This window comes from Saccostrea cucullata, unplaced genomic scaffold, assembly GCF_032062105.1.
Source record: "Saccostrea cucullata isolate Sc308-1 unplaced genomic scaffold, CSIRO_AGI_Scuc_v1 ctg2027, whole genome shotgun sequence".
Taxonomy (NCBI): domain Eukaryota; kingdom Metazoa; phylum Mollusca; class Bivalvia; order Ostreida; family Ostreidae; genus Saccostrea; species Saccostrea cuccullata.
The window spans coordinates 3969-76057 of record NW_026937649.1 but is presented as its reverse complement, the minus strand read 5'-3'; the positions used below and the strand labels follow the sequence as shown (position 1 = coordinate 76057).

General features: G+C 32.5%; 2 protein-coding genes and 1 long non-coding RNA gene across 3 annotated transcripts; 2 read left to right on the top strand and 1 right to left on the bottom strand.

Moving 5' to 3' along the window:
• Positions 1–29761: 29761 nt before the first annotated feature.
• Positions 29762–35007, bottom strand: LOC134248594 (uncharacterized). Its single transcript, XR_009988079.1, has 2 exons — positions 34639–35007; positions 29762–30338 (listed from the first exon to the last, which is right to left on the bottom strand). It is a non-coding gene; the product is annotated as an uncharacterized LOC134248594 (long non-coding RNA).
• A 1656-nt stretch (positions 35008–36663) lies between these two features.
• LOC134248593 (ankyrin repeat domain-containing protein 50-like) lies at positions 36664–42032 on the top strand. The gene is made up of 4 exons (XM_062731009.1): positions 36664–36724; positions 39752–40123; positions 40796–41533; positions 41701–42032. The coding sequence occupies exons 1-4, from the start codon at positions 36664–36666 to the stop codon at positions 42030–42032; spliced, it is 1503 nt and encodes a 500-aa protein (XP_062586993.1).
• A 10817-nt stretch (positions 42033–52849) lies between these two features.
• On the top strand, positions 52850–54722 carry LOC134248592 (uncharacterized). Its single transcript, XM_062731007.1, has 2 exons — positions 52850–53950; positions 54096–54722. Exons 1-2 carry the CDS (start codon positions 52850–52852, stop codon positions 54720–54722), a joined length of 1728 nt encoding a protein of 575 aa, XP_062586991.1.
• Positions 54723–72089: the final 17367 nt, after the last annotated feature.

Below are 72089 nucleotides of genomic sequence, written 5' to 3'. Positions count from 1 at the left end.
TAAATGTATCTATTTTATTTTTGTTGAAATACCCTACACAATGAGTTCTGATTTCATTGAATTCTCAAAACAAAAAATAGATTTAAGAAGATATATTTTTTATTTATTTATTTATTTATTTTTATTTATTTTTATTCATATATTTATTCATTAATTTTTTTTTTTGCTTCATGAAAATTCAAGAATATTATTAATTTTTAAGGCAGTAGGATAAAAACCTCATTCTATCATTACCGAAAAAGTTCTTATTATAAATTAAGAAGAAACTAATGAGAGAGAAGTACAGTTAATCCCTTGGGATTAATTATCTAGTCTGCTGCAGAAAATTTAGAAGGCTCATCTTTATCTGTCACTTTAAGATTAATGGAAACCTTTGTCTGCAAATGCTGTTTGTTTTGAAGTTAATGTCAAGCTTTCATGATATGTATTTGCATTTATTGAAGGCTTGCAATTTATATAACACAAGCTTCATTTTTATTTACCGGGTAGATATAAATTCGGTGTTGAGTTGTTCTTTACTGCCTTATGTTAAATAAATACAAGGATATTATTTACAGGTATTTGGATATTCAGGAATTATCTTGAATTTTAAGAATACAGTTGCTGTTTTTTAATTATTCGTCATATATATTTTTTAATCATTCCATACGCTGCACCCTTATAATTCTACCCCATGGCGGGGCCCTTGCTGACTGGTCAGTTTTCTAGTTATTATTTTTTTTGTTTTGATTTAACGTAATGTTCTTGGGGGGGGGGATAAAAATTTCTTCCTCTTTCATTGTCAAATAGGATTTTCCAAACTTAAACAAACTAAAAGTTGAAATGACGGAAAATTAAATTTTTCCTATTAAAGAGTATTTGAACCTGATTTTTGCATTGTTTGATTTCTAAAAACAAGTGGAATATCATTCTTTAAGCAAACATTATAAGGAGGAATATTAAAAAGAAATTTTATTTGCTTGACAATTAAAGAATCTTTTTTCAAACACAATTTTAGCATTGAAAGACTACGTGAATCTCTTAATCATTTCATACGACTTTTTGTATTTTTCTGGTTACAGAAAATGTAAAAATTAGTTTCGCTGTAAAAAAGATATCAAAGAGTGTATATTCTGTATTACTTTACACCGGCCCTTCCACTGAATTTTGACCCAGGTTAAAAATTGACCCGTGAGTCATTTTTCAACGTTGAATAGTGAGACCAAAGGTATTGAATTTAGACCCTAGTCCGTTGAAAACTGAGCTGGGTCGTGGAATTTTGATCAAGAAACCGATTCAAAATTAAACAGCATGAAAACACATATCAATGACCTGATTTTCACAACTGTGATTTAATGATTTAATCCATAGGGGGGGGGGGGGGGGGGGGGTAGGGATGCTTAACCGCCCTCCTGTTTTGTAAAGATAGATATAATATAGGCATTGAACAATTTGAAATTGGTTTAGCCCCCTCACTTTCGACAGGCACGTTACAGTGTAGTCAACGAAACAATAGTAAGTAGTAGTGCTTAAAAAAAGAAGTTGGATCCCCACCCCATGTGAGATGTCCAGGTAATTTAAATGAAATTCGTAATCATTTCTTTATTATTTCTAAAATTAGTATTTGTGACTGGTCTGCTTTCTTAATTTTTATATATTTTTTTAAATAATAAAGAAATGTTTGCCTTAAATACAAACTCTGATTTTCAGCGTTATTTAATTTTTGATATTTAGTAGACATAATATAATATTGATCCCCCAAATCGGGGAAACACGGGATACATGTAGTTTGTGAGGAATTTTTAAAGCGGCCCTTCCACTTAATTAGAGAAACATGGTTTGGTTTTCAACATTGGCTAGTTTGCCTTTCCACTTTTTGTTTGCTTGTTTGTTTGTGTGTTTCGTTTCGTTTATTTATTTTTTTAATGTTTTTTGTCACAATGTTTCAGAGAGTTTTGACACCATCCCCCCCACCTCCGAGAAAAGCTTTAGATCTCCCCTCTCTGTCTCTTTCTGTCTCTCTCTCTCTCTCTCTCTCTCTCTCTCTGTTTCTTTGTTGCGCTTTTTAGTTGTTTAAATGAAAAGAAGTTGCAGGAACGGCGTTTTATGAATTTTTGATATCATGCTCCGAAAACAATCGCTTTTTAGGCCGAGGATATATACTAACACCAATCAATAAATCTTTTCACAAAAAATAACCTATCATTGGCTTCACTTTGACCGATGTGTTTCATTCTAAGTTTTATGCTTTTAATTTTGTTAATTGTTTTTTGCCCTATTCATAGTTTTGTAGTTAATTATTAGATGTGAATTTTAGAATGTATTATAAAAAAAAAAAAGCTGTCATGCTTGAAGATAACTGAAATCGTGTACTTATGAAAATGTACATATATACACGGGATAACAACTTCCCAGTTCAAAAATTGTTCAAAGTCTGAGGTGGGGTCAATATTCAGCAGGGTCAGGGTCAGTCTGTTGTAAAATGATCCCGGATATAAATTCAACGACTTTTGGTCCCAGTTTTCAACGGAGAAAAAACACCCCAGGTTCAATATTCAACGTTGAAAAATGAACCCTGGGTCAATTTTCAACTCTGGACAATATTCAACGTTAAACCGCAACTACTCTTATCTTCCCAGGACCAGTAAAAATACTGGTATTTTACTGATATCATATGATGTCATATGATATGCCAAAGGTATGAGACCTTCTCAGTAAATAGGTTGCATGTTTTAGCCTTTAGCTTCAGACCTGCCTGTTGCAGTCGCTTGAACACTTCTCCTAGGTTTTTTAAGATGTCCTCAAACAACTTTCCAACGACAATTATATCGTCAAGATACACCAAACACTTTTTCCAATGAAGTCCTGCAAGTTTAAATTGATATTACTCTTTGATGTGTAAAATTTGCCTCACCCCTGAAAATCCAAACAATACAACATATTAAAAAGCTGTGACAGTCATAGGTAGAATTTTTTAAAAAACTTTTATTCTCAGAATGAGATTACACGCCAACTTTTCAATCATTTGCTTTTTGTATTGTGAAAGTAACATGTGTATCATTATGCAAATTATGTACAGTCGGCAATCCTTGGGTGACTTTGCTAAGCTCCATTCAAACAGGTGTGTGTCAGCCAACGGAGGATCTCCAAATGATGTGTGTACGTCATATAAAAAAGTCACAAGGTAATGATCATTGTAGAATTTTTATTAAAAAACTTAGCTAAACTAAAAAAAACAAACATTTAAAGGTCTTTCGTCGTCAGCAGAAGACCTTGTTTTTCTTAGGCTTTTTTTCCCACTGTTTTCTAATTATTTTTCCTGACCGATTATGTGCTCGGAAACGACTCGTTCGATTTTCATGAACTTTTTATATCTGAAAGAACTTTAAAAAATCGTGATACTTTGTTTATTTTGATGATGTCACTTACGGTTCAAAGATTTCTGCAGTTAAATAATTTATCAGTTTTTATTTTAAAAAGCCCACATATAATAGGAACTTGATATTTTCAGTGATGATAGAGCGATGTCCATACATGTGTACTATTTAGTTCATTTTGCCCGGAAGTGCCGCACGTGACGCTCAAAAGGCTCCGAAAATAGTCATACTGAGAATATAAATTTTTTTTCACGAATATCTCTTCACTTGTAAAAAATGCAGAATGACAAGCACTATTGTTGATATCAACAAATAGGGACTGGTCCCTAGAAAAAGTGTTTACTCAATAACTCAAAAACTTTTGAAACTTTTTTTATAATTAGAAACAAATGCTCCTCCATTTTATTGTTTTTGTACACAGTACACTCAGTTATAATACCATTATCTAACAAAGGATAATTTGACTTGCGGCCCCTCGTTTACTGACAAAAAATTAAATGTCTAAATTTTACTCAAATTTTGTATGTAACTAATCACTGATATGTATACCTTTAAAGAATACTTTTTATAATAAAAATAGAAACGATATTTGAAAGATATAGATCTTTTATTGGGGCAGGGGTATTATATTCTCATTGCATTTTAACCCCGCCCCACTCTTTGAAGCCCTTAAAATATAGGAGGGCAGTTAGGTACAATTTTCTACTTTGGCTGGTCACTGTATTTTATTGAAATCTACCTATATGTGAAAGGAGAAAATTGTACCTAACTGCGCTCACATGCCATTTTTTTAAAAACTGTAAAATCTAACTGGCCTTCTCCATTATGAACAGATCGACGGAACTAGATTTTCTGACGTAAGAATAAATTCATATGCTAATCGAGACACTGGCGATACTTTCTAACTGATCAATCAGCGAAATGAAATTCGATACGAGTGAGTTCCACAAAAATACTTTGGAAACATGCTTGGAATTTTACTGCTTTCCGATATTTTTTAATGCATTTGAGTCACAGATTAGACACGGATCTACATATGAACAGTTCTCGAGACCAAAGTAAAATTTATATACAGTTACAAACAATTGATAAATATACATTAGTTTAAAGTTTTGTAGCGTGTTTGGTTAGCAATTCGCTAGGTCTACACGTATTCCCGAGTATCAGTGAATACAAGTTTCATGTGCATTTCTTGTCCTAAAAACCGAAAATGCTGAAAATGCATGCGTATTATAATGTATAAACAGCCTTGGCTGACCATTATAAAAGTTTGAAATATAGAAAAGGATAACAGGTAAATTGACCTCAACCACGTGTCTGTGATAAAATGTAAACGTAGTAAACCAGCATGTTTTGTTGTTCTGTCACCGGATTGGACAATGACTATGTGCGAAATAATAACAATAGCCATATAAGGTCTTCTCGAACACGCATATCCCTCTACTGTACTAAGACCCGCCAATTCTCTTGCCATAAAAGAAAATATTCTCACAAACCTGGCCGAATTTAGGTGTGATAGGGTCTAAAAAAAATCAAAGATAATGCAGTATTCCTTAAAATTAAAATGTGTCTGAACTGTTGAAACTATTCAAAAGGCGTCATATTTATTTACTCATGTTTGAAAACTAATAACATCGTTGTAGATAAAATATAATTCGTCGTGGAAAAAGGGGCCCCAGATAGCAGTTATGTCACATCATCCTTTGTTTCGTGTTCAAAATATTGCATTTACTCCTTAAAATCATCGATTGAGTCTTTTGTCAGGTATTCTTTCTTCACTATTGCGCAAATATCTGGTTTGTATAAGTCTTTCGGTTTTGGTTTCACCTACAATATCGATATTTGGTGTACATTGCATTTTACCTGAACAGGTATGAAGTCTTCAGGGTTGAATCTAGAAATATTTTGCTTCCACGGTAAGTTTATTCTTCTTCTACTAAAGAATCCTTTTAATTTTTGTTTGATTACGTATCATCATTGATTTATGAAAATTTTGTTTTTGAGAATTATCTTAAAAAACTATTTTTTTTGTCTTTATTTTCTATATAAATGAAGTATACAATTTATAAATTAAAGAATAAAAATAAAACAAACTTTTTTCTTAGTTATTCCGATGTAAGAAAGTATAAAAAAATAATTTTGAAATTGAAAGGTGTCCTTAGAGAAGGTCAAAAACAAGATAATCAGCAGTTTATTTGTTCCCCTTTTTTGTAGGTTATTTACAAATTCAACGTGACATTTAAATGATGTATAATAGCTACCACGAATAGTAAGTACATCTCAACAGAAGAAACCACAAATGCCAATAGGGCTTGTCGTGTTCTACTAGGACCCTGTACCGATCAATTGAGAGATGTTCTTCGAAAAAAAGTTCCACCTTCTACATTTGCTCTTGTTATCAATAAACAAAAGTCTAAACTACCAAGATTAAATCCCAAACAAAGGAATCTGATTTTACCACACAATGGATCCTACACAGGAAATTACGATGACTTTGATATTTCACTGCTTTACATTCTTTTACGGAACATATGTAACATCACACCTCATACAAATGGTTGGGGGAATGACCCAGATGTAAATGATTTGTGTCTTTCTGCAAACATCGAACGGATACGAGCGGCTAGAAATAGCACTGTCCACTCTGTAAGTCCCTCTCTTACAAACTCTGAATTTAGCGATATTTGGACATCAATTAGAGATGCAGTAATATGAATTGATACATTCCTTTCTAATGGAAATTACTATGAAAAGGAAGTTGATATTTTGAGATACACAACAATGGATCCCGTCCAAGACAAGCATTACAGAGACCAGCTGGCAAAACAATATGAAAATGATCAAGATACTAAAGAATGCGTTCGTGCTCTTAAAGGTATATCTAAGTTTATGAATATATAAGAACATTTACTAGTATATGTTTTATTAACTTAAACTTTCCATCTTATTCTAGAAAATATCCATAGCTTTCATGAAGAAACAGGAAGGAAGATGATGTATTTCGAAGGTTAGTTAAATAAGACTTAATTAAAGGTCTTACGAAACAATTCTCATTACTTAGATTTTACTTTTCAAAAATGAAGAATGGTATGAAAGAATGTCATGTTACGTTTAGTGATTTCTTTGCATTTGCATTTGGTTAACTGAAAAAAAGAAGGCTTTATCATGTGCACTTGATAAGTATTTCATTAGCTTATCTTTATTTTTTTTTTATTATGTTATATTGTTAAATGACATCATAAAGACCAATCGATGTGAATAACGCATTAGATATAGTGTAATTTTCACGTCTTTTAAAATCATCTACAATGAAGTACTGAGATGTATTTATTAGGGAAAAATACAAATCTAAGAAGTATTTCTTTCTCCAAAATAAACAAGGGAATGTTGAAGTTCATGATCAACGTTGATCAACGAATGCGCGCTTTCTGCAAACGGAAACAAGAGGATAGATGTAAAAGTATTAGCCGTTTCGGTAAAAACTGGTTGAATCAATTGCATGGAAGAATAAGTATCCGATTACCGTATATCAATAACACCCGCCGTGTGTTTTTTGTTATAAACGGGAAACAGAATTTTGTGTGATGATAATGGTCCAACAATTTGAATGAAAAAACATCTTTTAACATACTTAATTTAACGATAGGTTGTATTCCAATTCCAGGTAATCAAATCATTAAATATCAATTGGAAATCAAACCATTAATTTTTTGCAGGGAAGTTCTGTCTACATGAATAAAATTAAATTGTCTGCCAATTTAAATACACGTCCTTTAGTCAAGTTGTCAGGTCATTATCTTCATACTGAACAACGGATTTTCACGCTTACTAAATGACAGGGCCGTAACTAGGGGTAAAAGATAGAGGAGGCGGGGGTGCGGGGGCGAAGCCCCCCTCAAAAAATTGCTTCAAACGGCTCAATTTTGGACCATTTCCTTGATTTGAGAATGCTTATCACTTTATTATATTACCTATTTATGTACTATTTTGGATAAGGGGCGACTGAATGAAGACTGTGTGTCGTAAAAGGCGACTGAAAGAAGACTGTGTGTCGTAAGGGGCGACTGAATGGGGAGTGTGTGTCGTAAAAGGCGACTGAATGGGGACCCGTAATGATCTGAGTTACTTAGAGTAGGTCCTCATCGTCCCTTGCGTGTTGTAAGATTGTTTATAATTCTACGTCCCGCTCAAGAATATTTCACTTATATGGCGTGTTGTAAGAAGCAACTGAATGGGACATTCTCTCGGATGAGACGGAAAAAACCGAGGTCCTGTGTCACAGCAGGTGTGTCACGATAAAGATCCCTTCCTGCTCAAAGGCCCTGAGCGCCGAGCATGGGTCTAAATTTTGCAGGCCTTAACCAGCAATGGAGACAACTCCATTATGGCATATAAGTGAAAAATTCTTGAGCGGGACGTAAAACAATCAATAACCAACCAACTAACGTTAACTCACAATACTCATCTGATGCTTCATTGGAATTTTAACTTCAACGTCTGAACGCCGAGCATAGGTAATGGTGACACTCACCGGATAGCTGAAAAATTGCTCAGGTGGCTATAATCAAACAAATAAATGATCAATCTTGATCCAGCTGCTTGTGTTGTGTTTCTTATTTCCAAAAAAAAAAAAATGAAAATCTAGAGGAGGCAATTGCCTCCGTTGCCTCAATGGTAGTTACGGCCTTGAATGATATCCGATCCTCAGCTTGGATAGAATAATTCTTTTATTTAAGGGGGCCGACTTGTGTTTTATTGTGTAAAACTACAATATTTTATACAATATTATAACTCTCATTAACTTCAGTGTACATGTTATGTTTGGGGGTAATCTACCGTCCAGCAGGCATGTTCATGAAACTTTCCTAAGATTTGTCCTAAGACCATTCCTAAGATATGACTAAGGAAGAAATTTAGGAACATCTTAAGATCAACTTAGGATATATCATAAGATGTATCTCGACGGTGACTTAGGAACATCTTATGTTAGGACATCCCAACTTACAATGAACACTTGTTTCTTAAGGTAGAACCTATGTCGGAAAAGTCTTTGTCACAAGATTTTCAAACTTTTCAAAATGATAAATTAGCACTCGCTTACCAATCAGTCAAAAGCACATGACATGTTTCCTTCTTATTAAATTTAGTGCAGCCTTCGAAACATGGAATGGTATTTACATACTGCGACTACACATTTTCAGTCATTTTTAGGGGTACTTGTCATAAAGAGAATACGAAAAATCTCAAAAATACTTATTTAAAGATCGTCCTTCGTTGACTTGACTGAACAGTTTTGAACAGTATTTCTCAATAATAAATTCTTTTTTATTCCATCGACATAAAAGGTTAGTGCACATTTAAGAAAATATAGGTAAATGAACACTATTATTTTTAGTCAATTTTCGACCCTAAATTTATCAATATTTTTCAGAAGTCTTTGTCACAATGTTTTCAAACTTTAATATGATGAAGAACATACCAAAATGATTATTAAAAGTGTTTAAAATATATACCTTTCCCCTCTAACTAAAAAAAGATGGGTAATTTACCGATACTACTATTCTTGACCTTTTGCACTTACACGGGATTTAATTATTAAATGACTGTTTGGGGTTACTTTCAGATTAAAATTCTTTAAGTTAAACTGTTCTATTTATTTAAAAAGATTATATTCAATAGAAAAATTGTAATAAAACACCAAGAATTTTAATAAGTAACAATAATTATGAAAAGGAATACACATCATTTCAAGATAGATATCACAAAAATGTACACTCGATTACACAATCTACAACACGTAAATCTTTGACACATTTCATCAAGATATTACACTATTTGGTTGACATCTGAAAATGTTTTAGGATTTTTGCATTCCTTTAAAATAGTTACATTCCATTCACATTTTAAAGCCAAAAATTTATTCTTGAATATAAAACTCTCAATAGTTTATATATTTGAATGACAAGTTTTTTTTTTTTAATTTTGTATGTTCTCATAGTCGGTTTATTAAATAATTAGAACATGTCAATAGTTTGATTGTCTCATAATCGACTGATAATAAAAGGGTTTTTGCCCCCTCCCACTTCATCGCCCGAGGAACGTTGTATTATATTTCTCCAACCAATACAGAAAATAGTCATTATAATAATATCCAAAATTTTATTACGTATTATACGGAACAGCACATTCGAAATTTATAGCATACATATATATGAAAAGAGGCCTATGGGTTACATTTCTTGTTTAATTATTTGTGTAAATCATCAGCTCATAAACAGACTGCGGAGAAACAAGAAATTGTCGCTTAAACTTGCACTGTCCAAAATCATAAGCATTAAAACAATCTTAGGATTATCTTAGGACAGGTATTATGTTGTCCTAAAGTTAAGAAAAAGTTAGGAAAGTTCCTAAATTTAGGAAAGCTTCCAGAAACTGACTTAAGATTAGGACATTTCCTAAGACGTTCTTAGGAAACACAGTAGTCCTAATCCAGCTTCGTGAACATGCCTGCAGGTATTTTTAGGAACCGTCTCAAAATACACGTACCTTTACTATAGGATTATATTGGAAAATGCCAAGTTTTAACATTTTATCCAAATTATACAAGTACTACAATAGACATTTTGTTCAAACTTTACAATATGATGATTTATACTATATTGTACATAATATATTAGAAACAAAACGCTCTACAATCTTGTTATTAGAGGGAGCATCTCAAAATGCCACAAATCTGTTTTTAAAGAGTACTAGCAAATGTGACAGGCACAAACGATTTAGATAAAATTTTAATTAAAATAATAGAGATATTGTCAAATTTTATGTTTTAAATTTTAAGAGCGTATGTTTATTACTTTTTTCTTTAATAATATTTTTATTAATCCTTTCTTTAAGAGCTTTAATTTATAATAACGTCAAAAAACACGATGTAACGACGTCAAACCACCTATTAATTGCAAAATTGATTTAAAAAACAGTTATATAAAATTGTAATTAAATTGTAAAACCTCTTTTTTCTTAATTTTATTTCATTTCACTAATTAAGCTAAAATGTTGTTTTTAAAACGGTAAACTCATTTAACTATGATGCGCGAAATATTGCGCAATGAAAACCATAGTCGGCCCCCTCGATTCAATTTAATTTTTTTTTATTTGTCAATGCCTGATTTCCAGAACCTGAGGATTGGAGTACCTTAACCCTTTCTCTACCGACACATTTTACGTGATTTTGGAGACCTTTTGATATTACATTATTAGATTTTTTCTTTTTTATTCAAGGAGAAAGCTAGCTATAATGCATACCATTTGAAGGGAATGTCTTAGAGATGATATTTTATGACTATTCAGATACTCAACAACTGATCTTATTTAGTAAAAATGGAGGTCAAAGGTCAATTACAGTTCCCGCATCGTTATTCTTTACAATTCTATCGTGTCCTATCGTGCGTGTATCCTATCGTATCTTGTGTGTATCCTATCGTATCGTGCGTGTATCCTATCGTATCCTATCGTATCGTGTTTTCCGTTTATCAGGTTTTGCGTTTTCTATCGTGTTTTCCGTTTATCGGGTTTTCCGTTTATCGGGTTTTCCGTTTATCAGGTTCTATCGTGTATCGTGTTTTGCGTTTATCGTGTATATTCGGAAACCCTCGCTTTTTATCTTTACTATAGAAAGAAACTACTGAGCTATTCCGAGTTTCTTTTTCGTTTTGTTAACTAAAATAAGATTACTTCAACCGAAAAGGAGAAAAGAAAGTTTTATTCCTTTCTTTTTCATCATTAAAAAAAATATTAAAGCGTAGAAGGAAAATAATAAATAAATAGCATATTTCATGAATAAATAATTGATTTAATAAATAAATAAAATAATTATATCATCGTAAAGCAGAGAGTGATTGTCAAAATTTAAACAGTAACTCTATTTTACGGAAATGAAATTATAATCGATCACCGGTCTTTTTTAAAATAATTTATCGAATTGTAAGAATTATTTATTCAAAATTAAATATTTTTAGTATTATTTTCTTAAATGAATCAGAGTTACTGGAGATAGATTTTTGGTAGGCTACGGTGCATGCGTACCCAAAAAGCAAATAAATAAATAATAAGCAGGATATTGATATGTATCTTTTTTCATGCCATATTCTTTTTTCCCCTTATTTATCGTCTGATAATATAAATAATATGTTTACGCCTCTGATCCGCATGTATGCACATTTATTTTAAGTCTTCATGTTACAAAAATTATAAAACATACGACATTGATCCAGATGAATTTAACACCGATTTTGGCCGTATACGTTCAAATTTTAAATTAATGTATACAAGGAAAAACATGATATTTTTTAACAGCTTACCTTTTCGGCGTGGAAATAAACTGAAAATATAATCCATCGGGGTGTCAAATCGGAGACCTTTCCTTACCAGAAAATTGACACGTATGTGTAGCTCTCTAATTAGCACACTACCTTCCTGTGCGGTCAACACCCCCTACCTCTTCTCCCCTAAATGAAACCTCGGCCCGTGTGTGTGTGATCATCGTCAACATACCTGTACTGATTTCTCACCTGGGGTCAATTAGGAAACTCGAATACTATCTGGTTCTAATGAAACGCATCTACTTATTTTCGGGATTTTGTTCCTAACTTGTGTGAACAAACTTATCAAAGATTTAATTCAAAATATATTATATAATTATACGATTTATGGATTAAACAAATCATCTCATTGCTTGAATTTTAAATAAAAATTCAAATAAATCAATTTAATGAAATGAAGTCCCTAAACTCAATCCCCTGATTTATTTCATTTTGTTCAATGGTTCCATTATGCTTATGTAAATAAGTCTTTTAATAAACTTAAAAAAAAACTGTACTGATGGTACATGCACTTTCGGATCATCGGGTTTTCTGCGTAATACGGACAAAATTAATTCTAGAAAACAATTTCGTTAATCGTAGAAACGGATGAAATATATTCTAAACTACTGTAGATCACTTAATTTTCGCGACACCTTATTTTCGCGAGATAATCATTGACTCTTTATTAGCAAGACAAAATTTTCACGAATTGTGGTCAGTGCTTTATATAATCTTAAGGAATTCTATTATACACGAGAATGAAATTTTCGCGAGCATACTGTCTCGCGTAATTACGCGAAAATAAAGTTCTCGCGAATAAAAAGTGATTTACAGTATGAAAATTAGATCGCATTATTTTTTTTACCGTATCTTACTATAATAAAAAACAAAAGAAATCGTCTGATTCCGCCGTGACCATGCAAGACAAGTACTAAATTTACCAAATCAATTTATAGTATTAATCGATTTCATTCCATACGTTTACAACTTTATTTCAGAATTTAATATTATATTTGGCCATTTGGTTAGATCTTGTTTCTAATTTTAAATTGGTTACATACTTTTAACATCCCGCCCTTCGAATATGCCTCATATGAGATAACCGGGTAAGTCTAAATTGATTTTCAGGGTTTAATTATTCATTTGCCGACTTAAACCTTTTTTTGTAATTATTAGAAACAGTATACACAAAGTTAAATAGGAATGATTTATAATTATTTAGTCTGAAAAGTCGCATTTCACTCTATTGATATTCGTTTATTAATTTTTGTGTTTTGTGTTGTAAAGAAAAAAGTATTTAACCATTCAATACTCGTTAATTAATAGGAGGTTTTCAGTATCTGATATGTAAATGTGTACATGTACATAAGTGAGAGCTTAGCGTAAACGTACATGTACAAGTGCAGTTGTAGGAGATGCATATTCTGTTGACATAGTTTACATGTATTAATGCGGAGCGCCATTATCTTAATAATTATTTAGATTTCTATTAAGGAAATTAATTTTCTTGAACTATTTATTTCTTGAAAGATCTATCATGTTAAATTTATTAATTTTATTAAAGCCGTTTCTTTGAACTTTTCTTTCGGCCGATTTTCTACTTGTATTTTTTCTAAGATATTAATATTTAATTGCGATTTTTGGATACATCGCAGATTGTTATCTTTAGACATTAAATACAAATATTTACTTTATTGCGTAAATTTCTACCGTGAAATAACTTGGAACTTGTAGATAAATTTATAAGATAGAAAATTCAAATGTATATTTTTTCATAAATATTAAGTCTATTTATAAAGATTCAAAAATTTATAATAGTACCCGTGAGAAACGGTACATAATAATGTAAGGGATTCTTGTGCAACAATTACATGTATGTTAAGATATCCATAATAAAACGATTCATATTTCAACCTTAAGATGAGAATTTCGACATTAACACACATAATCGTAAATTCACACAACTGAGAAGAAATTAAAAAAAATACAGTGTCAATTTCATAATAATCAATTTAATCATTGTCAATTTTTTTTATAAATAAATTTTTTTTTGTAAAATTACCACAGAGATCTCAAGTTTTTTATTATAATAATTAAATGTACTTTATAATCTAGTTTTGAAGCTCTGCAAGTATTTAAATTAAAATATTGCAGCAAGTAAACAAAATAATCTTTTCGTCTTGTAAGAAAATGTTCCGCATTTTGGAACAATCCTATCAGGTTTTGCGTTTATCCTATCGTGAAGATCGTTTATCAGGTCTATCGTGTTTTGCGTTTATCGTGTTTTGCGTGTATCGTGTTTTGCGATAATCGTGCTTTGCGTTTATCCTATCGTGCGTGTATCCTGTTCTATCGTGCATTTATCCTATCGTATCGTGCGTGTATCCTATCGTATCGTGCGTGTATCCTATCGTATCGTGTATCCTGTAAAGAATAACGATGCGGGTACTGTAAGTGCAAAAATTTATGGATTTTTTTATATACTTTTTAATGTTCAAGCTAAATATTTACTATGATGTATGTTGAAATAGGAAATTTTGGATATACTCACAAAAGAGCATGATACTGTACTACATGAAACACATAAAAAATTTTTCAATTCTGCATATAACAATTTAAAAGCAGAATTTTTTAATTTTCGGGCAAGAATTTTCGTTTATTACTCATCCTAGACACATTTATGTATCCCAGCACAAAAAAATTAGATGTGAGGTCATAAAATTACAAGGGACGAACAACAGATAAATTGCCTTAAAGTTTGACGTCATTAGAACTATTTTTAGGAGGTCAACGGTCAAATAAGTGCAAAGAGTTCATCAATTTTTTTTAAACACATTTTTGAATATTCTTGCCATAATTTTACACAATGGATGCTAAAATGAAAATTCTGAATATACTCTCAAGAAGGAATAGAACTGCAATATCCATGCAATGTTTTAGTTCAAATATCTGTTTATTGACCTTTAAGTGGTTGCTAAGCAAAAACATTTTAAAGTTTTTGGCTATATACATATTTGAGTTGCGTCAAGCGAAAAGGGACCTTCGTGACAAAATTTTCGAAAATCTTTTTTTCACCGAATCTGAAAGAGCTAGTTTTTCTGAATATTTTTACACCAAATTTTTTATTGAATACCTTCTAAATTCTAATTAAAACTCAAACTGAAAGAAATGCAATTTTAAAAAGATAACGCTATTAAACGTTGAATAACGTCGCATAACGTTATTGATATTTGGAACGTTATTGTTACAAAATAACCCTTTTGTATTCGTTAGAAATAATTTTTTTTTTATGCCCCCGTAAACGAAGTTTCGGGGGTATATAGTTTTTGTCGTGTCTGTCTGTCTCTCTGTTTGTCTGTTTGTCCGCAAAAACTTTAACCTTGCCCATAACTTTTGATTTAGTGGAGCTATGACTTTCATATTTCATATGTGTATTCCTTGTGACAAGACCTTTCTTTGGGTACCACCAAATTTGACCTTTTGACCTTGACCTTGGAGTTTGACCCACTTTTACATGAAAATTTTAAAATTTTACTTTGGCCATATCTTTTGAACAGTAGACACCAGGACTTTTATACTTCACATATGTAATGTTTGTTAAAAGACCTTTCACTGGATACCAACAATCTTGACCCTTTGACCTTGACCTTGTAGATTTTGTACTTGTGAAAAACTTTAACCTTGGCCATAACTTTTGAACAGTAAGAGATAGGGCTTTTATACTTCATATATGTAATCCTTGTGAAAAGACCCTTCATTGGATATGCAGATCTTTGACCCTTTGACCTTGACCTCTGAGATTGACCTACTTTAAAATAGCAAACTTGACCATAACTTTAAAGACTTAGGGCTAGTTCCTTACATTCTTTACATATTTGATCCCTATGACAAGACCTTTCATTTGATTACAATAACTTTGATGCTTTGACCTTGACCTTGGAGTTTGACTTACTTTTTAAGAAATTAAACGTTAACCATAACTTCTGAACGGTTAGGGCTAGGGCTTTCATGCTCTACATAAGTATTTTATGTGGCAAGACCTTTCATTTGATACTAATTACATTGACCTTTTGACCTTGACCTTGGAGATTTTTGTACTTATTAAAAACCTTAAACATTAGCTTACTTTCAAATTTCACAATTGTTTTCCAGTGAGAATACCCTACTTTTGGTACCAATTAATTAAATTTGCATTTAATAAAAGCTTAATCTTTGCTATGTTGCCATACGGGGGCATCAGTGTTTTACAAACACATCTTGTTTTACATGTATTTAACATGTTTAAGGTTTTCAGTGCCCCCTCCCATTTTAGCATCTATATGATCGTATACATTGTAAAATAGCGATAAGTCTGTTGGGGACCGGAAAAAACGACATTTTCTTTTCTATATGTATATGTGGACCAATATTGAAATGATAGAGTAAGTTGTACATTTTCAAAGAATATATTCAGCGACATCATTTAATCCTTCTACAACATGAATATAAGCATGATTTAATCTCGAAAAATTGGTATTTGAAAGGATCCTTCACAAGGGGATAGACCGCTGACCATTTATACAAATCCAAACAAGTTCCTACTCTGAAGTTATCTCGTAAGGCATTCGTAACAACTCGGAAATTTTCCAGGGAAGATATAACTTATGTTCGTGAACAGAAATGACCGAGTATTTACGATTGCTTGCAAATATTGATATGAATACTTATGTTCATGTAGTAAGGTCGTATGGATGAATCCCGGTCAAAGTACTGTTTTTTTTTTCCTTTCGCCATATCAGCAAACTTACCTCCACAAAACAAACGCTTAACCAGTACCAACATGGTCAGTATTTTTTTTATTGTTTTGGATTGTTGTTTCGGAAATGATATAGTTATACTTCCCTGAACAATTGTTTTTTAGGGGGGGGGGGGGGTGCAGCTTTCAGTCATTGATATAATTTTTTTCTACTTATTAATCATACCACACTTCTTTCAAAATCGATGTCCTTTTATTTTATTTCAATTGATAATTATATTGAAATGTGGAAAATTACACAATTCAAATAAGATTAAACGTGTTTGCCCCACCCCCACCTTTCTAACGATGTTACTTGCCTATATATCGGTGATTTAAGATGCTAAAATCAAATAAAATATACCGGTACACATTATATCAATTATTATGACTTTACTATACATCAGTGTAAGAAATAATTTTTTTGTACATTGGGGAAACGGGGTGGGGGGAGGGGTAGGCCTCTCTTAAAAAAACGAGCTCGGCACGTTGTGCTTCCCATGGAACAAAGACACGTTACATCGCTTGCAATTGTTTAAATTTTGTGTGAGATAAATATCGTATGTTGTACAATTTTGTAAAGAGAAAATCTTGTATTTTATTTTCATCTTAAAAATATTATGGAATTGAATTTGATCAGCACTAAAATATACCGATAAAAATACTTAAGTTATGTAGATATCTAGGCTTGATGCAAAACAATTAGTCTTACAACAATAAAAGTAAGACGTTAAATTCATACTAAAATCGTTATTATATAATTAACACATGTATAAGCTATTCTTCTGTGCCACCCATTCAGTTAGTACGTTGATTCATGCAATATTTTATTGACCAAGTCAATGGTATAGGATTACATTCTAACTGTACAATGTAAACATTTGATACACAGTTAAACATACTATACATGTAAATAATCAGTTTAATTCATATTCAGCCGTATCAAAGAGAACAAGAAAATATATGTTTTAATGGTGTGGAATGCATGGGTCTCATCCCCTGAAAAATCTCATACATGTAATAATATAATCTACGTACATACACGCTGCCATCGGAAGAAATTTCTTAAGATTTATTCTCAGCATTATTTTGTAATAGATAGGTTATTATGCATTTAATTGTACAATCGGCAATCCTCGGTTGACTCCGCTTCACTCCATTTAAACAGTTACGATCCATCCGAGGAGCTCCGAGTGATATCACCCCCCCCCCCTTCCGACAAAAAAAAAGAAAGATAACAAGAAAGGAAAAGGAAAAAAATCACGAATTAATGATGATTATTGGATATTATTTACAAAACGCAGTATTTTTTTTTTCCAATCCAACATCTCATTCATAGTCAGGTTGTAAACTTTCTCTCACACATAATTGAAATATACCTATATAGAATGTATGTATTTTAAAATCATACGCAGTAAGCAGACACATAGAAAGAATCTTCATTTTTTGGAAAGGGCTTTATAAAAAGACGTTATTTTTCAGTCTGAGATTAAAAAAGGAGTCATCAGGCAATATTATTAAGAGGTCACAACATGCACAGGCGTAAATAATCTGATTTCACAATCGAAGTATACACTTATTTAATGACTACGAGGTAAACAGTCAAAATATTGTCCCGAGGTAGTGGGGGAGACCTGGGAAACTGTTGCCCGAGGCCGAAGGCCGAGGGCAACAGTTTCCCAGGTCTCCCCCACTACCGAGGAACAACATTTTGACTGTTTAACCAAGTAGTCATTGAATAAGTGTTTTATTACCTAACCTACTATTTAATTATTTAAATTGGAATAAAAACACACAAACAATCATTAAAACGTCTTTTTCACAACTGTTTATTCACATGCTTGTCTATTAATTAGCTGAACACTTAATAAAGATTAAATGAATATTTTTAATTTAAATTAATACTTAATAAATGGATTGTTTCTGTGTTTTATTTAAATTTGATTAATTATAGAGCAGGTAAATAGTGATGCCGTGATCATCAAAACGCTTGAATATCGCGATGATGCTTTAAACAGTCAACAGTTCATTCTGTGGACCAGTCAACAGTTCACTGTTTCATGATCACGCAAAAACATAAAGTAAACCGTGAAACAGTTCAAAATGCCTAATTACAATTTATATAGTAGGTTAGGTAATAATGTAAATTGAGATATAGGTCTATGGCAACATCAACAAAGGGGTCTTCTGCAAATACATCTACAGTGTGTGAAAAAGAAAACGGAACTATTGAGATATTGCTTGAATACCAGAATAATTAACCACCTCTTGACTGACCATGTGAATTACAAGATAACTAATGATCTGGCACTTTATTAAATGATCATATATAGGAGCGATCTTTTTTAGAGAAGGGGGTGCATGTGCCATTGAATTTTCAAGGTGTATATGGTAAAAATAAAAAAAATTCATAGTAAATTAAAACGTAAAAACGAAAACGAACAAGCAAAATCGAAACAAAAAAATTAATTGATTAAAAAGTAAAAAAAAAAAAAATATAAGGAAATCAAGATCAAGAGAATAACGAAACAAATATCGGAATTAATCCTTGAAAGCTTCCCTTTCTATAGTAACATGAAATGAACATAAGCACATTAAAAAAAGTGCGCGCGCGAGGATGTTAGGGTGTGTGTGTGGGGGGGGGGGTATCAAACCATCTAATTATAAGCTCAACTCAAAATGTTTGGAACTACTGTATTTGCCTTAAATAAAATTAGTAAACCTCAAACCAGAAAATAAAACTAATGTACATTAGTCTGATTTTAAATCATCGCTTTTATTTTCGACTTTGAAGTTAACAATATCAGTTTAAACCAAAGTTAACGTGTTGACGTGTTTAGTTTTAATTTATTTCAATAAATTTAGGCAATGAATATTATAAGGCCTAACAAAAAATTATGTTTGTTTACGGTTACCCGACCGACCCTAATTTTAATCGCCGACCCAAACTTTTTTTCGTCATAAAAATCCGGAAGTTACTGGCCGGTCAGTTTAACTTTTACATTCATCTTTGAAATCGAAATTGAAAGTACAGAAACAAAACCAGTGAGTTCAATTTCGACACCAACGAGTTCGTTGCAACTTGCTTACCATTGTGTGGCAGTTGCAGGGGTGTGCAACTAGCATCGCCCAACGCCCGGAGCTACCGTTTTTTGGGGGTAGTAAAAATAAAATTATGCATGTATAGATACATGAGAAACACAAACGGTATTTTCAGTCATTGTTTTGCTATTTAATTTCCAACTAATGAAAATTTTTCAGGCAGCATGCTCCTACTGTTCTTAAATCACTTTAATCTCATCAATTTGCAGTACTACCTGACTTATTTACTTAAAAAAAACGATCGTTTTTTCCTAATCCGAATTTCCTCCATTCCTCTGTTAATGGTAAATACATGCAGATATTTCTTTCAATTATATTCGATCCCCTAATCAACTGATAGCTAAGTGTTATGTGATTAAACTTTAATACATATCAATTATACTTAACTTGAAATGAAAATAAAATGATTTTTGCTTTATTTTAGATAAGCTAGACTAGTGCAATATGTTCAGAAAAGAAAAGATAATTTCTTAAAATTTTGAAACTTCAACTTTAAAAGGAATGGCTTAGGACCCTGGCTTTCTCAACAATGAACTTTTTTAAATATTAGTTTGTACAACTTTTTGCCCCTATATTTGGACTGGTCACTTTTAACTTTGTACTAGTAACTTTATTGCTGTCACAAGCCTGTGGGTTAGTACTTGATTTATTTTAATTGCACACCCCTGAGCTGTAAGGCAAATGGCAAGAAAGATTATATTGTCAATCATCCATATTACAAGCCCAAACAAAAGTAAGTCACCATTAAATGGTAAAACTGTCTTGTAATTCCATATGAATTTGTGTATTAAAAAAATTCAATAAAATAAAAAAAAAATCCTACCTACCGACCCTATTCTATTTCAGCATGTAACAGTAAACAAAGTTATTTTTTTGTTTGGCCTAAGACCTCCAATTAGTTTTGAAAATGACCACTGTTGATTAGTTTCACATTTTATTACGTCAGTTTTTCAAACCTGAGAGTATTGCGCCAAGGTGATTGTGTTGATGAGGAGATACAGAAGTCCGTACGGCTTTCGCCGCTTCATCCTTAATGAGATTGCTACAGACAGTTTCCCGGCAGCTGATTTCATGTTTTTGCTACTATATGTATTGACAAAACGCTATTGCAACTATGCTAGTATCAGTTAAATTGATTCGATTACTTAATCTCTGGTAACAAACTTTGGGCATTTGGGCACTAATTCTCGGGCCTTTCTGACTAATGGAGAAACAACCTGGAATGTGTATATAATATGTAACCCCCACCCCCACACCAAATTAAAAAAAAACATTGAAATAAATGCAGGAGACAACTTATCTGTAGTGTAGGGAGCTCAGCCGGAAAGGCCAAAAACGCGATTGTCTTCACAGATTACTGAGGTAAATACGTTCACCGTACATGAATTTGTTCATTGACATTTTTCACTTCTCTTGAATAAGGCAATTCATGAACTATCAAAAATTAAATTAGATAATAAACTATTTTGGAAATATTACCAGTAAATCTATAAATTTACGACATTAATTATTTTTTTTCGGACAGTTATAGGCGTGCGTTTTTTTTTAAACAAACGTATTACGCAAATAAAGTTTTGCTTTGCTTTATCGTATGATTTTTTTATTGACGAAACGCACTGGCGCGACGTCACGTCTTTGAAGCGCTATTGTGACGTAATTACGTTTATGTCACGAAGGTCCCTTTTCGCTTGACGCAACTCATTTGTTATTTCACATTCTGAACACATTCTCGACACTTTTTGTATATTTCATGATATTGTATTTAAGATATGGGCCATAAAGATGAAAGAACATTTTTGTATTAGAAATTGACCTTGACACTCTTGTTCTTAAGGGGGTCAAGGTCATATCAGTACAGAATTCTGCTTAAAGAGACACTACAGCTCATTTTACGCAAAAATAATAAAACAAAAAAATTTACCGCAACTTTCTTTAATTTTCTCGCAAAGTTGAAGGTATGACCTTTCCGAAAATTACAGGTTTTAAAAGGAAATAAATCTGGTTTATCCGTGAAAAATTTGTTGTTTGTAATAGTTTTTGACGGTCCTATAAAAACAACAAAGGTACTTCTGGCTGTTCTTCAATACCAGATGTAGAGATCATTAATGATCTTACATGCTTCAAATTTTCAGCATCGATATCATTTTCACCATTTAATCAAATAGTGATTGAATAAACACTCTCTATAAATGTGGAAATTGAGCTGTAATGTCTCTTTAAAATTGTAAGTAAATATCAATTTTGAAATGCTTCAATCATGGATAAATCATCTAATAGTTGACGTGATAAAAATGGCGAACGACAAAATTTGGAAGCAAAACATTCTGGTCTGCTTCTTACAAACCCCTAGAAAAACATGTATACAATCTTTTTGTTAAACAAAAATATCCATTCTATTGATTCCATTAAAAATAATCTTTATTTTGATGGATTTAATCTAACAAGAAAAAATAAACTAAATGATTTCATTACAAAATTTTTCTGGTATAACAGAGCTTAAGGGGTACAATAAAGACTTGACATGTTATCTTAGAGGGAAATAATAATAATAGATAGCATTGGCAATATTTAACGCAAAACTGTTTAGTCATTAAGTTGAAAATGTGACCTTTATATCCAAATATACAAATCCAGAAATATTGCAAGATGAATTTCAAATCAGACTGAAATCTTCAACAAAATGTTAAAGAGCACTTTTACTTTGTGTCCACCATTCTTTTATCAACTGTTATTTCTCTGTAAGACTGGAGGAAATTCTTTGACTTGTCCAAGACATTATTATTTGCTGTCAAGTACAAGTGATCAGCTTCTATCCTGTAAAAGATTTAAATATTTTGAAACAGATACATGTCATTGTGTATATGAATTTACATTTATAAATAAAATTAAGAATGCTTATATTACTATATTTATTTGATTTTCCTTTTAAATTTAAGATTGTATTTATTATGTGATTCAAGTAGCTAAATGATATTGTTGAGTCAATGTATCAGGACTGATAATTCAACAACCTTGCAGTAAACCCCCATGGTAAAATTACTGAACTAAAACAAATAGCATATATGGCAATCTGACTAAAGCCAGACCTCTGTTTACGCTATCGCAACATATAAAAAATCTGGCAGTGAATGGACGAACTTATTTTAATTGGATTGCTATGAAAGCCATGAAGGGACACATCATTTTTTCAAAAAAAGTAAAAACTGAGATCTCGAATAAGACAATCCAATTCCACGGATTACTAAATCAATCGCTCGATTTATAATTTGAGATCTCGAATTAAACAATCAGATCTTACAGATTACTAATTCCCCCCCTTGATTCATAATTTGAGATTTCGAATTACATACTGGTAATTCGTTTTCACAGATTAATAATTCGAGATCTCGATTTGTTACAACGTCAGTCTTATGATTTAGCAATGTACAGATACATCCAACCATTTTAATCAATTTAGTGCGTTCTATTTATTTTGTTTCAGCAGCCGGTCATTTCCAACCTTTTTCATAACTAATTCAACGTATATTGATTTTAAAAATATTATGATTACACAGGACCCATATTCATTTTTACTATTTAGGACTTTTAATTATTCTAATATACACGTTACAGTACCCGCATCGTTATTCTTTACAGGATACACGATACGATAGGATACACGCAGGATACGATAGGATACACGCACGATAGGACAGGATACACGCACGATAGGATAAACGCAAAACACGATAAACGCACAACACGATAGACCTGATACACGATCTTCACACGATAGGATAAACGCAAAACCTGATAGGATTGTTCCAAAATGCGGAACGTTTTCTGACAAGACGAAAAGAACATTTCAAATTAAATTCAAAGATTAAAGATTATTTAAATTAAATTATATTTTAATTTAAATACTTGCAGAGCTTCAGATCTAAACAATAAAAAAACATTTAAATATTATAAAAAGAACTTGAAATCTCTGTGGTAATTTTACAAAAGTTGTTTATTTATATAAAAAAAATTGATTAAATGGATTATTATCAAATGGAGACTGTATAAGTTTTTTTAATTTCTTCTCAAGGGTGGGAATTTTAAAACTCTATAAACAGATTTATTATTTATGAAAAAATATACATTTTAATTTTAAATCTAATAAATTCATCTACAAGTACCAACATGACCAAGTTATTTCAGGGAAGAAATTTATGCAATAAATTAAATATTTGTATTTAATATCTAAAGCTTACAGTCTGCGATATATCCAAAAATTGTAATTAAATATTAATATCTTAGAAAAAATACAAGTAGAAGACCGGCCCGAAAGAAAGGTTAAAAGAAAACGGATTTAACAAAATTAATAAATTTAACATCATGATAGATCTATCAAGAACAAAACAGTTCAAGAAAATTAATTTCCTGAATAGAAATCTAAATAATTGTTAAAATAATGGCGCTCTGCATTAATACATGTTAACTGTGTCATGAGAATATGAATCTGCTACAACTGCACAAGTACGTTTGCGCTAAGCTCTGACTTATGTACATGTAAACATTTCGGTATATCAGATACTTAAAACCTCGTATTTATTAACGAAAATTGAATGGTTAAATACTTTTTTCTTTACAACACAAAACAGAAAAATTAATTAACAAATATTAAAAGAGTGAAATGCGACTTTAGCGACTAAATAATTATAAATCATTGCTATTAAAATCTGTGTGTATTGTTTCTAATAATAACAAAAAATAGGTTTAATTCGGCAAATGAATTATTAAACCTTAAAAATTATTTTAGACTGACCCGGTAATTTCATATGAGACATATTTGAAGGGCGGGATGTTGAAAGTCCGTAACCAATTTAAAATAAGATAAGCAAGATCTAACCAAATAGTCAAATATAATATTGAATTCTTAAATAAAGTTATAAACGTATGGAATGAAATCGCTTAATACTATAAATTGATTCGGTGTATTTACTTCTCTTGCATGGTCACGGCGGAATCAGACGACTTCATTTGTTTTATTTTTATAGTAAGATACCGTTAAAAATAATGCGAGCTAATTTTTATAGTTTAGAATGTTAGAAGTATTTCATCCGTTTCTACGATCAATGAAATTGTTTCCTAGAATTAATTTTGTCCGTATTACGTAGAAAACCCGATGATCCGAAAGTGCATGTACCATAAGTGCAGTATTTTTTTTAAGTTCATTAAAAGACTTATGTACATAAACATAATGGAAACATTGTACGAAATGAAATAAATCAGCGGAGTGAGTTTAGGGACTTCATTTCATTAAATTGATTTATTTGAATTTTTATTTAACATTCAAGCAATGAGATGATTTTTTTAAATCCATAAATTGTACAATTATTTGATATATTTTGAATTAAATCTTTGATAAGTTTGTTCAAAAAAGTTAGGAACAAAATCCTGAAAGTAAGTAGATGCGTTTCGCAGCAGTATTCGAGTTTCCTAATTGACCCCAGGTGAGAAATCAGTACAGGTATGTTGACGGTGATCACACACACTGGCCGAGGTGTCAGTTAGGGGATAAGGGGGAGGGGGTGGTTGACCGCAGAGGAAGACAGTGTGGTAATTAGAGAGCTACACATAAGTGTCAGTTTTCTGGTAAGGAAAGGTCTTCAATTTATTTTGATTTTTGGCATCCCGATGGATTGTATTTTCAGTTTATTTCCACGCCGAAAAGGTAAGCTGTTAAAAACATCATATTTTTCCCTGTATATATTATTTTTATGTTATCTAATGCTAGATAAAATTAATGAAAAGCTTCTTTTTTTATAGTAACAGTCATGGTGTGATAAATTGGGTAGAATATTTTCATGCATTATATTTTATAATTTTGATTATTTTTTTTTATTAATTTAGACATATATCAAGGAATTTATAATAAGCTTTAAAAAAATAATTTAAAATTTGAATGTATACGGCCAAAATCGTTGTTAAAATCACCTGGATCAATGTCTTATGTTTTATTATACGTATTTCTAATATCAAGACATTTAATAATTGTGCATACGTGCAGATCAGAGGCGTAAACATATTTCTAACGTTATCAGACGATAAACAAGGAGAAACAGAATATTGCATGAAAAAAAAGATACATATCAATATCCTGCATGATATTATTTTTTATTTGTTTTTTGTACGCGAACATCGTACCTTACGAAAAATCTTTCTCCGGTAACTCTGATTCATTTAAGAAAATCATATTATTATTATTAAATTTTGACAAAATAAATCATACAATTCGATAAATTATTTTTATAAAAATAGAAAACGTGATTGCTCTACTTATAATTTCATTTCCGCAAAATAGAGTTACTGTTTAAATTTTGACAATCACTCTCTGCTTTACCATGATATAATTATTTTATTTATTTATTTAATTATCTATTAATAAATCAATTTATTAATTCAAGAAATACGCTATCCTTTTTTTCCTTCTACGCTTTAATATTTCTTATATTGATGAAAAAGAAAGGAATGAAACTTTATTTTCTCTTTTTCGGTTGAATTAATCTTATTTTTATTAGCAAAACGAAAAAGAAACTCGGAATAGCTCAGTAGTTTCTTTGTATAGTAAAGATAAAATGAGAGGGTTTCCGAATATACATGATAAACGCAAAACACGATACACGATAGAACCTGATAAACGATCTACACGATAAACGCAAAACACGATAAACGGAAAACACGATAGAAAACGCAAAACCTGATAAACGGAAAACACAATACGATAGGATACGATAGCATACACGCACGATACGATAGGACACACGAACGATACGATAGGATACACGCACGATAGAACACGATAGAATTGTAAAGAATAACGATGGGGGTACTGTACACAAAAACCTCTAAGATTTTTTGTTGTACAAATATCAGTTGTAGCATACTGGATTTGAAAATGTTTATTTTTCTCATTTTTAACTTTAATATGTAATAAAGGTAGGATGTAAAATACTACAATATTCTATTCTTTAAACATGCATTACCATATCCAATATGTACAGATAAATAATTTTGATGAAATTTTGGGAAGGGTTTATATTCCGAGGGAACGAATCATTAAAACTAAAAGAATGAATTATACAATATGAGATAACGGATAGTGTAATTTGAGGGAACGAATTGATAATCTGTGAGAATGAATTGGCAATTTGTTATAACAGATTGTCATTCCGAGAGAACGGATTGTATAAATCGAGAACTCGGTTTACTTTTATAAATTTTTAAAAATTCTATGTCCCTTCATGGCTTTCATACATGGCTGCCAGGTTTGTAAAAAGAAAGGAGACAATAGACTGCAATGTTACTTCAGGGCAAATTCCTGGGGCAAGGCTGTTCGTGAGCATGGGAGTGTTGATAAACCATCCAGAGAGTTTGACCACCCATGTATATGATCATGATGATGTACGATAATTGGAACGCGTCTGAAAAATTGAGAAAATGGAAATTTTAACCACATACTTTATGGAGGTTGGAAATACAACAGCAGTCTATAAAAACAGCTTGTTCTATATCTCGGCATTCATTCAAATAGATATTACGTGTTTAAATAATGTGTTTGTATGAATAATCAGACATCATAAGTATTATGTGTTTCAAACACTCATTTTTCAAAATATAAATCAAATGTTTATAAACTTGTATGAATGCAATATCATGAGAATGGCACAAATAAAATTTGAATTTATTTTTTGAAATTTTAGAAATATAGAAATTTTCAATTCCAAAACAAAAATTGACAATGTTTACCTGTCCATTGGTGTCCTTACATATTAATCGGCCTTCGTAGTTCATGGTGGGCTTAGCGAGTGGGTATTCAAAGATGAAAGTATTGTTGCATATGGTGCCAGTACCCTAAAAATTCAATGTGAAAGTGGTACATGTACACACTGGTACACTACTGAAAACGACTATCCATTATTATGGCAACTTTGATTTTACTTTGAACTTACGAGTGATTGTCAAAAGCAACAAAGTTCAAAAGCAACACAAAATTGGCTGAACAATACGAAATACGCACACTGAAATATGAAGATTTAATACATGTGTACATTTAGTTTTCTTTTGAACGTGAACTAATTGCGTTTTAAACTTAAACTATTCAGTCAATATACACGTATTCTCACCTGCTAATACCAAAGGCATGTCCGTATTATTTGATTCATTGATGTGATGATCTTCGTCGAAAATTGACGTTCAGATTCACCATCTTGTTGTTTACTGCTATCATAGCGGAAACACGTATCAACTCATACAGTGATGAGTCGTATTTATTTATAAATGCGAGTTTGTGTATTGTTAAAATTCGTGCCAATATAGATCTTATTAAATTGCAAATTAAGTATACAGTATAACAAAATACAACAATATTAAAATCTGATTTTTTTTAGTAAAGATTGACGTTTAGGGAATCTACAATTTTTATCAACATTGTATATCACTACATGAAATATACATCATTACATGTGGATGAATAGATTAACATTTTACTTCACACAAAAGGCAGAATGATAGTATATATTTCTTTTTTTGAAATCTATTTTTTTTTTTGGGGTTTTATGCATTTATTTCAATAAAAATATATTTAAAAAGAATTTGTTGTTTCGAGTAAGACGCAACAATATCGACCTTGACGTTACATGTGAATATTGAACGATTTTTCCATGAAAACTATGCGAAGGTCACAAATTTAAATTATCGTAATTAAGAAAATACTTAGCGTAAGCAGGCCTGTAAGGGCTTGTTGGAAAGGATATTTTCTCTACTTTTACCGGCTTTATTTTGTTTTCCCTATTTCAACACAAAAATAAACGTTAAACTGAGCTTTGTTTAAACATTCCGAATAAAATCGAGAAAAACGCATAAGTGCAAGAAAATTCTTATTTTTAAAATAATATTTAAAGTAACAATAATAATTTTCACATATTTCAAAAGCAGAATAAATATGCATTAAGAATATACCATACTTTCTTTATAAAGTATCAGAAAAAATGTCAATCGCCCGGAAAATCGGCAATTGCTTTGGAAAATTACGCCATTTTCAAAAAGTCACGTTTGTCTTCTCAAAGGTACTTGGACACAGATTTGAAGTTAATATTTTCTGTACAATATCACGAATTATATATTTTAATAGCATTTCACACAAAAATTAATAAAAAATCTTATTTCATTTAAAAGCTATTAAAACTTCAAATTTTTGGCGGGTTTGATTGACACATCCTGGCACTTTCACAAATTTTAACTTTATTCTTAATCCTTCAGAAACGGGGCAATCTTGTTGTGTATTAATGAGAAATATTAAAACTTTAATCCAGAAAAATAATTTTATTCAGAGTAGAAATGTTAGAAAGCAAAACACCTTTACAATGATCCTCATCCCGAGCTAAGTCGTGTGTGAAAATCGATCACACTCGTGTTATGTACACAGTTTTTGTAAACAGGGAACTCTGTTTTTGTTGATGTTTAGATTTCACCGGGTGCGTTCAATTGTCAAAGTCTGCTCACTACAACTGCACTGACTGGGAATATATTGTGTGCTTGTTTTGCTTTCGAACATGTCTCGTCTGAATTTTCTGGATTATAGTATTAATATTTTGCATTCATACACAACAAGATTGCCACTTTTCCTAAGGATATGTCAATCAAACCCGCCAAAAAATTGAAGTCTTAATAACTTTTAAATGAAATAAAATTTTTGATTAATTTTTGTGTGGAATGCTATTAAAATATATAATTCGTAATATTATAGAGAAAAAACTAACTTCAAATCTGTGTCCAAGTACATTTAACGTAAAATCGATTAAATACCGGCAATCAATACATAATCTTTTTAGATATTTTAAAAGAAGAGAAAATTTCCAAAAAGAAGATATATAGTTTATATACCTTCATGCTAGCGTAAAATAGATACGGAGATCTTATTTTCGCAAAGTCGTGTTTTAACGCGCCACCGGTCAATTTGACCGGTACGGAAGTGAAGGGGTTAAGAGGATGTGTTTACAACGAGTATGTGTGTTTGACATTATTTAATACGCTTAAATACTCCTTTCTACTCCAATGCAAAATTTAATGTTTTATGTGTCAGACTTTTTTTGCAATATCACTGTTCATTATCTCAGATAAGTGCATATAAAAAACATCAAGTATGTATTTAATAAATTTTATTGTGGCGATAATTGGGCACGGCTGTTTATCCAGAGACACAAATTATGAAAAGCTATTGGTGTCTCTGTTCAAAGTTCAAAGGTCAAAGTTCACAAACACCATATCAGAAAGTGGTAAAAGCCTTGACCCTGGGAGGTGCAGAGGTCAAGCACTTATTTATGTATATCTAAATCCAAAGTTTACTTTTCAACTTTCATGAGTTACATGACTGCATATAAGGATAGTTACTTAGTGCCGCTCGTTTACGCACATCTCAGCTGGAAAGAAACGGACAGCCGTACCAGATTCTATAAATTCACATTATTGCTTAATGTCTGCGGTAAGAGGAAAATTATTGGCTCCTGGAAATGATGCATGACTTGCACTTGGAATGAATCACTTCCATATAAATGGCTGTTCCTCACATCACTTTCACAATAAATTTCTTGAAAGTCCAGAATGCTGTGAGTCCCTAGAGATACTAGTGGTTCATTTCCCTTGGCAATGGCTGTTCCCTAAGGTCCTGGTTTCATCCCGTAAGTCCTGTCATGTTTAGCTTGATATTCACTGTGTCTTCGTCTGAAAGCATTAAAAAACCAGAAAAAGCAGTATCTATTCTAAATGGGTGAGGTGGGTGGGTGTTTCAAATTAATAATACACAATAACAAGCTGGAAAATTTTTACCGACCCAAGATGATGCTGGAATATTGAAAAAGGAAGTTGCAACCAAAGCGCCCTCAGTTGTTTTTATTAAAAGGGGAATAATCAACTAAAATATTTGACAAGAACGATGATCACTAGGAATAAGTACTGAGATTTAAGTAAAGCATTTAAATATGCACTTCCTTCGATAAAAGCAGCTAATTCAGAGTGAATTAGCTTTGAATATTATCTCAGATAAGTGCATATAAAAAAACATCAAGTATGTATTTAATAAATTTTATTGTGGCGATAATTGGGCACGGCTGTTTATCCAGAGACACAAATTATGAAAAGCTATTGGTGTCTCTGACAACACAACAAAGCAAATATTACATATTAAATATTCAAACTCAGGTTCAAAGTTCAAAGGTCAAAGTTCACAAACACTCCAAAGTTTACTTATCAACTTTCATGAGCTACATGACTGCATATAAGGATAGTTACTTAGTGCCGCTCGTTTACGCCACAAGTTCCCAACCACAAGTTATTGTGGTAGGGAACTCCGCCACCATATGGGTGGGGGTAGAGCGGCAGAAGTAGCCATGCCCAAGCCAATACCTACCATGATTGATGAAATTTATTCCCTGTAAAATTAAACCTAACCCCAATTATACATGGATTAGATGTAATGACCCTAATAAAATAGTATCTAAGATTTTGGTGATGAGTTGATCAAAGAAACATGTACGCATGTCTATCACTACACATGTAGAAACCAGGAATATATAAGCAAAATATATAAACGAGATACAGCTTAAATATTTAAAATCTATTTATATCTGTGTTAAAAGGAAACTGTACTAATCTTATTACTGGAAATATTATAACCTATTTATTGGAATACAGCTGTACATGTATATCAAACTAACCATATGAGAAAACTGGAGAAAACAAACGTTGTCGATCCAACTTGGATAAGTGTACATGTATAACCATACACGGAGAACATTTTATTGAACAAGTACCCTTTGAATTTCTTTGGGTATCGTAGGATCATGTGCTTGAGAGAAAGCATTCCCAAATGCCTGTTGAAATTTACCTCAAGCCCTATATATATTGATTGGTGCAATGGGACATTGTGTTGAAATTTAGAATAAGAACAAGGGCCTACCAAATGGTACAAAATGTTAAAATATGACCTACAAATGGGTTAAATTTACTAACACGGTCAGTATAACAGTGATAGAATTAACAAAATCTAAACTTCAAAGAAGGTTTATCTGTGTTTAACAAACTAAGTTACAATTCTGGTTAAAGCTATACTGATTAGCAAACATGGCACAATACGATTGATTTAGAAATAATGTTTTAATACACCATATAATGCTAGCTAGCCTAGGACACCCTACCACTAATATTAAGAGTTAGGAAATATGCCACACTTCCAGCAAGAAAGTAAATAATGTTCAAATTAGAATCCGTACGAGAAGTAATGTCCAATCAATGACCAGTTGGAGCCATAAAGATTAATACATGTACTCAAGCATTTTTGTGATTTCAAGGTTTTGCCAAAAAACTAATTCCAATAAACAATTGTAGACTTTGTGAACACTAGTGATCTTTCATTTTTCGCTGATTAAATTATATATTCTTGTAGTATATGAAATTAAAAGTTGTAAATATTTGTACAAAACATAATAAATTGTAAAAATATTTGTTTTCTAAATAAATTAAATGATAATCAGCTGCACATTATATTCTGATTGTATGATGTACATGTATGTGTTAAGTTTCATTTTCATAAAAATTGAAAAATAATTAGAACATGTAAAAGACTACAATGAAATAGGTGCAGATCTAGTGATTTTGTAGTGTGTACATTTTGAATGTTTAGTGTATACAAAGGATGGAATCAATTATGCATATACATATACAACCATGCAGCTACATGCAGGTCATGATCAGTACTTTAATTTTATTTTTCATTTGATCATGCAGTTTGTATAATGTAAATTAAGGGCTATAATTCAAATATAAGGGCAATGGGCCATTTTTGTAAAAATTTGTTGTGTATGTTTTAATTAGTGTATGTAAATTAAGGGCTGTATGAATTCACATACACCAAGGGCAATGGACAGCCAGCAATGAGCATGCTCCAAATCAAATCATGAAACATCAACAAAAACATATTAAAGTCATTCAACATATTTTATCTACAGGTCATTATTAAAATGTAAAAATGCATTGTGTACGTTTAGTGTATGTAAATTAAGGGCTGTATGAATTCAAATACAACAGGGCAATGGGCAGCCAACAAGAGCATGCCCCAAATCAAATATTCAAACAACACATATTCACATTATTCAACATAATTTATAAGCTACACATACAATAATGTAGCTGGGAGTTATGATCAGGTTTTAATGCATTGCATATGCTTAATGTATGTAAATTAAGGGCTGTATGAATTCAAATACAAAAAGGGCAATGGGCAGCCAACAAGGAGCATGCCCCAAATAAATATTCAAAGACATATTCACAAGTTGACAACATTCAACATATTTATAAGCTACACATACAATAATGTAGCTGGGAGTTATGATCAGGTTTTAATGCATTGTGTTTGCTTAATGTATGTACATTAAGGGCTGTATGGATTAAAATACAACAAGGGCAATGGGCAGCCAACAAGAGCATGCCCCAAATCAAATATTCAAACAACATCATAAGCTACACATACAACAATGCAGCTGGGAGTTCATGATCATTTTTTTTTATTATTATTATTATTATTATTTTTTTTTTATAGTTATGATCAGGTTTTAATGCATTGTGTATGCTTAATGTATGTAAATTAAGGGCTGTATGGATTAAAATACAACAAGGGCAATGGGCAGCCAAGACAAGAGCATGCCCCAAATCAAATATTCAAACAACATCAAACAACACATATTCACAATATTCAACATAATTCATAAGCTACACATACAACAATGTAGCTGGGAGTTCATGATCATTTTTTTTTTTTTTTTTTATGTGTGTGTATATGTTTCATGATGCAAGATGTAAGTGTAAAATGCTCTGTGTGAGTAACTGTCTAATAAATTTATAAAAATTGTTAGATGGACAATGGGCTTTATTTTGGAGGATTAATGTATTTAAATTGATTTAGTGAAAAGGCTATTATAAAACTTGTGCAATGTGCAACCTATAGATGTATGCATGTCTAGAACATTCATGAATGGTATTTAAAAAATTAAACATCGTTGCCAACAAAGGAATCAGCTAGATAGATCTATAATAACATGAATTGAAATTGTCCATTTTGTTAAACTGTTTAGGCCGTCTTTACAGTCTAGCACATCAGAGTTGCATTAAAAGTATGATTCAGTGTTTCCTTAGGAACAGGTCACCAGGCAAATTGACCGCTTTGATTGACAAAAATGCTGTTTTGAAACAAAATTTATTGTTAGGTCCACAGAGATTTTGTTCATAAACATCACCTCCTAGCCTGTTACAACTGATCTCTAACCCCTTACTTAGAAATAAAGGTAAAACACTGTATGGTGCCTAAACTCGTAAGACACTACCTATAAATTTAAAGAGAGGTTAAAAGGAGATATAGCAGAAATAAAACTGTTTACACTAAGTTAGGCAAAACCCTACACCAGAAATTATCATAAGACTTCTGCATGTATGATGTGTTCAAGATTTCTACGTGAGGACGACAGTCCTGCTGGAAGCGGGTATAAATTTATCTGGCTAGAATTTTATAAAACCATCCAAAATATTTAAGAGAGAAAAATTTCTAATTGTATTTAGAATGTACTTTATTTTTATCTCGGGCTGTCAGGAGCACGGTTATTTCAACACTGCTGAGAACCATGTCAATTGTTAATTATGGTAATTTAAGTGATCATAATACCAATGTTACCTATTTGTATTTTATAAAATTAACAATAGGTAAGTAACAAGTGAATTTAAACTTCCCATGTCAGACTGCTTCACAAGAAGTCATGACTATATTAAAACAAGATTAACAATAAATAACTTGCTTTCAGTGCATTATTTGTATTTTGTTTCTTGAATTTAACCATTAAAATGAAACCCCTGAATTGTTGTTCATCGACGAGCAAAACAGGAATATGAGCAATTTTAAATTTAACTAAATTAAAAGTTTCAATTCTGATATTGACTTAAAGGAAGAAATATCTTTGTTATTGTTGATCCCGCTTACCTTTTATGAAATCGATTCACAGGTAATAAAATATTTAATCAATTAGTGGACTAAAACTGAAAGTAAACATAAAGTGTTTTTCTTAACTGGAAGTTGAATGTTTAAACTAATCTACAAAACCAAATCCGGAAAAATAATCACTTGTCAGATCACATTCACAGATGGACAGATCGCTCAGCAAATGTTCGGATAATTGCAGGGTATAGAAAAAACGTGTTAAAATATTAGTTATTTAATAAATCTAGTAAGTGCGATCGACCCTGGTGGAATATATATCGATCATAGCCATCCGCATCGACATGTAACGTTAATTTTTAGAGTTACCACCCAGTCCCGATTTTAATACTGAATATTAGGCTTGGCGACGATGCCCCCCCCCCCCCGCCATAAAACTATGTATTTTAAATTTATTTTTATCTAATAAACCCTCTATTTATAACTAAGTCCCCATCTTACAAGCTTTACAAAGTGGCCACGCTTACCACCCCCCCCCCCCCTCTCCCCGGGGAAATCCATTAACATCGGGGAAAATAGGCTAACTATACCTAATCCTATAGTAAAAACTGAAAATATCACTTTTACAAATGCCTTCGCCAAATCAGTTAATAATTTCAATGACTGTTTCAAATTAATAATACACAATAACAAGCTGGAAACTTTTTACCGACCCAAGATGATGCTGGAATATTGAAAAAGGAAGTTGCAACCAAAGCGCCCTCAGTTGTTTTTATTAAAAGGGGAATAATCAACTAAAATATTTGACAAGAACGATAATCACTAGGAATAAGTACTGAGATTTAAGTAAAGCATTTAAATATGCACTTCCTTCGATAAAAGCAGCTAATTCAGAGTGAATTAGCTTTGAATATTATACTGGTATTCGTTTTGAGTTGAGAAATATCCGAAATGAAAAAGTACTTTTTTTAAAACTAGCGATTTACTTAATGTAAGCAATCAGACAGAATGAAAATTATGAAGTCTAATTTTTGAGAGGCAGGGAATACTATTGCATGCAATTGTTCTAATACCAACCTGGCCAAGGTTTGTTGATGCAAACCAATAGCAACTTTCGATTCAAAAACACTTTAAAACAAATGTTTAAACGTGAAAAAGAAATGACATAGATAAAAATAACATATTGTTCGGTCCATTATTTTTCACAGGGTAAAGAGTTAATGATTATTTAATGACCTCAGAGTAATTCATCACTTAGCGACAATATGACTTTGAAATAAAATGTGCAAAGAAAAAATTAAGGCAAACAATTAGACATTTTAGACAAAAATTACTTAAATGTTTGTCTAGGTGGTTTGAGATGAAATGCGGAAAAGAGTATTGATCAGTCTTACACAGGGTAAACAGTTGTCGGTTTGATTATTTGCTTTTTGCAATTTAAGTGGCATTTTATTGACTTTCCTTGCAGAGAATCAGATATCTTTTGTGAAAGAATTACGTCAGAATTGTTTAAAACAGGACCTAATTCACAAAGAGTTAGAAGAGTTAAAACAACAAAAGTCAACATGCATACCGGAAAACGTGAGAGGTATTCATTTTGATATGCATAAATTACAAAATTAAAAGCATAATCCCATTCTTAATTTTTTATCGAATATATAAGTTATTTTATTACATTTTTAATATTGATATACTGTAATTTATCCATTGAATAAAAATGATATCCTGTCACGGTGTAAAAGGATATCAGAAGTGCGGAAAATCTCTCGATTTTCCTTCCCTTTACCAAGGGTGTTGTAAAAAATACTCCTTAATCTGTTATAAGATAGAAATAAGGATATGGAGATAACGAACAGTATCCAATCTCAAAGTCCATGAATAATACAAAATAGGAGCAGGGTAAACGCGGGCCCCCGAAACATCAGAGGTGGGATCAGGTGCCATGGAGAAGTTAACATCCCCTGCCGACTATAGAAAACGAGTTAATGAACCATTCTGTCATAAAATAAAACTGCGAAAGTTCCCCAAATATTTTGCTGAGATTCATGTTTATAATGTTTTTCGCTTACTATGACGTTTCAACCGCTCAACTATGATGTCATGTACCCTAAGACTGCATTACAAGAAAGACGTAGGCATAGGAAAAATCGACGAACATGTAATAAACAGAAAATTCAATGTTTTGTAGTTGAATATGGAATTTATTTCACGAATGGGACAGTTTTTTTTTTATATTTTCACGAGTGCGATGAAAATATTTTAAAAATCCTTTCATATTCAACTACAAAACATTGAATATCCTCTATATTCATGTAATTAGAATAATAAACTTAAAAAAACTGAAAATTGATTATGATAATGTCAAAACAGTTCGACAAGGTGAAGTAAGAGTTGTAAGAAATACGTTATTAAAAAAATAGGATTTTCAAGATTCTAGAGCATGTTTACTGTAATTCATTTTAAATACGCGAGAACTTTTTTTCGTGTAATTACACAAAAGAGAGTTTTTGCTAAAATTGCGTTATCACGTATTCCTTAAGACAATATAGAACAATAAGCACAATTTGTAAACATTTGTTTTCGCTTATTAAGAGTTCTTGACTATCTAGCTAAAATAAAATACTGTGTAATCCCTATCAACCGCCCCGGGCGATTAGAAAATTGCGAAAATGGGGCGGTTATTTTGGTATTCTCTACCTAAAATTTAATGTCATATTTTAATTTTTAAAAAATCTTTTGAAAAAAAAATAAATTCAAAGAGACACTAAAATATGTCTAACTTTGCTTTAAGATAATCTATCCATATTATGCTAAATGATTCATTTTCCACCAAGATATTGGATTATAGAAAGTTTCATTTTCACTTACTTCAAATCTTGGCAGACTTTTGATACAATTCTAGATAATTTTGATCACTGTACAGAGGGTCCTTATTTCCTGACAATTAAAAAAGAATTTGAAAATTACAACTCACAACTCCTTTCGGGCATGGTAAAAACAACACATATATACTTGAAAGATTATTCATAACCAAAGATGCTCCTATCCTAAGCTTGAACTCTAAATTGATTTTTACAAAGACTTTGCAGTCATTGTATTCAATACGGCATAGTTCCATTTTCAGAATAATAGAAATATATATCCCATTTTCCCCCTTAGGGGAATCAGGGTCCAGGATCATGAACATTTCTTTTTTACATTTTTCTGTCATGTAAATTAGTTGAATCTGATTGGTCGAGAAACATTTAAAAAAAAAACTATTACCCGCTGAATAATGAAGCCACGCCCTCCAGCGTATCAACAGTCAAGAGTGCTTGACGACTGGTGATATACCATTTCCAAAAAATAGCGACTGCGAAGAATTCATGCACGCACAGTTCACTGCTACATGTACATGTATTTGTATAAAACATTCTGTATAATATAATAAATATTGCATGTAGTTGAGTGTAACAGCGCCTCGGTGGACAATGGTTTCCTTTGGGTGAAAATATTCAATGTTACACTCGACTACATGCAATATTTATATTCATGCTATATATTCCACTAAAACGATGTAAAGTTAAACAGTCAAACATTGTTTTACCTTGCTGCTTTATCTGCAAATTTACAATTTAAGATCACAGGTTAATGATATCTTAACTATGATTTAAATTTTAACTTAAATGTGTTTTAAGAGCAGAGGATCAGACAACAGCATCAATTTTATCTGTCTTACAGTAATTCATTGTGCCCTCAATTTGTATACTAGATTTATTATTTGAAAAAAAAAAATTGCGCCCTTTAAAAAGACTGAACCAGAGCTTTTATTTATCATCAAAATATGTTTATATTGTCATAATATATGTATTACGAGTCGTGTTTAAAGAAACCTTAATTTAAAAGTTTATACCGATATCTAAATGTATGTTTCAAAAATGTAAATAAAGGTTACCGGGGTAGTATTTATATTTTAAAAACTTCATTGCATCCAAAATTGAAACTCGGTGACATATACAAGATGCAAAAAGAGATATAAGCATTAAATAAAAGCTTCGATTACATGATTCAGTTACATAAGTCATAACTGAAATAAGTCAGCTAATATGGAACAAAGATTGTAAATATTGTCTATATTTGTTAAAATTTCCTCGTGATCAGCACTCAATAAAATACTTTAATTTAGGCTTCGTTTAAAATAACGCATTTGGCAAATACATGACTGCAATTTTTTTCCAGACAACTAAAAACAGATATCAATGAACGTGATATTTTATTGCGACATACTTTCTTAATTTTTCAGATCAACATAAAAGAACATTGCATTCATGGAAAGCAGGTGTGTATTTTGAAACCTCTTGTTTTAAGAACATAAAAGACTTTTTTATTTCACATCAAATTATTGCTGTGGTTGGATCTCCTGGGTCTGGAAAAACTGCTTTGATCCGCCACATCGCTTTACAGCTAGAGTCAAAATATCAGATTGTTCCTACGGTGATCTAAACAAACTACAAATATTTGTCATTGATGATGTTCTCGGCGTGTTTAATTTAGATAGACACTTGCAATCAGATTTAGAAAAACAGAGGCAACAAATTGAAAATGTGCTTAATACGAGATCAAAATTATTCATGTCCTGCAGAATGGCTGTGTACAACGAGGCAAAGAAATTAGAAGTTGATTTTTTTTGAAATTGAAAATATCATCAATTTAGACAGTGAAGAAAACATCCTTACACAGGAAGATAGAAAAGGTATTTTTGAATCTCATATAAAAAATGCAGGGATTCCGGATGTTTTTGATCCACATTATTTGCAAGGAACAGGTGTATTTATGTTTCCACTTCTTTGCCAAATTTTCAGCAGTGATCAGAGCATAAGGGAATATGAAACAGACTTTTTTGCATATCCATCCAAGTGCTTACTTTCAGAAATAGATAAAATTCAAAAAAGAAATAGTTTACAATATTGTTCCATGGTTCTCTGCATGCTGAACAACAACTGTCTATCAGAACAAATTTTATCTGAAACAAGGGAGCTAAAAGATATTTTCAGGTCTTGCAAAGTAAAAGGAAAGCCTCAGACCTGGGAAATAATAGAGTAACTGTCGTACTTAAAAGGTACTTATGTTTCAGAAAATGATGAAAAATATACATTAACTCATGTTTCTGTTTTTGAAGTACTTGCCTATCAGTATGGACAGCAGTTTCCTGACCACATTTTGGAGCATATGAACAGTAACTTCATTGCAAACAGAGTTGTTTTAGAACATACAACAACCGGAAACGACCTCTGTATAAGGCTGAACAAGTCCCAGTATGAAAATCTTGCAAAAAGGTTGTATGCAGATGTAAAGAACGGGAAGCTTCATGATGTGTTTTTAAATAGATCACTTGGAGATCCTGACTTTAAGCAAAATCTTAAGTGCTTTTTAACAGACGTACCATACAAAGATGTAAAAGATATTTTCTTATCCTTCAGGGAAGAAGATTTCGAGAGTGTTATTCTTGATTCACAGAAAGAATGTGAAAAAGAAGATGAAGGGTTGAAAGGTCAAAAAGAGTCTCAAAGACAAGATATACTTCTTGGTTTCAAATGTATTGGCCAAAGAAAAATTTATGAAATTCGCGCCATTAATTTTATAGTTTATTACGGTCACATTGATTTCCTAAATTACTTTATGAATTTAGTGGTAAATAATAATGAGCACAAAGACATTGTCTTCGGATCAACACAAGAATAGCAAGTAAAATTACTTGTTTTAGCGTGTTTAAATGGAAACTTAGATATGGTGAAAATCCTGGTAGAAAATATTGGAAAGAAAAACATTAACCAAATCCCGTTGGAAAACTCCACCTATCGCACAATAAACACAGATACATAACGCCAGTTATTGCTGCGTGCTTGAGAATGAAACATGACGTCGTAAAATATTTAGTTGATAATGGAGCCGATTTAAATCCATCCAAAAGTTTTTATCCTGCTTTGTCGACACCAGCTAGAACTGGTGACCTAAAAACAGTAGAAGAATTTCTTGAATATGGCGCTGACTGTAACAAATGTAATAGAAGAGGAATTTCTCCTCTGCACGTTGCGTCACAATTTGGTCATGTGAAAATAGTAAAAAAAAACTTATTGAGAAGGGTGCTGACATCAACAGATGTGATAATCATGGCCGGTCACCTCTGCATTTAGCCCAATTAATGGTCATTTGCTTGTTGTAGAAACATTGATTAAACACGGGGCTGAATGCAATCGATTTGATGAGAATAATTTAACGCCTCTACAGGTTGCCTCATCAAAAGGTCATGTCCGTGTTGTAAACAAATTGATAAAGCATGGTGCTGACATTACTAAAAGTATCTTAGCCAGTCAGTCCGCATTGCATCTAGCATCACTAAATGGTCATTTGACCGTTGTAGAAAAGTTGATTCTGCACGGCGCTAAATGTGATCGATGTGATGACACTAGATTAACACCCCTACATTTTGCGTCATTTGAGGGATTTACTTCCGTCGTTGAAAAATTAATTAAACACGGTGCCGAAATCAATAAGTGTTACATTGATGGTCAGTCACCCGTTCTTCTAGCGTCATGGAGAGGACAGCTTACTGTTGTAGAAAAACTTATTGAATACGGAGCTGATATCAACAAATGTGATATTAATGGTTGGTCACCTATAATTTTAGCGTCAGGAGAAGGTCACCTGACTGTTGTAGAAAAACTTATTGAACACGGAGCTGACATCCATAAATGTGATATGAATGGTTGGTCACCTATCCTTTTAGCGTCAAGAGAAGGTCACCTGACTGTTGTAGTAAAACTTATCAAATACGATGCTGACATCAAAAGTTGTATTAAGGGTTGGTCATCATTAATTTTAGCGTCATGGAAAGGACATCTTCATGTCGTACAAAAACTTATTGAACACGGTGCTAACATAAACAAGTGTATTCATAATGGTCAGTCATCTTTGCATTTAGCGTCACAGAATGGTTATTTGCACGTGGTGGACACATTAATTCGTCATGGGGCTAAAATTGATATATGTGATAAAAATAGATTAACACCTCTGCATAGAGCTTCTTTCGAGGGTCATGCATCTGTTGTAGAAAAGTTAATTAAACAGGTGCTGACATAAACAAGTGTGATGCTCATTCCCAGTCATCTATATATCTAGCCTCCATGGAAGGTCATCTTCCTGTTGTTATAAAACTAATTGAATGTGGTGCTGACATCAACAAGTGTGAAAATAATGGATGGTCACCTCTGTGTGTATCGTCATCGAAAGGTCATCTTTCTATTGTCGAGACACTTATTAATCACGGTGCAGATATCAACAGCAGATTTAATGATGGTTGGTCGGCATTAAGTCTAGCGACATTGTATGGTCATGATCATGTTGAACAAACACAAATGGAACACGGTGCCAGCATCAGCCAGCGTGATGATAATGGTTGATCATCTCTGCAATTAGCATTACAAAATGCAAATTACAAAATGATCACTTTCCTGTTTCAGAAACGGTCTGAATTAATTTCAAGAATATTAAACATGGTATCGTTCTTTTAATTCTGAACATTAAAAACAGGTTAAAAGAGACAAGTGAGTGGGGGAAAATGCTTCACAATAATTGCAAAATCATCTCTTACTTTCAAAAAATGCTAGTTTTAATTCAAAAATGACAAATACTGCTATGATAATGTTATAAAAAAGCTTTGTCTGACATTCTGCAATACTATTGAAATTATGAAAGAGCACTGGGATACTTGAGCAATTGTTATACTACATGTTTATATCTTGAAACATTGACCAGGATATTTTAAGTGTGTTAATACAAAGATGGCGCTTCCCTTAGTTTGTATCACAGAGGCTATCATATCATTATCATCTGAATACAAAGATTATGAATACATAATGTATCTTACGCATTGTAGCAATGGTTGCACATCTACTGAAATCACGATACTCTTGATACTTTAATACTCATAGCTGTTGAAAAATATGCATAAAAAATACAAGAACCTTTCCCATTTGCACCGAATTGAATTAATCACAAACAAGTATAATAATATTCATTTTTGTTTTGTTTTAAAATTGGATAATTTTTTTTTCATAAATCAGCAATTTACATATCCATCTGCGTTTGAATGATGTGTATTTAGTTTTCCAATTTTGTATTTATTTTAATTATTTTATGCCTAATGTCTGTTTAATTCTTGCATCTAAATATAAATTGAAACACTTCATGTATTAGATTTTTACATTTCCATTGTCTGTATATTTGTGTCATCACTAAAATAAATTATGACTTTTGCGTTATTTTATTACATAGAAATAGAGTATATATCTTTAAAAGATGTTTCGCTCTTCAAACTATTACGTAGTTGTTCAGAGAGCTAGGTACGTTACCTAATACTGTATACAGGGTTATTTTCGCCCCGTGTAATTTTCGCCCTTTTGAACTTGTGAGCAATTTCGCCCCAATTTTAAATTCGCCCAGTCATAGTTCTGTTTAAGAAATTATAAGGTGTAATTTGAATTCGCCCCGTTTTAAATTCGCCCAATCAAAAAGAGGGCGAAAGAGGCGAAAATAAAACCGGGGCGAAAATTTCCCGGTATACAGTACCAATAAGCCCTGTGCAATATACACGCGGGTTGTTCGATATGTAATGTGTTTTACATATCTTAAAAGCATTAAACTCAAAAAGTAAAATGACTATGAATGATATAGTAATAACGAACGGTATTCAATATCAAAGTCCATAAAACAAAACAAGAAAGGAGCAGAGCAAATACGGAGTAGTTCGAAATCGTTTTGGTTCTTCGGGATATCAAAAATATTCAAAACTGGCATATACTTTAATTTAAAGAATTTCTTCCTTAGAAAGGGAACTATGAGTTTAATTTGAATTATCACTTGTAGAATTAGTTCCAAGTTCTTCTACAATACAATTTATATAATAAGCCTTACAAAAGAACGCCAGTGCGTACTGATCATGTAATCTATCTAATTCTTTTTTTTTTACTTCTGGGTTATCTAATACAGAATGATAGATGTTTTCATATTGCCCCTTAATCCTTTAAGAGTCATTCTCTGTAAGCATCAAAATGGGCTGGAAATTGATTTTCACAGATTTTGATGAAACTTGGTGAAATAACTACATTATAAGCCCGATTTACAAAAATATTATTCAAAGTGACCAATTGGTCTTGTTTCCATGGCAACCAGGTTACCTGTTTTTTGCGCGAGGGTGGAAAATACCTAAAATGATATTTCTTCTCATTAATGTACATTTAATTAATAAAGGTGATTATTATTATTTTTTCCATTGATATAATTTGTTATTTGTATTTTCTAAACAAAAAAGTCGAAAAAAAATTTTTGGACCTGCCGTTAAATGCCAAATAACATAGAAAATTGCTTTAAAAAAGGGGGGTTGAACAGAACAATGTACACAAAAAACGCAGGCACTGGTGGAATATTCTGATGCTCTGAATTTCACCTTATACATTTATGAAGAAGATATGAAAAAACTGGAGAGGTATTATTTATTTTAAGAAAATAAATTGATGGTAAAGTTTGTAAAAATCTCTAAATTTACACACATTTTTTGTCAAGAGATATTTCCCCTTTCGGAAATCTTTTGCTTCAATCAATGAAAATGAAAGTGAAAGTACACAGCAGAAAACGACTTTGAGGAGTAAATACTGTCTGTTTTGGATATTTTCAGGGGTTTTAATCCAATTTGTGAAATATTTAACATTACCAATAGTTAAACTGTTAAATGATTGTTCAGGCTTTACTGTGTCTGAGAGATATACATGTTTGTGTATAAGATTTGAATGTGATAAACTTAAAAAATGGATTGCATCCTATGAAATTCCTGCCTATGTGACAAGTGCCGCATCATTGAAAAAAAGTGTTTAAAAAAAGTAACGTCAGTTAAATGGACTTCAAAGCTAAGGATGGGATAATAAGGTTGTGATGAAGTAATATACATGGCTGTACGAAAGCCCAGAAGGCTCATTCGAGATTCAAGTTTCGAAATACGAGATTCAAAATTCGAGATTCGAAATTCGAGTTTCGGGATTCAAGATCCAGATTAACCAATCAAAAGGCTCATTCGAGATTCGAGGTTCGAAATACGAGATTCGAAATTCGAGTTTCGAGATCCAAAATCCACATTAACCAATCAAATGCGGGTTCAACATTGCTTACGCCCCTTTATTATGTTTTATCTATCAATAAATCGTTTAATAACTGATGAGTCATTTGATTAAATTACAATGCAAAAAAGAGTGATATATATTAGAAGGAAAGTTAAGTAATCATGGGATTTTTGATCAGCAAGATATACTTCAATTTATATTATGACTTCTTAAATATTAAATAGAATACATATATCAGGAATATATATATTTTTGCATTGTCTACTTTACATAAAGGGTTGTTGACATAATAATAGTTATAAATAATGACTAAAGATTAACATAATCCCCACCCCTACCCGCCACACCTGCCAATTTTTCCTGACACTGAAAATGTTACTTTAAAAACCTGAAGGGCAATGTAGCCTTGATAAATAAAAACCGAGTATATTTTAATCTTTGACCAGAACGCCATGGTCAGAGACTTAAATATAAAACCATAACGCTATAGTTTTGCACCTAATTTAGACTAATTTACTGTTTGATATCAGATAATCTAAAATGAATGCTGCATTTATCCTAATTCATAATTTGCAATCTGTATTGAATATTTAATTCTTAATTAATTCAAGAAATCAAAGCCTTAGATGAATATAAGTAATTGAAAACTTTATTTTTATGTACTGAGTATTGCCTCTATTAGGAAAACGAACACGGTTTTTATTTATCAAGGCTACATTGCCTTTCAAGTTTTTAAATCACTTTCTCAGGGTCGGGAAAAATTGGCAGGTGTGGAGGGTAGGGGTGGGGATTTTGTTAATCTTTAGTCACTATTTATAACTTTATTATTACATACATGTATGTCAACAACCCTTTATATAAAATAGACAATCCAAAAATGTATATATTCCTGATATATGTATTCTATTTAATATTTAAGAAGTCATAATATAAATTGAAGTATATCTTGGTGATAAAAAATCCAATGATTATTTAACTTTCCTTCTAATATATATAACACTCTTTCTTGCATTGTAATTTAATCAAATGACTCATTTGTTTTAAATATATTGAACGATTTATTGATAGATAAAACATAATAAAGGGGCGTAATCAATATTGAACCCGCATTTGATTGGTTAATGTGGATTTTAAATCTCGAAACTCGAATTTCGAATCTCGTATTTCGAACCTCGAATCTCGATTGAGCCTTTTGATTGGTTAATCTGGATCTTGAATCCCGAAACTCGAATTTCGAATCTCGAATTTTGAATCTCGTATTTCGAAACTTGAATCTCGAATGAGCCTTCTGGGCTTTCGTATGGCTGGCAATAAGAAGATCACTAGGCAAGTACCAATGAAATATTTACCATGTACATTGAAAGTCGCACATATTTTGTATGAGTTTATATAAACCTTCTGTTGATAAAAATTATACCTTATAATCCCTATTACCGTGGTAACTGTCCCGGGCACCTAGGAAATTGCGAAGAGGGGGCGGTTATTTTGGAATTCTCTTTATAATATTTAATGTCAATTTTTAACTTCAAAAATTTTAAAGAACCACGAAAATAATGTCTAACTTTACTTTAAGTGAAGATAATCTACCCAAAGTATGCTACATGATTCATTTTCCACCGAGATATTGGATAATAGACAAGTTACATTTTCACTTTCTTCAAATTTTGGTATACTTTTGATATGATTCTAGATGATTTTAATCACTGTTCAGGGGGCCCTTATTTTCTGATAATTGAAAAAAGACCTAGGGGGCGCTTATAGGGGCAGGGGCAGTTATACGGTATATGTTAACCAAATTAAACTTAAGCAATTCTGTATATGACAAAAGCTAAATACATGTACCTCATAACAGCTGTTTAATTGTGTGCTTGAAAAAAAGAAGGGGGGGGGGTGTAAAAAGTTATTGCCATGCAAGGTATTTCATCAGGTTTTAAAAGAATTAATTTCATTTATTTATCATTTTAAATAATTTTTTTTTTATTTCACATGTTGAATTTTTAAACTACATCACTAAACTGAACACGTAGCAAAACTGTAATTTTCTTTTAGATTTCAATTTATGCAGGGCTGAAATTTGTTGATGCAAATTTTTTTTGAATGGAGATTGATAATCGTGGGTGAATGTGCCCTTTCATTTGGAACTTGAAGTTATTGCAAAAAATTGAAAGACCTTTGAAATGTATCTCTTTAATGTCAGATTACCGTATTTTATTGCAACAAAGAAAAATAAATTATTTAATTATTAAGATTTTTTGTCATAGCAAATGCTGTCACAGTTCAATTTAAGCCAAATTTATACAATGTGTACACAATACTGAAACAATATGTAATGAAGGAATACATTAAGGTTTATAGGGAAATATGGCAATTTTCAGTGGATAGGAGTTCCTTTTACGTACATGCAGAAATTGGGGATATGTGAAATGGTTGTTGTTGAAATCATAGATTTATGTGCCCAAATTTTTTTCTCTCTAAGAGAAAAAAAAAATTATATTCTATTTTGTCATATTCTATGAGGACATCTCAGTATTTCATTTATCACAGACTTTATTTTCTGGAAAACATTTTTAAGAAGCTTTCCAAATAGTTTGAGATAAAAATAAGTTATTTAAAAAATATTAATACAAATAAATCAAGCCCCACTTTTTTAACATAAAGGAGGAGGGGTGGTGACATTTATTGCCCCCTCGCTTTAACCCCCCAGAAAACTATTTCAGATAATTATATTTTTTCCTGTCATATATCGATGTATACTTAAGAATTTAACCCTCTCTACACTGCACACTAAAGAGTTCTGATTCTATGGTATTTTTTGCAGTAAGATCGAGTCATCTGCTCTTAGATCTAAATTCTAAAAATTAGAAATTCACAGTATATTACACAATTTGTAATGAGTTCAAGTATTCTTAACATTTTAATAAGCCAAGATAAATTAATTGAACATGTTATTTACATACTAGTATTTTCTCTATGGAAGTATACAGCAGTGATTTCTATTTTTCTTTCTAATACTTATACTGTGTTGTGTTTGATTATTTTTCCTGGGGATAAAAGCCACGCACCATATAGTGAAAATCACATAAATAAGCTCAATATTAACACCTTTATAGAATGTTTTTCTCAATGTCCAAGAAACATTTTGTACTGGTGTAGAGAGGGTCCTTAAGGTAATATTACACTCATTTTAAGTCAAAATGAGGTTCTCTGTTGATTGAATTTCAAAAGCTTATACATGTAGGTAGTTCACTCCCAGGGGCATAACCCCTACGGACAGTGTTTTGGACCTAATTAAGAGTGGCAGTGGTTTGTATTATTATATGATTTCCACCTAATTGTACTTTCCCTAATACTTATTTTAACCTCGGTGCCTTAATGAGAAAGAACAAAATCACAAAATCTTTAAATTACATACTGAATTTTGATTGTCATTCTTAATGTATATGATGGGGGGGGGCACTCTTGACTATGTGCTTGTCCTACTTAAACTAATTAAGAAGTGCATGTACATGTTAAAACATGTGTATATATGTTTCAATTAATAAAGCAAGTTGCTTCCAAAAGAACGCTCATGATTTTGTGTAGGTATTTATTGTTTCCATGGAAACAAATCCTGTTGCACTAATTCAGATATATGTGATCAGTTTAAGTTTGAGTTTATCTGATTTTGTCCTGGTAAATAGATTAATAAGAAGTATAATCAAACATTAGTGGCAGTGGTATGAGTTTTGTATACTGGTACATCAATAACTAGACATCATTGCGATGGTGGCCATTTCAAAGGGCCCCACTTTCAAAAATAAACATGAAAATGTAAGGTAATTGAAAAGGGTTTATTTTGAAGAGGAACATTTGTGTAATACAGTAAAAGCCATTTAGTACGACTTCACAGATATTGCGAATTTACAGATATATATCAAAGTTATCTTGTATCCTAAGTTATGTAAATTAACTAGAAATAAAGGGAAAAAATTATACACCGAACAAATATTTAAACAGAGAGGCTAATTCTGACCATGACCTAGAAACTTCGACCAAGGCCACTGCACATCCATTAATCAGTGGAACTCTGTGAGTGAAGTAAAAGCCAGTTTGGGCCAATGAGAGAAAAGATATGCTATGGAAAGGATTTTTCATAAAATCTGCTATGACCTTTACCTTTGATCTAGAAACATGGTCCAAGGTCACTGCACACCGGTTTCCCAAAGGCACTCTGTAGGTGAAGTATGAGCCAGATTGGGCCAAGGAGAGAGAAGATACATGTATGCTCCGTACAGGAGATCTTGGACGGACGGACGGACAGACTGATCACTATAGGGCGTCCGCCAAGCGGGGCCCTAATTATGTGGATCATTCCTGAATTATTAGCAATTTGTTACCATAGCAACTGTTTTCTTTTAAAATTATAAATTTCTATTTTCATGTTAGTGGATGACATGTAAGTAAATGAAAAGGTTTATATGGAATTGAAGAAGACATATGATTGTGCAATAAAGCAGATGATATTCTATATTAAACATATCAATAAAAATGATTTTCTTGAACTATTGGCTGCCATAGCAACCATTTTTAAAAATAAATTATGAATTAATATTTTGATATTTAGTGAAATACAATTAAATTCAATTTATTTTTTTTGAAAAAGAAAAAAAACATGAATGAAGCTCTTACTATATCCGTTGTATACTTGCCAGTATCACAAAAATTGTGATAGCAACCATTATAAGGAAGTGTTCAAGAACTATTGGGTTACCATAGCAACGTGATTTCAGACGCTTGAATTTTTATTAATTTTTTTTAATGAAAATAAGTGAAATAACAAATATAATAAGTGTAATTTATTTAATTGAAGAAATTAAATCATGCACCGAGGCCACAGATTCTGGGTAATGATAACGTCAATAGCTAATAAGGCTATAGTGATTTTTCCTGACTTTTTGGTTGCTATAGTAACACATTATTTTTGTTTAATTTATGAACTTACATTTAAATCATATTATTTTTTAAAATTATGAGGTTTAGTAATGCGATTTGTTTTACTTTTGATTTTTTTAAGCTATAATGTACAAAAAGGAGCCAAATGTTGAATTTACAAATTAATCCAAAATCTCCATAGCAACCATTTTCGTTTTCGTTTTATTTTATTTTAAGAAATGATCCCTCTCTAGAAATTTTATATCTTGTTAAGTAAGGAATGACCTTTTCAGTGATGGTAGTTGTTTGTTATGGATTGCCCGCGTTTTCTTGCTACTATGCTTAGAAAATGCCAAAAATTGGCATTTTTTCAAATTTGTTAAAATTTGAAAAATTCACACTTTTCACTGAAAGACAACCTTTTTATGACCAACTACTGAATAATTTCATCAGTTGTGGTAGTTACTCCAACAAATAGTCTATCAGAGTAGGCAACAATTAAATCTGTAAATAATATGCAGAAAATAGAAATTAATGATGAAGATGGTATACTTTCAGTAGGTTGCTCTGTATTTTTGGCCTCAAAATGGTGGTTTTGGTTACCATGGCAACCGGGACTCAAAATAAAAAATTAACACCAAAAATGTTCTATACATGGTGTTTCTAAATTGCATGCAAAAAATCAGCAATATCTGTGATGTACCATTTCCAACTTTTTTCTAGATTCTTTGATTCTTACAGAGAATGACTCTTAATACGCGATTTTACCATGGACGTGATACATTTAATCTTTCATGACAAAGTGTCAACGCCTTTTTCATTTCTGGCCCATTGTCTGGTCTAATCGTCAACAGAATCCAAAATATTTATGAAATGTTGAGGCTAGTTGAAGGATCGGGGTTCCCTATGTTTATGACTTTTTAAAATAAACGATATAAGGTCTTCGTTATTAACTATATTTACCTCACATGTAATAAATCGTCCAGCAGGACTATAGTTATAGGGCGAAGATAAACATGGACACAAGGGAGGATTATGTTTTAGATGTTTTAGATACTCGATATCCAGGCCATGTAAATTTTTTTTGTATTTAAAAAGTTTGGATGCAATGTTCGATGTATATTTGTAAGAAATGCAAAGTGTAGTCTTTAACTTGAAATATGGTGTAATACAAGACTGGACCCTTTAGTGATTAAGAATAGTACTTATGTTAACCGCGTCAATTCTTGTATTGGCATATTAAAGTTTAAGGAAAAGACGGATTATTTTAGCTGCATTTCCTTCAGTAAAACGATAATCTCTCTCAGTTTAAAAAGCCTATGATTTGCAATATCAATAATCACAGATCAAAGTCTATATTCTGGTGATGAATCAAAAATTGGACTTTCCTTGGCCTTTTCAACAAGACTATTTAAGGGGGTCAAAGGGACAGAGTATAGTTTGGCCCCGAGGGGCACCAAATGAACTCCTTGAGTTTGTGTCCCTTATAGACTCAGAAATGTGACGCCTTCTTAAACTGGGCGACACGCCGGTCAGAAATTACTTCAAAAATTCTCTGCAAATTGAAATACATAATTTCAATTTCTGAATCTATTTCTAAAATGCGTCAAGGTACGCAGATTTAGATAGACCTCTGGGGCACTAGATGATTGCTTGTTAGGACTTGTAACGACGACCAGAAAAGATTTGTTTACATTTTTACAAAGGGAAAAATCGCATGGAACTTAATCTGGAGAGTATGGCTGGTATAGCTGATGATAACCTGCGACTTCAACAATTTGCTTCACAAGCTCAGATGTATACACAGGATACATGAAGTAGACGAACATGCGTTAATCCTGACACAGTGGGTCGTTTAGGATAATATGTATTGAACTTTTGCCCTATACTTGTAGCATCACATGAGAAAAGAAGTAATAATCTTCTTTGTGTTTGTGGTTCTTCCACCGTGTTTAGTTATCTATAATTTGTTTTCAAGTAGTAAACCCATGTTTATTCATTAGTAACAATGTTAGGCAATTGTCTTTGATTAAATTTGAGAAGTATTTTTGAACAGTTGCTTAGCGGTTTGTACTTGTACAAGTGTTTTGGTCCAACATGATGGCATTTTATTGTGCTTCATGTAACATGATGAATATTAAGCCCTCAGCTAATGTACGCTAGAACTAATAAAGGCAGTTCAGGAAGCGTCAAGATAAGAACAGAACCCTTTTTATATTAAAAAGTACGCAAATAACATCTAAATTTTAGAAAGATTGTTGTAAAAAAGTGTCAAAACATCAAATAAGCCCCGGGGTTGAATATTTGGGGATGTGGTCTTAACCACATGTACCTGTGCTATATCAAAGGTATCAAGATTCAGAATCCTGATGATCTGCATATATCGATGTCTTTTTTAATCAAAGCATTATTTAAGGTTTTGCTCTGTCGTTCATTCCGTCAACATGCACTACAATTGTTAAATCAGGGCACTTATCTAAAATCATTTTAACGTCTAAATCGCCTGCTGCACAATCTTAACAAACTTTTTTTGATAAGGAAATAAACAAACCTAGCAGTAAACATTATACATTTGTTACGATACTCTAAAATTATTTATAGATATTGCGTCACTATAGCTATTATTTTTATTGTGTGACGTCATGTTCCCTTTCGGAAGTTCTCGGATGTCGCGAATACAGCCGAGGAACACCAGCACGCGATCGTCTGCGACACAGGATTCAAGAGACTTTAGACATTTGGCACGGGAATAATGGACTTTTCATACTTCATAATTCGGCTTGGGCTTTGGGCTAACCGTGGAAGTATTGTCGTGTAGATAACGATCGGTGTCCGTGGAGCTGGAGGACTTCCCTTTCGATTAACAGCTGAGTAAATTCTGTCCGCTATTATTGTTTACCTTTTTGTGTGTGTGTAACTGTAATTGTATGTGTTAATTTAGCATGATTATTTGTTTTTATCATTAAAATTTGTTAAAGTTTTAATTCGTTTTGCCTGGTGTGTTGTTGTAAGTGTGTCATCGGGAGCCCAAAATAGATTTGTGTATTCGGCACACGTTACAAATTGGGGGCTCGTCCGGGATGATCGAACTTTTGGCTTTTTGTGGGTAACTTTCAAAAACGATATCTCGGAGATTTTGATCACTGAATAATTTTTTTTGGGAATTTATTTCATTATTATACACACCAGTCAAGATGGTTTTTAACTTAGAGGAATTTTTGAATGCACCAGATGCGCGGTTACTTCAAACACTTAAGAAAGATGAATTGTTTGAATTTGTGTCAAAGTTTCACTTGAATGTAAAGCGCAGTGCTCGGAAAATAGAAATCAACAATGTTGTGATTCAGTATTTAGTTCAGAGAGGTATTTTAGATGATAGTGCATTGTCATTGGTTGAAGATTTGAAATCTAGTGAAATTGAAAAAAGAAATTTTGAATATGAATTAGAGTTCAAGAAATTAGAAATTGAACAAGAGAGAGAAAGGCAGGCATTTGAAAGAGAAAAGAGAGAATATGAAAAAGAGAAAAGTGCGCAAGATCGAGAACATGAGTTACAGATTAAGAAATTAGAATTTGAGACTCAAAAGATAAAACATGAGTTAGAACTTGAGGCTAAGGCCAAATCAAAATCTGACTTTGATGTGACAAAGAACATAAGACTTGTCCCTAAATTTCAAGAGAAAGATGTTGACAAATATTTCATTCATTTTGAGAAAATAGCAGAAAATTTGAAATGGCCAAAAGAATTCTGGCCACTATTGTTACAGAGTGCATTTGTTGGGAAAGCGAGGGAAGTCTACAGTGCTTTGTCACTTCAGCAAAGTACAGATTATGATGTTATTAAGAAAAGTGTCTTAAAAGCATATGAACTTGTACCAGAAGCCTATAGACAGAAATTTAGAAATTACAAGAAATTCAATGAACAGACTCATGTTGAATTTGCGAGAGAGAAACAGAATATGTTTGAGAGATGGTGCACTTCTAAAAATGTTGGGTCAAACTTTGAAAGGTTGAAACAGGTCATTTTGATTGAGGAATTCAAAAATTGTATTCAACCTGAAATTAGAACATATTTAGATGAGCAGAAGGTTGAGACTCTTGAGCAAGCTGCGACTGCGGCTGATGATTATGCACTAACACATAAGGTATCTTTTGTAAAACTCAGTACTAGTCAGCAGAAGATGGTCATCTATGACAGTTCTCGAGGGGGACCAGACACTTCACAGGTAACACAACCTAAGATGGCGTACTCTGAGATCAAAGGTAGGGACAAGAATAATGAAACCTTAAAGCAGGTATCCATTTGTAATTATTGTAAAAAGAAGGGTCACATTAAGTCTGAATGTTGGGCATTACAGAGGAAAAAAACCTGTAAGTAATGATAGTAAGCCAAGTCCCACGGCTCTTACATCTGTCCAAGGTAAAGTTTCCTGTATTCAGTTTGAGAACACTGCTGTTAAGTCTGTAGAACCAGAGTCTGATGTTCTTAGAGAGGAATTTAAGCCTTTTGTATTCAATGGTTTAGTGTCGGTTGGTACCGACTCACACCCTATAAGAATTTTAAGGGATACAGGTGCTTCTCAGTCTTTGTTACTAGAGGGCGTGTTGCCACTGTCTGAGAAGACACATACTGGTTCTGAAGTGCTGATTCAAGGTGTAGAATTAGGACTTATGAAAGTTCCTCTTCATGTTATAGACTTGAAGTCAGATTTAGTCTCTGGGTCTGTGGTCGTAGGCGTTAGACCTACTTTACCTGTTAAGGGAGTTTCTCTTCTGTTAGGTAATGATTTAGCTGGGGGTAGGGTGGTACCTGACCCAATCATTTGTGAGAAGCCTAGTCTTATAGGAGAGATAGAGGAGGAGAATAAAGAGTTATTTCCTTCATGTGCTATTACAAGGGCTATGGCGAAGAAAATAGGACATGCTGAACAGACGGTAAATCAGAAGTTAGATACAGGGAAGGACTTGTCTATAGATCTTGATGAGACATTTTTGTCAGCTATGTTAGATTCAGAAAGTCACATTTCCTCAGAGGATCAGCAGTCTAAAGGTGATGTATTTGGTTAACAGGAAATGTTAGACAACACACATCTTACTAGAGATAAGTTGATAACTGAACAAGAGTCAGATGTTGAATTACAAGGTCTCATTGAACAGGCTTTGTCTCCAGAGGAGGCAGAGAAGGTCCCTGTTTGTTATTATAAGAATCAGGGTGTACTCATGAGAAAATGGCGTCCCCCTGATGCTTCAGTAGAGGATGAGTGGCAAATCCACCATCAAATTGTAGTATCTAGGGCATATCGGAGAACAGTTATAGGTCTGGCCCATGACACACCAATGTCGGGTCATTTGGGGGTCACAAAGACCTACAATAAGGCATTGACTCACTTCTTCTGGCCTAAGATGAGAAGGGATATAGTCGACTATTGCAGATCTTGTCATGTCTGCCAAGTAGTGGGAAAACCTAATCAAAAAATCTCTCCTGCTGCTCTAAAGCCTATCCCTGCTTTTGATGAACCATTTACCAAGGTCATTATAGACTGTGTGGGCCCCTTACCTAAAACCAAGGCTGGTAATCAGTACTTGTTGACAATAATGTGTGCGTCGACACGCTTCCCTGAAGCAATTCCCCTGCGAAACATAAAGTCTAGAACCATTGTCAATGCTTTGACCAAGTTTTTCACCAATTTTGGTTTGCCCCAGTCAGTACAGTCTGATCAAGGTTCCAATTTCACATCCCAGGTATTTAAGCAGGTAATACAGGAGTTAGGGATTAAGCACCATACATCTAGTGCATACCATCCAGAGTCCCAGGGGGCTCTTGAGAGGTTTCATCAAACCTTAAAAACTATGATTCGAACCTATTGTTTGTCTAATGAGAAAGAGTGGGACCAGGGAATCCCCTTTCTTTTATTTGCTGTTAGGGATGCAAAACAAGAATCACTAGGTTTTAGTCCCTTCGAACTTGTATATGGTCACACTGTGAGAGGACCATTAAAATTGCTCAAAGAGAAATGGTTGGTTGAAGAGAGTGAGATAAATCTATTAGATTATGTAGCAAAGTTCAAAGAGAGGCTCAGTCAAATTTGGACGCTAGCCAGAGAAAATCTAAAGGTAAGTCAAGACAAAATGAAAACCTGGTACGACAAACGTACCAAAACGAGAACATTTAAGTCAGGAGACCAAGTCCTTGTCTTGCTACCGATTCCAGGTCAGCCTTTACGTGCTAAATACTTTGGCCCATTTGAAGTTGAACGAAAGGTCAACGAGTTGAATTACATTATTAAGACACCAGGTCGACGCAAGGGCAAACAGCTCTGTCATATCAATATGATCAAACAGTATCATAACCGGACTGACATAGATCACCCTAAGGTAGAATCAGTTGCTGCTTCAAGCACTGAAGTTAAGTCTACCCAAGAACAAGACCAACTTGCACATGAGTATGATCAGTCTACTCCTAAGTTGAAAAACTCTGATGTTTTGTCAGACTTGGAGTCTAAACTTAACCACTTGCAGGAGAACGAAAAAGAAGAGCTTATGTCTCTTATACAAGAATTTTCACATTTATTCCCGGATGTTCCTAAAAAGACCAATCTTGTATATCATGATATAGATGTTGGGGATGCATCTCCCATAAAACAGCATCCTTACAGAATGAACCCTGTAAAACAAGAATACTGTCATGCAGAACTGGCATATATGTTGGAACATGACATCATTGAGTACAGTAACAGCCCTTGGAGCTCCCCTTGTCTCCTTGTTCCCAAGCCAGATGGGTCGTTCAGATTCTGTACTGATTTCCGCAAGGTCAACACAATTACCAAAACTGACTCTTACCCGATTCCCAGAATTGAAGACTGCATCGATAAAACTGGTCATGCCAAATACGTAAGTAAATTCGATCTTTTGAAAGGGTATTGGCAGGTCCCACTGACCGACAGAGCGAAAGAGATTTCAGCCTTCGTTACCCCAAAAGGTTTCTACCAATATAAGGTGATGCCTTTTGGGTTAAAAAATGCCCCTGCAACCTTTCAGAGGATGATCAATCATTTACTTAGTGATGTAGATGCAAGTGAGGCATACATTGATGATGTGATAGTGTATAGTAACACTTTTCAGGAGCATTTGTCACACATTAGGGCATTATTTGTGAAGCTTTCAGAGGCAAATTTGACTGTAAGTCTTACAAAAACTGAATTTTGTCATGCTGTTGTTGAATATTTAGGCCATGTTGTTGGTAACGGCCATGTCAGACCAGTTTTTGCTAAAGTTGAGGCAATTGTTAATTTTCCAGCACCTCAATGTAAGAAAGAACTGATGAGATTCTTGGGAATGGCGGGGTACTATAGAAAATTTTGCCCTAACTTTTCGACCATTGCTAACCCATTGACCTGTCTCTTGAAAAAGAATAGCAAATTTATTTGGGATGAATCATGCCAACAGGCCTTCCAACAAATCAAAACAGTTCTCATGGTCTCTCCGGTTCTTTCATCACCAGATTTTGACAAAGAATTTTGTTTGCAAATTGATGCTAGTGATGTGGGTTGTGGGGCAGTTTTGTTACAAGAAGATGAAAATTGTGTTTGTCATCCTGTTGCTTATTTTTCTAAAACGTTTTCCAAATGTCAAAAAAATTATTCAACTGTAGAAAAAGAGTGTTTGTCCATGTTATTAGCATTGCAACATTTTGATGTGTATGTGAATTCATCTGTACATCCAGTTGTTGTTTTCACTGACCACAATCCACTCACATTCGTTCACAAAATGAAAAACAAAAATCAAAGGCTAATGAGATGGAGTTTGGAATTACAAGAGAAACATATTGTCATAAAACATATTAAGGGAAAAGAAAATTTAATTGCAGATGCTTTGTCAAGAGTATAGGTTAAGTAAAATGTTGTTTTTTGAAATGTATGTAAATTTTGTGAAATCATGATATTGTTTCATTGTAATTGTAAAAGTTTTCATTATACTCAAACTTTTCTTTAAGGGGGGAGGTGTTACGATACTCTAAAATTGTTTATAGATATTGCGTCACTATAGCTATTATTTTTATTGTGTGACGTCATGTTCCCTTTCGGAAGTTCTCGGATGTCGCGAATACAGCCGAGGAACACCAGCACGCGGTCGTCTGCGACACAGGATTCAAGAGACTTTAGACATTTGGCACGGGAATAATGGACTTTTCATACTTCATAATTCGGCTTGGGCTTTGGGCTAACCGTGGAAGTATTGTCGTGTAGATAACGATCGGTGTCCGTGGAGCTGGAGGACTTCCCTTTCGATTAACAGCTGAGTAAATTATGTCCGCTATTATTGTTTACCTTTTTGTGTGTGTGTAACTGTAATTGTATGTGTTAATTTAGCATGATTATTTGTTTTTATCATTAAAATTTGTTAAAGTTTTAATTCGTTTTGCCTGGTGTGTTGTTGTAAGTGTGTCATCGGGAGCCAAAAATAGATTTGTGTATTCGGCACACGTTACACATTACAGTACTGAAGTGACTGATAGCAACATCACAAAGTTACTGTTGAGTATTGCTTTCCCTTAATTTTTATTCATAAAAATTAATACACACATATGTATATTAATAATTACGTATTTTTTAGAGTAATGTCCATATCAATTCAGTATTTCTCTATTAATACATATGTATGTATTGATACGTTATTGATTTTTTACCAAAATTAAACTTGACATCATAAAATAAGATATCCAGGAAAACATATGCCGAGACTAAAAAATGTCCCTGCATATAAAGTGCATATATCTCAGTTGATTCGATACGCAAGAACTTGCTCTACGTATACCAGGGTAATCAATTTCTAAAACGAGGTAAATTATTGACAAGCAAGTTGATGAAACAAGAATATCAGCCGTCTAGTTTAATGTCAATGTTTAAAGTCATCATTTCGTAAGTTCTATGGTCGATACAATGACCTTGTCAGCAAAATTAACCCTCTTCCCCGCAGTCACGCATTTTAACGCTTGTACCGTTTCCTATTTCTAACGCAAAATCACGCATATACCGTTTCCCCTCAATCACGCATTTTCACGCACTTTAAAAAGTTTATTTTATCTTAAATTTAATGCCAATTTCCTTCTATTTGATACTTGCAAAAATCTCATGACATAAGAAAAGTTGTTTTTGTATTTAGATATTGCGTCATGATATTATTTACGTTCAACTTTAGAGAAACGTGTACCATGGTTTAAGGTGCTTGCAGGGAAATGGTAAATTTCGATTTCTATGACGTGAACATTAAGTGTATATTACATAACAGTTCAGTAAGTTGTAAATAGTTAATACAATATACCGGTATCATTGAGTCAAATGTTGACTGAAGTTTTTCATACTAATTGTTAGTCCATTATTTAAACATTGAATTGACGACAGATTTTTCTGTTTTTTCCTGATCATGACAAGGAGCACACGGCGGGTGTGACCGGTCAGCAGAAGATGCTCACTCCTGCATGGCACCTGATGTTTCGGAGTTCCGTGTTTGCTTTGCACTTATTCTATATTTTTTATGGTCTTTGAGATTGGATACTGTTTGTTATTTGCATATCCATCCCCTAATTCCATTGTCAAATTACTGACTATGTACCGCATGGAAATGAAAACAAATACATGGCTTTGTATTTATTACTTGATATTAAACTATTTTGCTGTTTTATTTATGTTTTCTGTCCAAATAATTTATATTTAATTTTTAAAATCTTGTTTTATCAAGCAGTATTACAGTGAAGAACTATATTCAGACTTAATTATAATTTTTTAAATGATCAAATGCGGGTAAAATGGCAAATAGTACTTTTTAGCTACAAAACTGAATAATTTAATTTTTTTTCAAATTATTATTTTCTTTAAATGAAAATTCCTGAGAAAGGACTAAAGAAATAAACCTACAAAATCATTACTTAATTTTATAAAATATTGTGGCATTATATGATAAAATCTGTCTACCTGGTCTTCTTGGTCTCCTTCATAATATATTTGCTGAAACTTATTTTTCAAGTGTGCCAATATGTTTCGGTTCTTTACAATAGTAAAGAAATTGACATGCAATATAAAAAATAATAAAATCGTCCCGATTCACTTGCGTACGGAAATTAAAGGCACTTAAAAAGTCTCGACTATGAAGTCACATGACCTCATTCAAGTATATATATTGTATTTGTTGCATTGCTATAATTCAGTCTATAAAGTGCAACGTGTTCTTTGCATTACAAAACTAGGTAAAAGGGATTTAGTCACTTTACTAAATAAATTCTTGTGAAATCCCAATAAAATTCTAAAAATCTGGTCTATTTCATACTAAGTTTGCAGATACCTTAGGATTGATAGAAACCCACAGATTACTCCAATTGAAGCAACTAGTATGCTAGCTAATTACACACATATCTAAGTCAAATATATCAAAATATTTACTAAACCATAGTCCATAGATAAAACAAAACAAATTTTTATATCTTCCTTTAAGTAAACAGTCTAAGTTATTTGTCACGATGACCTCAGTTGGATATCGTTTATCTGAACATGTGATTTTTTTTTCAAGGTGATATTTCCTTCTAGATTGAAAAAAATCGGACTGAAAAAAGGTAGAGAAACTACACAAATTCGATCAAATGTTGTCGATGACCAGGTAAGTAAAAAGGATATTTGTACAAATCGAGTCGAATTTTTGTGTTGTATTATTGTGATCTTTTGACACAAATAAAGTGGGCCTTTTAGATGGCAATTATAACCTAGCCATGTGACTGTATTACAGGTCAAAGTAAAATGGGCAAATATTCGGTTTAAAGTTAAAATATTTTAAAAATGCACCTTACGTACCGTACGAATGAAGTGCAAAAGCGACACTTTTAAGGCCGTCTTTCATTTAATTTATTGTGTCTGAGTCTTCTTCCTAGGAATTTGAACATTTTAACGTTTTGTTGTATACCATAGTTAATCATGAAAGTATGGTAATGGCACGTGGTTATAATTACGTGCAGGAAAACAAATGAGTCGGAAATAAGTCCCCCACGAAATGGCATTTCTATCTTTTGAAAAGAATTGGTTATTTTCTTTTTCATTGCTTGTAAAAAGTTTTTTTTTCAGGTTATTTTTTTCCCACTGTTGCCCGTTCCCACTGTTAAAATCGCCATTTCAAATTCGTCCCTGATTTCTTATTTTATTAAATGCAAAATTGATTTAGTGTAGGACAATGCAAAAACATGCACGAATACTAAAGTTTCGTTTCCTTGAAATATTAAACAAGAGCTCTGTAAAAGTTTGAGAGTTATTTATTTGCAGAGTTGTAAGTTTATTAAGACCGTATCCATTTGATTTCAATTCTTTTATTCTATTTCACAAAGTCAACCCATTTCATACCTTTCTAGTAACATAAAACATTTCTTGGTTAAAACTTAATTATATTTTGTTTTTAAAGAAAAACAAAATTTAATAGGGCTACTCTTATATAATTTTATACTCAAAAAAAAAAAAGAAAAGAAAAAAAAAGAAAGAAAAATGTGTGAATTTTTTATTTAGTTATCTGATCTTAGAATAAAAAAAAATCAAATTAATTAAAATATAAAAAATCAAATTAATTAAAATATAAATAAATTATTTCAAGACAGTTTATAATGTCAACTTTCTGATTCATTGCAGATGGTTCATTTAAAGAGAATTCTATTACCTACGTGGAACAAATAATGCTATTTTATAACACTGTATATGTACTTATCTTATCAAGAATACAAGGGGGAAATGTAGGTTAGGTATGTAACAACGCACTTTTAAAAATTACGCACCTTGAAAAAAAATTTTCACAATGCTTTAAAATTTGGGACCAAGCTAACGCACTTTAAATTTTTTTTTTCAAAGTGCGTTAATATCGACCATTTTAACGCACTTTATAAAAATGTAAAGATTGATCAATGTTCCTTCAAATAATCGGTAAGATAAATAACAGATCCTGGTTTGATAACTTTTTTTATGATAAAGTCACTGTAGGACCTGAGATATTGGCGTTTTAAATATTTAAGGTTTTGATAAAATAAAAGGGAAAATAAAGGGTCTTGCAAAAAAGAGTGAACGATTGCTTAAGTTCATTAATTCGTTTCTTCTTCTTTTTTTAATTCTAGTCTTTGATAAGTTGATGTAAAGGTGTATAGGGGGCACTAACAGAGGACAACTTCAAGCAACTTAGCATTTATCATAATAAAATGGGGCCAATTTGATTGTTCAAAACTATGAAAATTCTTTCTCTCTCATACGGTTTACTGTACTTAAAAATTGATAGTTTTCATCTCTTTTAATTAAGTCATTTGTTATTGAAAGTTTTCAACGTCATACCAGTTAGGTAAATACATAACTATGATATATGAATGCTTTGAGTATAGCATAGACATCGAGACTGGGCGAAGGGCCGAGGGGATTTTGTAAGGATATAAACATTGTATAAGCATTGAGAATGCAGCGTATCCTTTTTAGGTTTATTGCTCCCCTCCTTCGTTTGTTACCGACACCTATGTATTGGAAAGATAAAAATTTGAACTGAGGGATCTTATACCCGTCTTCTCCTCTTTTCGACGGGAGTAAATCAATTCATTTTTGAGGTTCGGGTTACGCTTAGTTTTTTGAAAGATAAATAACAAATAAAATCTTTCCATGACTAAAATATGTTTTTTTTCAAAGTGCGTTAAGTTACTCCATGGTAAAATATATTGATGTAGACTCTTAACGCACTTTGAAAATTTTTTTCAAAGTGCGTTGAGTTGGTCCCAAATTTAACTCGATTTGAAAAGAAATTTTCAAAGTGCGTTGATTTTGTCCCAATTTTAACGCACTTTGAAAACTTTTTTCAAAGTGCGTAATTTTTTCAAAGTGCGTTGCCACATAGGTAATCTGTAGTTCAATACATGTTGTTACATATATTTAGCTTATTTTTGATAGTAAATAAAATGTCTGTCTGTCTGTCTCTCTGTTTGTCTGTTTGTCCGAAAACTTTAACCTTGCCCATAACTTTTGAATTAGTGGAGCTATGACTTTCATATTTCAAATGCGCAGTTATGATAAGGCTGTCCGAAGGCTTGAAATGTCTTTTAAATATACATTTTATTTTGAGATGATTTTAATTTCAATATGTGATCCTTGTTTGAAATTGCAGTCAACTTGAGATAACAGTTAAATCAGGTATTATAATATAGAATTTCTGTGATGTCAGATGACTGTGTTGATCACGTGACGGACATTTTTGATATTCTTAAATGTTGCAAAAAAATCACCTCGGCACACGTGCAAAACGAAAATATTGTGCAAAGTTTGTTACATAGATCAATTAATCGTCATCCCTGGTACATAAAAAGTGCTGGGGGCAGGTTTCAATTTTACTTCTTAAGAAAATATTTTATTGCCTGCGTCAGGCTGTATAAGGATTGATATTTCCGAGGTGCGAAGAGAAGAGGTCACAGTTAGCCAGCAAAATTTTGTGCATGCTGATCATCACTGGAATTTGTTACCTCCGTTTCAACAAAACATTTAGCAGTAACAAATAACCGTCTTACTGAAACAATATATTGATGTGTTTATTTCCTTTATTTTTTTGCATGCAGCTGTTTATTTCATGCGATTTCATATACGGACATGTCCGTTTGACCTTTTTTCTGCGTTTCTATACTATTGGATGAGTCCATTTGTCTTCTAGGTAAGGGGTGTCACAATCATTTTGCGCCAAATGTCACGTGTATATCTTCGCGCCCTTTTCCTGGATGATTCTATTGCACTGAATGGAAATGAAAACATCAAGTCTGTTCTTTTTATCGGAATTTCGAACTTTGTGGAAAAAAACATATCGGTGATATTGTGAAAGAAGTTAGAAGTTACTTCATTTAAAGTAAATAAAACGAAACGGAAAAAGAGTTCTTGAGAGAAAACTGGCCAAATATACATAATATTTCTGATCATATCTCGCCCGGACTCGCAGCCCCCCCCCCCAAGTTTTCAGAGATAAAATTCTGATCCTATGAAACACAGAAAATAGACTTAGGAAAAGTGTCCCTCCTATTCCAGGATTGAGAAATATAAGGAATCACCGCCAAGTTCGTTGGGTCATTTACAATCGTTGATAACAATTGTTGATGCTCTGGCATACCCAACAATCTAGTACTTAAACATATTCTGCATGTTAATCAAAACGTTTCATTTATTTCTTGTAGCTATCATATTCTCAGCTGTCTTCCTGGTAGCCTATGCAGTTGAATCTAATTCTTAATTTTAATTTTAAAATTAATATTCATTAGTTCATTTCCCTTATTTAATTACTACATCTTCTAAAACCATTTATTGAGTTGCGGAATGAAGAGCTGAGCTTTTCGTCGCGTGTTCGAATCCACTGCAGGGCATGGAGATCGGTCCTTAGGATGAGACCGTTTAAAACCAAGTCCCGAGTCGCAGTAGTTGTTAGCACGAAAAAGATTACATGAAACTGCTCATTGATCATGAGTTCCAAGTATTTGTAACACTCCACAGGCGTCCTTAAACAACAAACGAAAAACAATCAAAACCAATTTTTAACACATACAAAATATACCTTTTAGATAAAATCTCACTGTTCCTTTTCCACATCAGACACGTAGCAACAGGAGGGGGGGGAGGCTGTCTCCCCCTTTTTCCCAACCTATATAACAGGAAATTTATTAAGGGAAATGCAGTATTTAATGCTAAAAAAATTGGTACAGAAAGAACTTGACACTGAAAAAAAGTTGGTCACTACCCCCTCCCCCCACCTCCGAAATAGGATTTTCAACTTTGAGCATATTCTTTTTTTTGCAGATGAGTGAAAAAAATTTCTAGCTGCCCCCCCCCCCCCAACTTTCAAAAACGAGGCTCTCCATTGCTTTCATAAGTAGCAAACAACTTAAAATTAATGCAAGATGTTTTGTTCGACGTATTCATAAATTACTCTAATGAAATAATAACCCCTCACCCCAATGTAAACGTTTATATATATATATAACTTATCATGATTATAGGTTCTATAGATATTGATTGCATTAGTCAGGCAAGCTTTTTTGAAAAGCTATTACTTGTGATAAATTAAAATTACCAACGTAAAGAGGGTTATTTTCCACATTTTATCGCGATTTATACAAAAACGGATAAACAACATACGATCCCCCAGCAAAATTCAGTTAGAAGACATACTTCTCTTTTAGATTCACGCAGAATATCTTCAATTTATCCTTGTCTTTCACTTGTGCCAGTCCAATATAAACACGATTCATAAATTCTAACACTGTCTTCGGAAGTGTTTCAAACATAATCTTTTGCTATTGCTTGAATATATGCATATCGGACAAGCAGAAGGAATAGAAACATTTAAATATCAAATGTTAAACATTATAACAGCACACACAAGCTTAAAAAACAACCATCACTCTTATATTAAACTCATATCCCCATAATAAATCTACATGCCGTGTAATAATTACGACACTTTCCCCGTCATGTCAGCTCAAGTATGCAGTGACTTGACGTCATATTCTATTATGACGTCATATCTAGGTAGTTCAGAGAAGTAACTACAGTTTGAACAGTTTGATATTTTACGGACAGCCTTATCCTAGCTGCGTGTGTATTCCTTGTGACAAGACCTTTCTTTAGGTACCACCAAATTTAACCTTTTGACCTAGACCTTGGAGTTTGACCAACTTTTACATGAAAATTTTAAAATTTTAATTTGGCCCTATCTTTTGAACAGTAGACACCAGGATATTTATACTTCACATATGTAATGTTTGTTAAAAATACTTTCACTGGATACAACAACCTTGACCCTTTGACCTTGACCTTGTAGATGTCGGTACTTGTGAAAAAACTTTAACCTTGGCCATAACGTTTGAACGGTAAGGGGTAGGGCTTTCATACTTCATATATGCAATCCTTGTGAGAAGCCCATTTATTGAATATGAAGATACTTGACCCTCTGACCTTGACCTTTGAGATTGACCTACTTTAAAAAGCAAACTCTGACCATTACTTCTAAAGACTTAAAGCTAGTGCTTTAATACTTTACATATTTGATACGTATGACAAGACCTTTCATTTGATAACAATCACTTTGACCCTTGACCTTGACCTACTTAAAAAATACAACACTGACCGTAATTTTTAAAGGATTCGTGCTAGGGCATTGATACTTCACAAATTTAATCCTTGTTGCAAGATCTTTCATTTGATATGAAGAACTTTGACCCTTTGACCTTGACCTTGGAGTTTGACTTATTTTTTACAAACATTAACCTTGACCATAACCTTTGAACAGTAGGGGCTAGAGTTTTCATATTTCTTATGTGTAATCCTTGTGATAAGACCTTTCATTGGATATCAGGAATCTTGACCCTTTGACCTTGACCTTTGAGTTTGACTTACTTTTTACAAACTTTAACCTTGACTATATGTTTTGAACAATATGGACTAGAGCTCTAATATTTCATATGTGTAATTCTTGTGACAAGACTTTTCATTGGGTATCAAGATTCTTGACCCTTTCCCCTTGACCTTACAGTTTGACATATTTTTACAAACTTTAACCTTGGTCATAACTTTTGAATGGTAAGGACCAGCGCTTTCATACTTCCAATACGTAATCTTTGAGGCAAAGCCTTTCTTTAGAACCCAACAACCTTGACCCATTGACCTTGAAACGGAATTTATCCTATATTATAAAATGTTAACTTTGGTCATAACCCTGGAACAGGTGTAACTAGCGTTTTATTTTTCGCATTTCTTGTGAAAAGGCCTTACTTTGGTACCAACTTATTTGATCTGCATTTGAGAAAGCTTAAACATCGCTGTGTTGCCATACGGGGGCATCAGTGTTTCACAAACACATCTTGTTCTGTAATGTTTTCTCGAGATACCTCGACCTTGCGGAATTGGAATTTGCAAAAACTTGCACGTTTTTAAATCTTGAAAATAGCATACAAAATTTTCTGACCATTCTGACACCTTTTTTCAAATAAAATGATGCTTACTGACTTTTTAATCCAGATAATATCGTAAATTCGAGATTTGATATACGTATGGGAAACTTTATCAATTAACAATATCCATTATCGTTTCGACATTTATTCGCTTCATTCCACGGAAATTAATTTATCCAATTGATGTGGTAATAATAATTCACACTGAATTTTCGATATTTACATTAACTTTGTCTTGACAAGGAGCACAAGGAGGGCGTGACCGGTCTTCATTGGATGGTTACCCTTATAAAACATCTAGTCCAATATGTGTTTTAGAAGATTCCCTCACAAGTTGTACGAAATAAACTATTAAACACGATCGGTTTTCCTAATCCACCACTTCCTTCGAATTCATGTACATGTATACTATCGAGAAAAATCACATGTTTGCAGAGGAAATATCAAAACATTTCGATTTTGAATTAAAAAAAATCTAGACAGACTGTAATAAAACACACCATACATTTTATATTTATAGTCCTTTAACGTTTTGCTGCTACCACCCCTCCCCCCAAAATCATTGGAAAACAAGCAAACAAAAACTTTATAAATATATTCGACATTTATTGCACATAAAGAAAAGCAAATTTTGTCGTCTTGTATGCACGATAGGCGGTTCGATTCTTGCATGACTGTTAAAATATTTTTCTTTTTCATCCTTAAACATGACTAAAATGACATTTTCCACCTTCAAAAGGCCGTTTTTTTTATTCGTTTAGATTTTTAAAATGTTATATCTTTAAGTTTATGAAAGCTTCTCTTATTATTATTTATGGTATCGTCTTGAAGAGTTTTTAACAAAACAGAGACGCTATTATTTTTTACAGGTACAGTTATATCGGCTAATTTCTTTAAGGAATAATTACGGTAAAAGCTGCTCAAATCTTACTTTTAAACTGAGTTTGGACTGTTTACTCTTCCTAAGCGGTCTATAAAAAGTGCTTAGTGTTCCGACCTTGCTTATATTATTATATAACTTAGATAGCATTATCGTTGTGGGGTCATACAAATAAGTCAATATGTATCAATTGCCCAGAAAGTTTTAGATGAAAGACACCTATATAATAAAATCATAGGTATATTTGATTGAATTTTGAAAATTTATGCACCACAGATTTCTAGTATCCAGGACAAGTTAAAAGAATTGTATAATGGCCGCTATGTCAGTAAGTCCTTACATCTCAACAGAGGAGACAACAAATGCCAACAGAGCTTGTCGTCTTCTGCTTGGACCCTGTACCGATCAGCTGAGAGATGTTCTTCGAAAAAAGGTTCCGCCGACTACATTTGCACTGGAAATTAGTAAACAAAAGCTAAACCTGCCAAGATTGAATCCCGAACAAAGGAAAATGATTTTACCAAATATGGGGTCCTATTCTGGAAATTATGATGACTTTGATATTTCACTTTTGTACATTCTTCTACGAAACATATGTAACATTGCACCCCCAAAAAATGGTTGGGGAAACGCCCCGGATGTAAATGATGTATGTCTCTCTGCAAATATTGAAAGAATACGACTGGCTCGAAATAGCACTGTCCACTCTACAAGTCCCATCCTTACAAACTATGAATTTAACGATATTTGGACGTCAGTTCGAGTTGCAGTAGTACAAATCGATACATTCCTTTCAAATGGAAATTACTATGAGAAGGAAGTTGACATTTTGAGACATATAACAATCGACCCTGTCCAGGACAAGTACTTCAGAGATCAACTGGCCAAACAATATGCTGATGATCAACAAACCAAAGATTGCATTCGCACACTTCAGGGTATACTTCTTCAAAAAATAAAATTAATTGAATCAATATATATGTAAAGATAAATTTTAAATATGCGTTTACCGTTAAAGAAAAGCATGTGTGATTCTTTTACGTACCAAACATCATTCAATGAATGTGACTGATTGTGTTGATTTAAAAGAAAAAGCGAAAATTTCCATAACACTTATTTTGTGTTCTAAAACATGAACTATCTAAGAAATAACAATGTGTTTTGTAAGAAGTACTTTAGTGTAATTGTTAAAATGTCCTCTTTTTGATATACATGTTCAGCTGTACACCTGAATAACCACTTAAAGATTACTAGATATACATGTTTTTCATTTTAGAAAACATTGAAGATAATCTGAAAGAAACAGCAGACAGGATACGTCTCCTCGAAGGTTAGTTAATGTTTTTCCTATGTCATTAAAAGGAATAAAAAGATTTTATTTTTGCTAGTTGAAGAAAATTTTCAAAAGAAATGTAGACAAGGTAAAAATGGAATGAAACGTTAAAACTATTAGCAAACTTTCAAGTATATTATTACGAACAGGGTTAGGGTTTTCTATTTACTGCTTTATAATCTTAGGGAAAAGTATGTTCAAGTTATTTTTTTTTTCAATATTCATGACAATAATAAAATAAATGTTTGAATAAGTTTAGCTGGATGCATTAAATTGTCATAAAAGATTGCTCAATAATGCACCGTAAAATGAAAAAAAAAACCCCGCACATTTTTAAGTTATTTCCGCTTTGTTGATTGTTGTATACTTCCATAAAGAAAGAATATTTTTGAAAGACGTCAAGATTTTTGTTTCTTGTTACATTATTTTATCAGGACGATTTAATATTAATTTGAAGAGCATTTTTTTGCTTCAAATGTGGATACTTTTTTCAAGTTCTCATGGTGTGCACCATTTCTTTAATATCGACCAGTTAATTTGCTCAAATGTTCATTAAATCAATTGTGAGCAGAGAAAATTCAAACCTCTGAGAGCATCGCAATCCTTGTTTTTATTATATTTGTTCATGATCTGTTTCTTTTCATGCATTAAAACATCCACTTAAAGCAATGGAGAAAAATCGTTGTATTCTATATGACTAACCGAATACAAAAACATGAGCTTGAAAAACAAACAACAAATATTTACGAGATTATTCAGTATTCCGTAGGCCTAAGTCTTATAAAATTAATGTTGATTACTTAGAACTAAAATTATATTATTTTAATCTTTCTTTTCTGCAGAAACTCAAACAATATTAGAGACCGAATTACACATATGTTTTCAAGAACAGAAGCAATTTCAGGATGATTTAAAAGAAGATTTACAGAAGCACAAGTCAACCTGCATTCCGGAAAACGTCAGAGGTATTCTCTCTTACACCGATAAGTTAGCACAGTTAGTTATTATATTTGAATATCTTCATGTTTACCTGTGGGTATCTTTTTTGTATAATCTTTTGCCTTGGTCATAACATTTAAATGGAGAAATAATAACCATTAGGATGCATACAAGGAACCCGAGAACTTATAATACTAAACCGTATTGATGATTTGAACAAAATCAATACTATTGAAAAAGAAAATTATTCTTGTCCCACATTTGTGAAATTTAATTAATTAATTGGATAATGAATGGCCTGAGAATTGATTCAAGACTCCTATTTTAGCGACTACTTAATATTTCGAAATATCATACTTTCATGCAATTTAATTGAATCTGATTGGTTGAGAAGGAATTGTTAAAAAGCACTTTTACCCGCTGAATAATGAAGCCACGCCCTCAATTGTAGCAACAGTCAACATTGCTTGAAGACGGGTCATTTTCCAAAAAATAACGACTGCGCAGAATTAATGCGCGCACGGTTCACTACCATATGTATGTGAATAAAACATTCAGTATAATATAATAAATATTGCATGCAGTTGAGTGTAACATTGAAAATTTCACCCCAAGAAAAACATTGTCAACCTCGACTGTGCCTAGGTTGACAATGGTTTTCTTGGGGTGAAAATTTTCAATGTTACACTCAACTGCATGCAATATTTATTTATATAATCATTCTTTAATGTTAAATCGTACTAAAATAATTAGTAAATAAACGGTTATTCAAGAGGTTTCACATGGATTTCAGCACCCTAAAAATAAAATGAACAATTCTATTTTGCAGGCGGTGTTTCTCCTCATTTTACTCTTTAAATAATTCCTAATTTTTTAGTGGAAATGTAAAGCACCAATGGTACAAACTGACATAAACAGTTCTCGTAGTTTTTGTCAGGAGTTTTCTGCATTGCATAAATTATGCATTGGGGAGGTGAGCCAGAAAAATTATATTGATGAATATAACTTACATTTCAAATGTAATTAAACAGAAAAAGATTTTTCAACACCAACTTTTCAGAAAGCCAGATCATTTGTTTGTTTGAGAATCTTTCTTTGTAAGTACACTGTAATAAAAGGAGATGGGTGAACATGACGCGAGACACGCCCATAGCGCAACAAACATGCATGTGAAAAATTAAAGCTCAATTATATGAAAATTTTCCTAAAGGACGTTCGATCCTAAACTATTGAGTGGATTTTGGTCATGACCTTTATCTATAAATTTCTGCATCATTTTTAGGTTCTATCATTAGATCTGAATTCTACAATGCAAATTAAACTACATTCAATGGAAAAAACCGCAATTAAATTCAATTCAAGAAGAATTGAACTAGGAACTATATATTGTGTGGCGGAAGGTGTTTTAGACGAAAATGATAAGTTTTTCCCTTTTGAACTATAACAGTACTGCTAATTTTGGATTCCTATTTTTCCATGCAGGTCGCACAGATAGCTGTTTTCTGCAGTGAAATATGTTATTCTGGTTCTGAAATATTTATTAAATTATTTCTTATGAATTCTATCAACAAAGTGTGACCAATATAGTAAATATATTGAAAATTCGGGAAAAAATGTATCCAATTTTAACGTAAAATTGACTATTTTTTATTGATATGTAAATCATATACCCCCACGTTTGATGTTCATTTCTGAATATTGAAGTTAACTTTGGCCTATTTGCTTAATATCAGAACAAGTTGAAGACTTTTAAGTAACTGTCTAGCTTATTAAAGGACAAGATAGGGTAAGAACTGTATTTGGCCCCCGATTTGGGGTGTCTTTCAGAATGATCAAACAGTTTATCCATGAAAACCTGTTTTCACCCCTGCCACAAAATGATTGTTGGTTTTAAGATTGAGAATTTTACAGGGGTCACAGTGAGGTCAGGAAATAGGTCAATTTTCGAAATTTCTCATTTTTATGCAAATTTTCACTAATTTACAGCACATTTTCTTTCGGAAAACATAGAGCACACGCTTGCCTATCTACCAAATTTATATATTTTATACACTGATATCAGATACAGTATATATGTAAAAATCTCAGATAGGCAAGCGTGTGCTCTATGTTTTCCGAAGAGAAAAGTATCCCAAATATGATGAATTTCCACCAGAATTGAGGAAATTCGGGAAAATGTCATATTTCTGCCCCCTCTCGTGGCCTCCATGTAGGCTTTGAATCAAAATTAGTGCTTGTCTTAAAGTAAGCATCATTTTAACTTCTTAACTACAAACTTTCACAGTTTAAGCAGTGTTCTGAATT

What these genes read in the sequence shown, in the direction of transcription:
- LOC134248592 (XM_062731007.1), top strand. Translation starts at nt 52,850, where the DNA reads ATGGTTTTTAACTTAGAGGAATTTTTGAATGCACCAGATGCGCGGTTA. An exon ending in ATAATGAAACCTTAAAGCAG is followed by an intron (nt 53,951 to 54,095) that starts GTATCCATTTGT and finishes TCCTGTATTCAG; the next exon opens with TTTGAGAACACTGCTGTTAA.
- LOC134248593 (XM_062731009.1), top strand. Translation starts at nt 36,664, where the DNA reads ATGACGTTTCAACCGCTCAACTATGATGTCATGTACCCTAAGACTGCA. An exon ending in GACTGCATTACAAGAAAGAC is followed by an intron (nt 36,725 to 39,751) that starts GTAGGCATAGGA and finishes CTGTTTTTGAAG; the next exon opens with TACTTGCCTATCAGTATGGA. An exon ending in AAACAAGTGTATTCATAATG is followed by an intron (nt 41,534 to 41,700) that starts GTCAGTCATCTT and finishes TTAATTAAACAG; the next exon opens with GTGCTGACATAAACAAGTGT.